The 72089-nt window shown below is 42.3% G+C and overlaps 1 protein-coding gene and 1 pseudogene across 3 annotated transcripts; both read left to right on the top strand.

Moving 5' to 3' along the window:
• The first annotated feature begins 7677 nt into the window (after positions 1-7677).
• AZIN1 (antizyme inhibitor 1) lies at positions 7678-37941 on the top strand. 3 transcript variants are annotated; one of them, XM_090283481.1, is made up of 13 exons: positions 7678-7845; positions 11889-12026; positions 19639-19784; positions 24704-24901; positions 27517-27690; positions 28182-28354; positions 30171-30305; positions 31397-31478; positions 31837-31911; positions 32472-32634; positions 34764-34879; positions 35166-35380; positions 35620-37941. In XM_090283481.1, exons 4-13 carry the CDS (start codon positions 24800-24802, stop codon positions 35729-35731), a joined length of 1347 nt encoding a protein of 448 aa, XP_090139607.1. In that variant the 5' UTR covers positions 7678-7845; positions 11889-12026; positions 19639-19784; positions 24704-24799; the 3' UTR covers positions 35732-37941. The 3 variants fall into 3 exon arrangements, with proteins under 3 accessions (XP_090139607.1, XP_090139606.1, XP_090139608.1); XM_090283480.1 differs by lacking the exon at positions 19639-19784; XM_090283482.1 differs by lacking the exon at positions 19639-19784 and having other exon boundaries at positions 34767-34879.
• A 33017-nt stretch (positions 37942-70958) lies between these two features.
• The window catches only part of LOC150004136 (serine/threonine-protein kinase MARK2 pseudogene), a 1440-nt pseudogene continuing 309 nt past the window's right edge, over positions 70959-72089 (top strand).

Below are 72089 nucleotides of genomic sequence, written 5' to 3' on the forward strand. Positions count from 1 at the left end.
CAGGCAGGAATGGGAAGCCCTAAGCAATGGCAGCTCTTATTATTTGGAAGAATTATTGATTTTGCTTTTCTGATCATTGTTCGCTAACAACTAAAAACCGTAGTTTATCGTTTTACTTTGGTATTAGGAACCACATGTTGGATCTCAGTGTTTGATAGTTATGTAACTGCAGCCAGTGGGTCCAGGTCCTGGGAAGAAGGACAGAGACCCCAGCACAGGCCCTCTGCACTAAATCATCCTCCACTCAAAGGCTGCTGCTGGTAGCTGGACATTTGATTTAGGAATCAATATGTTGTTAAGCATCATTGTGTTTAAGTACAAAGAACAGTGACTGAGATTGTTGGGGTTTTTTTCACATTCTTCATGTTATAATATTATAGTGTTCCTCATTTTCTATTCATTCAGTTTCTTTGAATAGCAAACACTCTTTTCTTGGTAATCAGGAAACACACACATGAGACTTCCCAGTTTTTGTTTGACAGTTCATTCCCACTTTCATGACCACAATTTAAAACTTATAAAAGTAATAACACTACTATTTATTCCTCTAAAATTAGACATAGGCATTAAATGTTTTTCTATTGTAGGCTATTGATTTCCCTGAGGAAGAAGAGGAATCAATAAAATGTCCAATCATAGATTTTTTTTAAAATCCTAATTTTAGTATGAATAAGTGAAGAATTATAAAGAAATAGAACTTTTTTATATATTAATATGCAATCATATTTAAAGTTAAAATAATGTTAAATTCTGCTGGTTTAAATACATAGTATATAATGAATGGCAATAAATATATTTCACCTCTACATTGTAGTTAACAAAAAAAATGTTTAAGAGGTCCCTCTAGCCCACCATCCTCCCAGGGCAGACATCCATCCCCTCTGTATCTCTGAGCAAATCCAGTAACAAGATAGCTTTGTGGTCCATGAGACATCCCATGGCACTGTCAGTTACTGCACTGTCAGGAAGTAATTAGAGGTCTCAGTTCAAAATCCCTGCCCTAAAGAAGCTTAATATCTTGTTTACAAAGTACAGACAATAAGTATAATAACATAAGACAAGTAATGAAAAGGGTCATAAAAAGGCACAAACCAAACCTTGTGGAAGGTCAGGGAGAGGGACAAGGTAGCACAGCTAGCCGAGGAAGCCCACCGGTTCTAGCTCATTGTCTAGATGAACACTGTAGTTTCTCTCATTACCTATACAGTTTCATGTATTCTGTAGACAAAAGTTGTCCAGAGGCCATGTATATGAAGGGCTTGAACCTGGGTCTTGGGCATTAGACATCATTGGATTTGAAACTGGACCTCCCTTTTTATCTGGGTGACCTTGAGCAAGTTACTTAACCTCACTGTGCTTCTGTTTCCTCTTTTGGAAATGGGCATAGAAAGACCTGTCTGAGAACCTTATTGAAGGATTAAATAATAATAAAAAGGTGTTTAGCACAGTGTCTGGCACTTGGCGTTTTAAAAATGGTAGCTTTTTGGGGAGGGTGGAGGTGAAACAGGGTATAAGGGGTATAAATGGTAATGAAAAAAGTACAGTAAGAAAAATAAACTATTAAAAAATGATAGCTTTTGCTTTCTTTTTTTCATTTTTCCTCCATCTTTTCCCCCAATCTACCTGTAGCATTTTTTTTAATCTTTCTTTTTTTTAATCCTGACCCAAGGACATGCTTATTGATTTTAGAGAGGGGAAGGGATGGAGAGAAACATCAATAATTTTGATTGGTTGCTTCTTGTACATGCCCCGACTGAGATGGAATCTAAAACCTAGTCAAGTTCCCTGATTGGAAATCAAACTTGCAGCCTTTTGGTTTATGAGATGACCGTCCAACCAACTGGGCCACACTGACCAGGGCCTAAATGAAGGTTTTTAAACCACTGTTATACATGGCTGAGTGACACAAAAAGATTAATTAATATTTCTTCTCCCTATTTTACCAAAGTAATGTTGCATTGTCTTCATTGCATGGGCTTTACTCCTTCCAGTTAATATTAGATAAAGCAAGTTTATATTGATATGTGTTTACAAAAGAATCTGTATTTACAACTTCAAATTAAATGACAAATGCATTTAATAATTCTCATTACATAAAATGTAGCCTGTATTTACTGTTATTAACAATCATTTAGGTGCTCATGTTACAGCACCTACATTAGTGTATTTATTAAAGAGAAAAGAGCAGCCCTGACCCATGTGGCTCAGTTGGTTGAGTGTCTTCCTGCAAAGCAAAAGGTTGAGGGTTTGATTCCCATCAGGGCACATGCCTGGGTTCCAGGTTTGGTCGCTGATTGGGCAGGTATGAGAGGCAACTGATCAATGTTTCTTTCTCACATCGATGTTTCTCACACTCTCTTTCTTCCTCCCTTCCCATCTTTTTAAAAACAAATAAATAAAATCTTAAGAGAAAATAGAGCAAACCATAATTCAAAATGGAAAAGTTTAGTATATCCACCAGGCAGCTGTTTTGAGATAGATATAGACCTATCTTGCTATATATTATCCAATAAACAAACACTTGTTATCAGATAATGCTTGGCAGCAAAGTGAAAATAAAATTAATTTTTCAAGGATTTCCTAACTTCCAAGGATTAGACGAAGATATTAAGTCAGGGGTTATGGCCACTGATTCTTCTAGTCATGTAAATTACCTTTAATTTGTAAAACTTGATTACTGCTCTGCCCTCTTATGTAGGTTTCTAAACCAGTCCTCTTAAACTGAGTAATTTGTTATTTCTTGAAGTAATAAAAGAGATCAGTGTATTGCTTATGACTTCCTTATTGCAGAAACTATCCAAGTTTCTAGATAGAGGTAAAATCCTGACCCATATCTAATTACATACACTGCCATTGAAATGAAAATAGAAAAAAAATTGTTTCTTGTCTCTTATACTTGTGTTTGAATCTGGGCTCTGTCACCCTTTGCTTGCCAGGCATACCAGTCTATGGGTTAAATCACCTGTGTACAAAATATAGGTGATGACGGCATGAGCAACTTCAAGCCAGTGCTGGGATGCAAGACACCTGGACTGGAATGCCATCTACCCCACCTGACATGGCCCCTAAATTTTGTGAGAGAAAAAAAATTAAGATGAAAATAAAAAGTCTCTTCCCAAATTAAGTGAATTTTCATCTGAGGTAAAAATCAACCTAGATAAAGGAATTACACCTCTAAAGAATTTTAACAACAGATAATCAGCAAATAAAGGATATCCTGTATTTATTCCATTGAAAGGAAGAGTGGTATATAATCTGAACTCTGTACCCAGTGAAGTAATTTGGAAACACTTTCACCCATTTTTACCAGCCCATAAAAGCCATAGCACCAGATTCTTAATAGGCAAATTAGCTTTTTAGAAGGTTATCAATGCACAAAAAGATGAGGCAGACAACTGACTTACAACATTTTAAAATGTGAATGTTTTTAACTATTTAAAATCTATATATTTTGGTTTTATACATAATAAGGAGTACTTAAAAATGTACCTCAGCAATAAAAATTCCTATTAAGCTCTCTTTAAACATACCCATTAAACTAGGATTTTTACTCTCAATTACTATAGGACTCTTACATATGTCACATTTACATATATGTGACTACAAAATATTTCTATTATAGGCTGGTGATTTTAGGTTTACTTCTTGTTTTGTTTTTTAAGATTTTATTTATTTATTTTTAGAGACAGGGGAAGGTAGGGAGAGAAGCATCAGTGTATGGTTTCTTCTTGTGCACCCCAAACTGGGGACTTGGCCTGCAACCCAGGCATGTGCCCTGACTGGGAATCAAACTGGTGACCTTTTGGTTTGTAGGCCAGCACTCAATCCACTGTGCCACACCAGCCAGGGCTACTTCTTGTTTTTGAGTGACTTGTCTTTATCAACAATCCAATTCATTCAACCTTTTATATCTATTGGCACAAAAGTAAATAAGTTTGACTCAATGTACCAGGATGACCTAAGTGTGAATGGTTACATATATCATTTTATCTTAGGGCTCTCTATTTAATGGTAATCCTTTCTCTGGCACTACCTGTGTATTTGTGTATGAGTAACCCAACTTGGCAAAAACCCCAAAACCTCAAACCCCAAACACAATATGCTGTTCTCATTAGAAAGCTATCATTCTGTCAAAGTTATATACTATGTAGTCTTATTTCACTGCAGTACAGTCTTCAAGGTTCTATTATATTCATTAAAAGCTGGGATTATTCTTTAAATTTGAATACAGCAATACTAATCATGAAGACACTTACTTTGAATAATAAAAATTGAATTTGAATAATAAAAATTGAATTGCTTCATGGTATAAATGATGTTGGATTAGGCTCTAGTCTAACACTTTCCACTTGAAAAAGCGGTCAGCATTCACTGACTTCTCTCCTGCTGTTCCTCACCCAAACCTCTGCAACTCATCTGTGTCTTCCACTCCACTGAAATTGTTCAGTTGAAGGTCACAGATAACTTCTTTTCATTTTTCTCAGTGGATCACTACGATAGCTTTCCAAGTGTTCTCCCTGCCACACACTTAACAGTCTTTCTCTTCCCAACATCACATTATCCCATTTTCTAAAATTCAAACCACTCCCATGATGGAAACTTTTTCAGGATAAAAATCCAAACTTCTTAACATGAGATTGGATCTGTGAGAAACGCTCACAAATAATCATTGGAACACAGGACTTCAGCAGCAAAGCGAGGCGTTTATTCATGAGTCTGCAGAGTCAGGTGTCCTGCCAGCCAGGAGCATGTGCACCCAAAGTAGACAAAGAAAACTGGTTTTACACTAATGCAATTAGCTCCCCCTCCCTAACAAAATTAGCTCCCCATCCCCTCTTTTCTCCCGTTTCTCCATTACTGGTTAATCCTGGTTCACAATCTAACACGATTAACTACTTAACTCAGGGTGTGATTAACTAAGGGTAATCTAGTAATAGGTCTATCTCCAACTTATTTGCAAAGTTATCTAGCTACATCTTCCCATTTCTCTGTGTTTGGTGACAACAATCTTCCTCCTTTTGATCCCAGAGATATGTGTGAGGAGCTGCAGAATGTCATTTCCTCACCCCTTTTCCATGATTCATCTGTTAATTATCTCCTACTAGTTTGAGTCACTGGCTAGCTTCTTTGTCCCTAACAGATCTACCAATGATTTGCTATTTGCAAAAATCAGAACCCCCTTTCATCTTGTTTGAGGGATATGACATCCTGATTCCATCTTGAATGGCTTACTATTGTGACTATCCTGCTTCTCTAGCTGGTCCTCTTTTTTCTCTGCCAGCCTCCCTTCTCTCTCGTATTTCCCTAGGTCCTGTGCTTATACCCCTTTACCTGTAGACTTCAATATTTCCTTAATTATCAAGTCTGTAGGAGAGGCTCCCAAATTCACAGCCAAAAGGGTTCCAGATCTCCCTCTTTCCAGTGGTCTTTGCACCATCTTTACATGGATATTTCATCAACAGCTCAAACTATGCTCAAAGCAGGCTCATCCTCTTCCCTCTAAAATGGGTCCTTCTGTTTCTACCTCTGTTGTAATTCCAGAGTTCTCCCTGTTGATTATCTTACTATCCCCAAATCATTTGACAATTTATCTCCCTTAACATTCAAGATTACCTCTAATCTTCCTATGCCATTTCCCTCCCATCTATTCTGAATCCCTTAGTACTCTTAACTGCTTTTAATGGTCTCCCTCACTGTTTTCCTCTTCCAAACTTTCTATTTTCAATCGTACCGATGCCAGAGTAAACGTTTAAAAAATCTTTGTGTATATCATGTCCCTGCTTGATGGTTCCAGAATAAAGTCCAAGCTCTGATCCCTTCTGTATCTCACCCTAACCTACCATTTTAATCTCATTTGCAACCTTGCTCCTATGTAGGAATCCAAAAGTCCACTCCCAGTTCTGGGTGGAACTTCTGCTCTCAAAATCTATCTCTACCTTTTGCCAGCAGCCTTTCTCCCACGTAGCTACAACATTTCCTCTTTCCACTAGGTTCCATGTAGCACTTTATTTATCTGTCAACAATTTAGTTATTTTGTGTCATTGTCTTATTTCCCCTGCTAGATTGTAAGCAAGATTTCAAGTGGTGTATTCATTTTTTGCCGTCATACCTTCCTCCACCAGGGGGTCTAGTAAAGTGCTGTGCTTATAAATATTCTAAGTCAAAAAGAATTTTTAAAATGTAAGAGAAATCCAAGAGCGCAGAAAAAATATGGAAAAACAAAATCAGAAATAGAATCCACAGCTCCTAATAGACAGTGGGGAAGAACAAAAGGAAAAGCTCAGGGTCTTAATCTCAAAGACCTTAATTTTGAAGGGTTGTGTCAATACATATTTCTTTTGTGTCGTTGAGTAGGAGTTGCATGGAGGGCGTTAGCAAGCTAAGACTCAGGGTTTCTGATCACTAGTGCGAAGACATTTTAAAAAGATAATAATGAATCAAAAGCTATGTAGGTCGTCCTAGGTCTTCCAGTTAAAAAAAAAAAGTTTATTACGGAGTAGTAACATTAAAAAGACCGCGAACACGAGACGTGGGGATTATAGTAATGTGAGATAGTAACATCAGCGATCCCCTCTCCAACACTGGTCCTTTATTAATAAGGGCTGGGTCTGACTGCACTAATACCTTTTTTAACACATTGATTTGAGGGAAAGAGGAAGGGGGGAGGGCGAGAGAGAGAGGCACATTGCTTTATTGTTCCACTTATTTATGCAAGCTTTGGTTGCTACTGGTTATGTGCCTTGACCGGAGGTCGAATGGTAATCTCGGCATATGAGAGGACGCTCTAACCAACTGAGCCAACTGGCCAAGCTGCACCAACGCCTTTTGAAATTAAGACATAAAAGCCACAATCCTTTTGCAATTTAAGAGCATTGGGGATATTTTTATGTGGTCGCTAGCCTCCGCTAACATTAACGCTGGCCCGACTGCTCCTGGCCATTAGGAACTCGCTTCCAGGATGGAGCGCCACAGCTGCCACGGGCTGGAGCCTTACGCTGGGAGGGCAGTTCCCGGGCGTTGCCTGCCGAACCCTCCCAACGTGAAGCACTCTCGAGCAGGGACGCTCTGGGGATGGCCCTCACAAGCCCCCCTTAAACTTCCTCCAGGCAGCGCACGCGGGACCGGCCCTCTGGCCCAGAACAGCATTCGGCGCTGAAAAGCCAGCCGCAGCTTCAGAGTGTCTAGGCATGCCATGATCTAGAGCTTAGGCGCATCAGAGGCAGTGACACAAGGCAACGCTGGGCTCTAACCCAGCCACCTCCCCTCTACCCCGCCCTCCCGCACGCGGGAGGGCGGGAAGCCCCAAGGCGGTCTGCACCTGCACCACTGGGTCGCCCTGACCCGTTCCCTCCAGGATCCCCCCTGGCGTTACCCTCTTCCTCTTCCGCCACTTGCCTTTTTCCCTTGCCCTAGCCAGACTCCGCCCAGCTCGCGCGGCTGCTCGGCGGTGCTGACGTCACAGGCCACGCCCTTTACTATAAATATTGGCGTCGCCCACACCGCCCTCTCACACTCTGGTTCTTCGTTCTAAAGCCGGGTTCTCTTATTTATCGCCTTCTCTGCATCTTCTCATCCTTTCTCGCTCTCCTGCTCTGTGGTGTCGAGACCGAATCCTCTTCCCACCCAGCCTTCGCCTTCCTTGTATCCGCGCTGTTCTATTTCTCTCCTTTGGCCGCCACTGCTGCACAGCTGGTGTCGGTGCCGCGCTTTTCCCCCCACGTCGTTCTCGCAGCTTATGGCCCAGGCCGCCTTGGGTATTTCTGCTCAAGGTAACCACATCCCTCTTTAAAAATTCCGCCGAAAAAGAGAAGACGCTTTACCCGACTCTTTGGGCCGTTATCTCACGTGAGTACCGATCTGAGGGGTGCGGGCGGGGCCGGGGCCGGGGCGTGGAGTCAGCTTTGGGGGGTGGGGGTGGCTGACCGCCTCCGGCAGGGCGCCGGCACCCGGCCGGCGTCCCCGCGGCGCCCCGCGGTCGGCCGCCTCGAATATGGCGGACGTTGGTGTGTGTGGCGGCTGTCGGTGCCTCCGCGGCAGTGGCAGCGGCGGGTGCGCCTATGGGCCCTCAGGCGATTGCCTGTGATCTGCGGAGCTCAAGCCACCGGGGTTGGGGCGAGGGGGCGTGTGCGAGTGCGCGCGGGGGATCTCGCTGCCCGCCTGGGGTCGGCGTCGCCTTGGGCCGCTGGAGGCCCCCGCCTCTCTCCCGTGGTGCATTGCTGTTTCCGGGGAGGGGGCCGAGCCGCAGCCCTGAGGGGCCTTGGTCCCGCAGCCCTGGCCCTGGCCCTGGCCCTGAGCGGCGCCGCGCCTTCGCCTTCGGGCTCCCGGAGGGCGGCACGATGGGCTGCAACGGCTGGGGCCTTGGGTTATGAATGGAGCGGGGCGGGCCCGGCGCCGGCCTTCTGTGACAGCTGCCGGAGGAAGTCAGGCGCGCTGGGAGTGAGGGGGTGCCCTCCCTCTGGTGGAGGAAAGTTGACGCCACGCGGGGCCCGCCGGCGGGGAAGCCCCGGTGTCAGGTAGCGAGTGAGAGGCCTTTGGCCCCTTCTGGAAACCTTGGGGCTGCTGCTCCGCCCTCTGCGGCGCTCAGGATTGGGCCAAGTCGCCTTCACTCACTCCAGTCGCCTCCGGGAGCCTGAGGATTAGTCACCATGGCTTCCTGTTGCCGTCCGCGCCGATTCCTGGGCAGGGAGGTAGAACGGTATGCTTGGGTGGTTTATCGAGTGCTAGTTAGTTAGGGCTGCCAGCAGTCAATGATGGAGACGTGTTTTAACAAACCCTTACCCAAAATATACCCTGAGCACAGTTTTCTTAGGCTAAGCTGCAGGTTTGGGAACCAGAAAAGGCACAATATACAGCCCCATGATGTTTCAGCGGGCTTAACTGGATTTGGGGGTGACATCTTGGATAAGTTATTTTTCTGTCCTGGCCAGATTTCTACCGTTGAGCTCTCAGCTTGGGTGGGAAGCTGAGGATACTTAAGGGAGAGAGAGTTGTTCTGGGGTCAGGAAAGGTTGGTGCAGACCAGCCTGGCAGAAACAGAGCTAATGAGGCTAATGATTTTCGGACAAGGCCCGAATAATCCTTGCATTTCTTTTACAAATGCTCGTCATGAAGACACACAAGCCCCGTGTGATAGATGGGCTTCTAATGACGACGGGCGGTATGGCAAGTGCAGTCATCGAGTAATTACCTCCCCTCTTGCTACTCAGGTTTAACTTACAAATTTTCAAACATAGAAAGGGAAGGAATTGTATCCTCACCTAGATTAACATTTTTGCGTTGTTTGCCATTCCGCTATCTCTTCGTCAGTCCATCATATATTTTCCCATGTGTTTCAAAGTGAGTTAGAGTTCCTGAACACTTCTCTGCAACTTCAGTATGCACCTAAGTGGGTTAATATTGTTTAATATCCTTTTTAAAAACTTTGGGTAAAATTCACATAACAGTTAAACGCACAGATCTTAAGTAATGATCCCATTTGATGAGTTTTGACAAAATACAGCTGTGTCAAACCTATCAAGATGTGGAACATTGTGATCACCCCAGGAAGCTCTTTTGTCCCTTCAAACTCCATCCCCTTCTCACCACAGAGGCAACCATGGTTCTGATTTTTTTTAACAGATTGTTTTGTTGATTCTAGAACTTGTATATAAATGGAATTATACCATATGTATTGTCTTGTTTAAAAGGCTTCTTTAACTCAGCATATTTTTGATATTCATTCATGGTGCATTTATCAGCAGGTTTTAATTGCTCTGTAGTGGTCCATTATATGAATATTTCCCTTGATTAAAAAAAAACTTATTTTGGAATAATTTTAGATTTACAGACAGTGCAAAGACAGTATAGGAGGTGGTACTGTATGTTTCTCACCCAGTTTACCTAATTAATATCTTAGTTACTGTGCTACATTTGTCAAAACTAAGAAACTGACTTGGATACATTACTGTTAACTATACTCCAGACTTTCTTTGGATTTCCCTAGTCTTTAATGTCCTCTTTCTGTTCAGGATCCAATCCAGGGTACCATATTGCATTTAGTTGTCATGTCTTCCCCAGATGTCTCTGATCTCTGACAATTTCTTATTCTTAACTTGTTTTGTCCTTGAAATTCTAGAGAAGTATTGGCCAGATACCCAGTAGAGTATCCCTCAATTTGGGTTTATCTGTTATTTTTCTTAATGATTAGACTGGGGTTTGGAGGTTTTGGAGAAAATACCACAAAGCAACTTTAAAGATCATTGGTAAAGGCAGTGTGAGTCAGAGAAATACTGGTAATTTGGGGATACTAGGTTTTTGGGTAGTGTCTGTGTGTGATGGGAGAAGGATTTTTTGTTTGTTTGTTTTGTATCTTACTGGCCTACCACCAACTATCAAGTCTAGTTTTCCCTGTGCTATTCACCAAGGTGACAAGAGTCTTCAAATAATTGTTAAGGGACTTGAATGCAATGTCGTACATGATCCAGCTGATTTATACACACCATTCTAAATGAGGATAATTTATCTTCTATAACTCCTTTTCTCCACATTCTATTTATCCTGTACTTAGAGGACCTCTTACCCTATATACTCCATTTATTATTTCTGTTAACACGTGCCTTTCAAATTTTAGGGCCTTCATTTCCTACTTACAACTTTTAGTTACATGGAAATGTTTTAGAGATCATGCTGAAGAACATGCTTTAATGTTTGAAGTTTAATGTCTTAACATTTCACATCACTGCTCTTGGATTGCAGTAAGCAGCAAGCTGTCTGGCACTATAGCAGGGAAAAGATGTCTCCAGCATGAGTCTTGATTTATTTTAAAAATTGTCTTGGTGGGGGAAGAATTAGAACCTTTGGAGTGAGTTCTTTGGAGTCTTAATGTAAGGTTATAATCACTGTTACATGCTGGGATCTTGCCTCATCGTCCATTAATGCCATTGAGAGTGTGAACAGACCCTAGTAGATTGAAAGAACATTTTACCTCCTACAAAGGTGGCCATCCTGGTTGAAATGAGATACGCATTAGATATGCCTAGCGTGCTTCTGAAATCTCTTGATTCTTGCCCTTAAAACTTGTAGTTTCATTATTTTTCTGGTTTCTTATCCTTTTTCTAGCAAATGCTGTCAGGTTATATTTAAAGTAACACCACTGAATTACAAATAGAAGTATGTATAGGTATAGCAGTTTACCTTAGAGATGATATACATCCATCTTATCAAACCATAATAAGTTATAAGCATCCCTAAAACTTACTTAGCATGTTGTAGTGTGCCAAGCACATTCACATTCATATGCTGTTCCTAGTTAAGTAGAGTGACTTAAGTCTAGACAGGTTAGGTATGAGGAGGTAAACCTTTAGAGGTCACTTGCTCAATATATAATGCAGTTCTCAAAAGTTGTTTCACATATATACATAATTATTAATTAAGTCATAAGATCTTTTCATCTTTTTTAGTATTTGTAGAATTTTGTACTTTAAGCAAAGGAGAACTTGGAATTTGGAGAGTAAAAAAAGTGTTCTGGTAGTTCCAGATTACAGACTATGTTAGAATATTATACATACTAAGTCTTATATACACATCAGATTGACGAAGGTACTGAAAATTTTTTAATTTTAGACCACTTAGAAATTTCAGTTTTGGGAGACAAATAAAGGCTGGAAACTAGTAAGTTGTGTGACTTTTGTACTATAGCAACTTGGAAATGTTTACTACGTGTTAAAAAAAAAAGTACTCCTTACTATGATAAACCCTTGAAAACATTTTGTGTAATGTGACATGAATGAAACATTCTTTTAAAACTGAAATTTATAGTTAATTTTTAAATCAATTTAACCTGCATGAAGCACAACCTAACATTTTTTAAACATAGGATTATATACTACTACTTTTATTTCCTCCTTTAGGGCGAACTTTCTGACCAAGTATACAACTACCCAGAGGGCCTAGGAGAAGTGCTGTATAGAGAGCAGTTCGACTTCAACGCTGAGCCACCTTGGGAACCTAGCTGATGATAGGGGGGTTCCATCTCCTAACTTGTCCATGTAAGTATCTTTACATTTGTGCAGGGGCCTTATAAAATTGAAGTAAAGGAGCGTTCTTGTTGCTCAGTTTTTTTCAAAACTTGGAATTGTACACACCTCTTAAAATGCAGTGACTCCTTAAGACTTTTTAAAAAGTTCTAAAATAGAAGCTTGACATTAGAGGTATACTGATTCAGTTGTGTGTTGTTTACAATGACTCCATCACTTAATACTTACTTTGAATATGTGACAGTACAGTAGTCCCTCTCTATATTGCGGTTCACTTATTGTGGCCTCACTGTATCATGGGATTTTTAAAAATATTATATTTAATTATTTATTGCAGATTTTTCACTATATCGTGGGATTTTGTGGTACTGTATATGTATGTTGTTAAAGGTTACGTAGGTTTAAGAGTAGAATATGTTTTAAGAACATAAGTAATGTTTATAAAAGTGTGGAAACGGTTAATAAGGGAGTGGGGAAGATTAAAAAGGGATTGGGAACAGTTTATAAGTGTGTGGGAAGGGTTTATAAAGCCTTAAAATATATATAAATACTAAAATAAATGTAAGGTTCCTACTTCGCGGATTTTCACCTATTGCGGGGGGGTGGTCTAGAACGTAATACCCGCAATAAGTGAGGGAATACAATAAGTATATATTATTGTAGGTAAGTTTTAGGAAATCTTATTAGTCTGGGTTTTAATATAAATTGGAGAGGTTTTTTTTAATTTAAGATATGGACAGTAGTTTTATCACACCGTTCAGATAGAGCAAAAGATAATGTTCTCCTTTCCAGTCACTGCACTTATATCCCAGAGTATGAGATAAAGGCGTGAATGAATGTTAGTTCTTGTTTTTCTAGTTATGATCATCTTACTAGACACAAAGTGATTTCTAGAGTTTATATTCTTTTTCATAAAATAACGTGATACTAATACTCAGCTGACGGGGAAGGACTGATTGTTTTTAGAGAACCTACTGAGAAATCATGTATGTGTGCTTTCTGAACAGATTTTTCAGTTTTATTTTGACCATACTTTATTTCTATATGGATTTGACTTGCGAGTTATATCTCTGTGGAAAATGTAATTTTAGATAAACTTGTTTGAATTTGTGCTGCTAGATATGTAGTTCATTTCTAAAATTTATTATTTATAAATTTCTTGCTATTTGAGATTTGAGTTTTGGTGTTGAGGTTTAGATGTTTTTAAGTTGGCCAGAGACTTGGAAAGAAGAACACTTGAAATTTTTAGGAAAGGTTAAGGTATCAATTTAGTGATTCTTCAGTCTGTCTCATTAAACAGAGCCTATCAAAAGTATTTGCTCTATCAAATTAGGTAGAGTATGTTAAAGCAAACCTTTTCAACACATTTGATATTAACCCTAAATTACAATTTAAGGGTAGGGTTTTTTAAAGGTTAAAGAGAGACTTAGAACCCCTACTGGAGGGTCTCCCATACTGGCTTCCCAGTTTTCTCCTAGCTGTGTGAATTTGAGCAAATTGCTTATTTTGATTTTTATATGAAGTTCCTTTAGTCGTGAAATCATAAACTGATTTCTGTTTGAGTGCATTAACCACTGCCTTGCTAACATAGTGTGGTCTTTGCAACAGCAGCATTAGTATTACCTGTAATAGAAATGCAGGATCTTGGCCTCATCCAAACCATTATCAGAGTCTGCATTTTAACCGAGCTGCATGGATGCATATTAAAGAGATCATTGTTGCCACCATCTCACTATCAAGTCTGTTTTCTTAATTTTTGTTAATCATCTGTTTTATTTCCAAATATTTGATATCTTATCCCAAGTTGGCTTGGATATTTAAAACTCTTCTGGGGTTGGATCTAGTTGAAATTGTAGTCACAAATAGGTAGAAATTTAAGAGTAAGTGTCGTATTTTAAGGAAGACCATATTAAAGAGTAGGGTGCTTTTAGTTCTAGTCTCTTGCTATAATGGAAACTTAGCAGTGATTATATTTAACGTCAATGAGTTGATAAAATAAATGATTCTGCCAAATCAGGGGAAAGTATTCTTTATTGAGAGTAATTAATAATGTAGTCTTGGAAAGTCCATGGTTTCCCCCTCTTTGGGGTGGGAGGTATGGACGGATAGGCACAGATAGAATATAATAAAGATTCTTATTATTCTGCAGTTTCTGTCAGCCAGAGTGACTGACTGTTATACCCAGGTACAATGTATGTTATGTTAAATAAAACTTGATATAACCTAAACTGATTTGGGAACAAAAACTTGACCTGAATCTGAGCTGATTTGTGATCATTTTTATCTTAAGCCATGTGATGCTGTTTTTGAATTTTGCTACAGAAATAACTGATTATAGGGTATTGAATAATAGCCTGGAGAGTGTTACGTGATATGTGAAGTACATGTACTATACTACCATTCTAAAATCTGAGAAATTTTAAATTCAGAAAGATATCTGGCTCCGAAGATTTCTTAACTAGAACTAGTAAAAATGGCAAAAGAAAATTTTACATTACAGCATTGTCCTTAGATATCTATAGCAGTTGTTATAACTGGACATTGAAATCCTGAGATTAATTTTTTATGGAGCAACAATACTGTTTGGAAAACTAGAAGTTATTAAAGGCACTTAACACACTGCCCTTTATGGAAAATACTTGGCACATAGCATTGCAAAATGTATAACTAAACTATGTGACCTCTGTTTGAGCCATGTGGTACTCCAGTACTCCCAATAAGGTTTCTGTTTAGGTGGTCTAAGATCTAGGACTTGACTTCAGTGTTAGGTTTTTAAATCAAATAACCATCTGAATTTTGAGATAGTTCATTTCATTAAGTATCTGGAAATGTTGGAAGTTGCTTACATAATAAAGTTTTCTTTCAAGACTTTTCTTTAGAATATATGTATGATATAAAATGTGAACACTATAAAAATATCTTGACAAATATTTTAACACCAGTAATATCTCAGCTTAGGGAAGGATTTCTAATTGTGGGGAAGTTTTTATATGCCTTTTAAAAATTCCTTAGAGGTTTATGCCGGTGTGGTTTTTATGTGGGCTAGATTTTCAAGTTGTTTTATAAGTTTGATTATAATTAATAAATTAGCCTTATGGAAAAATTTTAAAGACTAAACTAAATTTCCTCCTAACCAACTTCTAATTGATCTATTCAGATGGACTCTTTAAAATTTGTTTAAAATTTTTTATCCAGTTGTTACTAGTTGACTATGTGTATGTTCCTGTAGAAATCTCATATGAAATCAGCACTTTAAATATTCATATTCTGTCATTTACTTAATGCCTTAATAGGACCTGCCCAACCTAAATTGACATTATTTTAATTAAGGGAATAAAATGTTCCTTTCAAGTTTACTAGTACTATTTCCTTGTGTTTCACTGTTAATTGTCAGTAGAAAAGGCAAAATTTTGACTCATTATGAAGAAATTCTAGTTTTGGTAATTTAAAGATTTTATTCTGCAAGCAAATTAAACAGCACATTCATTAATAGTTGTGGTGTTCTTTGTCCAAAAAGCTGAACAAAAACTACCATTAAAATGGGGGATTTTTTTTTTTTTTTTTTTAAATATGTGTATCCCCTTGGCATGCATAGAGAGTAAGTAGTATTTGGTGGTGCTTCATTGCTTATGTAAAAGTAGCCAAAATGTATTCTGTACAAGCACAGCATGGATAATAGCATGTTAATGGATAAAACAGGGTTTGAAAGACGTAGTATTCTTTCTTTGGGCCAATTTAGAATATTTTCTGGGAGGGCCAGAAAGATTGGAAAGTAGTATAGACCAGTTTTTTAAGGGGATGAAATGATTCTTGTGTTTATTATAGGAGACAGTTGAGCCTAGAGACTTCACAGTGATTTATCAATATGTGTGTTCATTACACCCTCTTAGCCTGGTCTTATTTCAGAGTCTTTGAGTTTGAAGTTTCCTTCCCCATCCAAAAAAAAAAATTTTTTTTTAAGTACTTAATTTCAATTAGGAGTAAATGAAGTATTTTATAACTACCTTGTAAACTATAAAATCTAGATAAATGGTAGGCTGCCATTCTAGGTTATCCATTGTTAAGACAAGCCTAAGGTGGTGATTTTGACTGAAGTGTTCTCACATACTGGTAAGTCTTAGGAAAGACAGATATTTGTCCTTAAACTCCGTTTCAGGGTCATTCATGCACACTTAAGCAATTTGTCACAAGGTAACTGTAGCAAAGGTTTGGCGTTTTTCCTTCTAACCCAGTGTTAGCCATCTTTTTCTTTAATCCAGTAAATATTGTGAAGAACATTACAGCATACATAGAAAATATTTGTACAGCATAGAGTTGCAAGCGTTAGGCTGATGAAGTTCAGCCTGCCTGGACCATATGCTGCCATCATGAGGTCTGTAACTCATCGATTTGCAACAGGAGCCAAGATAACAAACTTCTTTAGAATATTCTGCTGTAAACTCTTTGCCTTTTCTTTATTTTATGTAAGCACACGTTTCAAATCTCTCTTCAGGACTTACTTGCTATGGAGTTCTGTTATCTTTTGTTCTCTTACTATCTGGCTTTGTAAACTTAGGAGTTGGCCTTTGTTACCTTGAGCAAAGTTATTGGGGGCAGATAATCTGTAATGTGTGTGGGCTTGGTCCTTAGTTTAAAAGTTTCTTATGAAAAAGAGCATCTTCTATAACTGCTCTGTTCAGTGAAGTAGCAACTAGACAGGTGGCTATTAAAATTTTTAAAATTAAAACTAAATTTTCAAATTCTGTCCCTCATTTGCATGAGCCACGTTACGTGTGTTTGGGAACTATGTGTGGCTAATAATGGCTGTTGTTTTGGATAGTGAAAAAGAAGTCACTCGCAGAAAGTTCTGTTGGACAGCATTACTCTAAAATAATTGTTATTTTGAATATGAGTAGTATTAGCCGTAATAATCTTAAAATGTCTATTAAGAATTACATACTCTGTTCTTTCTGCTTAGATTTGTCTAGGAAAGCAACTGTACCTTTAAAAAAACTGTAAGGGGTTTTTCGTTTTATATTCTAGTCGATTGTTTAGTTTCCTGCATGTTCTTAGAGCACAACTCCCTACTGTAACTTTATGTGCTCGTGCAGGCTGAAATTAATACTAGGTTTATGTTGACTATATGACTAGATTGTTTTTATCTATTTCTTGCTTTTTAGTGCAAGGGTCCCCTGGTGCCCAGTTTACAAAGAGCTAAAGTATAATGTCTTCTTAGTTTATCATCTAGGTTCAACATGATAGACATGTTTGGTATGACCAGAAGTAGGATGAGATATGTTCAACATGAGCACTATAACAAAACTCTCCAAATAAATAAGCAATCCTCAAAATAAGAGATACTTGCTATCCTGAGTTCATGAAGAACTTTTATAGGTAAATAGGAAAAAGCCAAAAAAGGGGGGGTGGTGATAAATAAGCAAAAGATTTGAAAACCATTTTTCATTAACCACGTAGCAATTCTCCTCTAGGTATCTGGCCTTAACTCTGGTGCCTAGACCGATGCTATTTAAACTGCCACTCAGCAAGATAGACTCTCGTACCAGAATGTAAAATAGCACACTGCTTGGTTCTTAACTTGTGAGTTAGCTATCTGACTCACACTGCCCATAATAAATGATGACTATTTATATGTAATATATCAAAAATGGGAAGTAAGCTATAGGTCCAGTTCAGATAAATAAATGGTATATTTATACTACAGAAGGCTATACAACAGTGAAAATGTATGGACTCCATAGTCACGTCAATCCACATGGATGAATTAAAACTAATAAGCTGAGCAGAGGTTAGTCATGGTAGAGAAATAATAGTGATTTCAGTTACAGTTCAAAACCAGTAAAGCCAATGTTTTGGGACATACAGAAAAATAAAACTACTAAATAGCGAGGGAATGATGATTAGAAAAACCTGAAGTTTATTCTATGGAAGATGCAATCACTGCCACCGGGGGGGGGGGGGGGGGGGCGGCTTTAAGGTGTTTAGTCTATTTCTTCGTGTTTGCTGCAGTGCTTGTCCTGCACACATTTTAAGTTTTCCTCTTGGAGAGGGGGACAGACCTGCTCTAAGGTGATCAAAATAGTAACTAAGTGCATTTGTTTACGGAGTTATTTCCTGTGCTGCACCAGGAAAGCTAGAAAGCTTGAAATTAATATGGTTGTGTATTTCCTGTTTGTGTTATATTACAATAGTTATCTTTAATGTTACCACATCTTAATTACCAAGAGACAAATTTAGTTTTCACATCAGTCAAGATGCATTTAAGGAGGCCTAATCTTGTCAATTCCACATGCAGGAGCAATATTGTTATGAAAATCCCATGTTTCATTTTTCTGATTAAGATGTATTTTATTTTATTTTTTTTAAATGTTTTTTATTGATTATATTGTTACAACAGTTCCAATTTTCTCCCCCTTGTTCCCCTCCACCCAGCACCCCCCTCCCCCAGCAATCCCCCCCAAGTCCATACCCCTGGTTCGTAAAAATTAACTATCCCCCCCCTCTCAAATATTAGGACCCTTTGTAATCTTGTAAAGGACAATGGGCGAAGGTCTCAAGCTCCTCTAGCTGCTTCAAGCTGGACATGGTCGTCGTCCTACCTACCCTTGGGTCCAGAAAACCCTAATAAGAGTGGGGGTGTGGAGGGGAGGGTGGCCTTCCCACATGGGGAAGGATCGTGCAGACTCCAGGTCAGTTGGCTGTCTCCGGTCAACGGCGTGCTTGGTTTAACAGGCTGGTGTCCTTGTTGTGTTCTGGGTGATTAAGATGTATTTTAGAATTTACTGTGAAGCATTTCATTTGGCCGCTTTATACAGGTACTTCAAAGTTAGCCTTTTGGGTTCATTTCCTTTAGGATTTTTACTTTCCCTTTAAATATATTCTAGTCTGTCTTGTTTTGTCTGTCTTTTAAAATAATTCTTCAGCAGCCACTTTTAATGTTCTTCCTCTAGGATTTCTGTTTTTGTCAATCTCATCGCCTAAAAATAACTTTTAAGGGTGTTCATTGCCATTACTGGCTTTCCTCTTACTGTTAATTGAAGCAAACCCTGTCCTGATTATCTGAGTATTCAGTGTAAGCTATTGTTATTATCCATCATTTCTTTTGGGTCCAGTATGGCAAAAGTTCCTGTGCTCTTACGATTATCATAACATATTAGAATGTCTTGCCCCAGTATGTAGCTTCCCGAAACTACTTTTTTTAAAAGCAGGTTTACCTGCTTACAAACAAACCTCAAATCCGTAGTGCTAAAGTCATCCTTTAGAAGTCTCTTCTAATATTCTTTCTCCCAATTATTTCCAAAGGTATTCTGTGTGGTAAGTAACATTTTTCTTTCAGAGGTAGAATGCAGAGCTGATTTTGACAACATCATGTCTATTTTTAAAGCTTTGAGCCGAGTACTAAATTATCAAATGCCGATGTAATACAAAATAAAGGTAGAAGTGTCCTTAGGCTTCTTCAGAGTAATAGTAGTAGTGTAAAATTCCAAATATCTCAAATTCTCATTTGTTAATGACTAAGGTCCTTTTTAGAAAAGTGGTTGACATACTAAGATCGGGTTTCCTGTGTAGCTATCTCTGAAAAGCAGTGCTCTCTTCAACCTTTCAGCTCTCCCTGTTCTACTTCCAGGGAGGTCTTCACTTCAGAAATCCAAGACTCATATTCATCCAACTTGGTGTCAAGTGGGCTGTGGCTGCCAGAATTATCTTGTGATTATTTGAGAGATGTATCAGTTTCTTCTGAAGTACAAGCAACTGTAGACGCCTTTGTAGCAGGTGTGTAACAAGGCAAGTGCGCAGCTGCTGCAGCCATTACTCTTGGAGCTACCTTCTCGATGAACATGAGGACTCAACTGCCTCATGAAAGGCTCCGGGGAGAGCAGTGTGCAGTTCTTTGGAGCATTTTCTTGGCAGCTCTTCATAAAAAATGTATTACCGAAAAACACCAATGTGAAGGTGTATATAAGGAATGGTAAACATTTTTTCTTCCAAGAGGAAGTTACCTATTATAAAAGAAGTATTGTGATTATAGCAGTTGTATTGGTGTAAAATAAGATGGGCCTTTTTTATTTATTTATTTTACCATATATTGTATTGATAAGGTGTTTGGTTGTGAAAATAGCTGAAAGACTTGTGAGAGAACACTTCCTAGTAGCTGTTGATAAAAATAAACTTAAGAACTTTTATTAAAAATGAATCTGTTCTTAAGTTCTAAAGCATTTTGGAGAGAATATAAGATTTACATAGGGTAGATTTTCTTAGGTTTAATGTAAATAATTCCATATCCAGCAGCACCAGACTAGAGTATGTAGTGGTCTATAATGTATCCGAGCCAGTAACTCATTCTCATTTCTTACTTATAAGCCATAAATGTGGTACAGTATCTGTTAGGAATTTTACGCAGGATTTGAGCACTGGAGAATTTGGCAGAAATTCCCTACGGTGTTTAAAATTGAAGTGGATTAACTTGGCAGATCTTGCATATGGTATAAACTCTGCTTTTATCCCCCAGCACATGCACTTATTTTCATTTTGGCTCCCCAGAACATGCTTATGTCACAGATTTCTGGTTTAACATGTCATCACCAAGTAATTTTAAATGCCCCTTGAAAACATTTTAGCAAAATATTTTTTCAGTGCTTTAAAGTAACACAGAAATGAAGAATATAAACCTTACTTTATGTGACAGTGGAAGTTTATAGTATTTTTGCTAACAGTTAAGAAAGTTGCAGGCAAAGACTCCTGGGTGTATGATCAAGAACTGCTTTTTAGGACTCCTTCAGTGAGATTGGGGGTAGGAAAGACTCAAGGTCAGCCCACCTCTACCCAGCTACTTTACTTAAGCCTTTTCGGTTTTGGAAATATTAGGCTTCCAAGTGACGCTTCACTTGAACAAAAAGGGTTGTTGTCTCAAAAATGTATTGCAACCCTCTTTTCTGAAGGTTTTCATGTTTTGCAGGTTCTTCTGAGGAATTAGTTTTTCCTGGGCATAGCTTTTAGTGTTTAATAGTAACTGACAGTTGAGCTTTACATTTACATGTGGGCCACTTGTGTATCGAGGTTTTGGGCTCATTTTAAGGATGTGAAAGATGGACCGTGTTTTTCAACACACTTCAGGGGAGTTTATTGCTGTCACCACTATTGCTAAGCTTAAGAGTTTGTCCCATTTGTTTCTGAGCATATACTCTGGGCTAGGAATTAATGGGAATATCAAAACCTTTAGGGAGCATCTAAGAAGATACACCAGGATAGAGCCCACCTACCTGCACGTTTACCATCTGTTACATATAGGCTTCATTAGTACATATTGGTTTTAATCAACAACTTCATAGTAGTGCTCAGTTTAACTAAGGAAATCAAATACTATTACATGTACTACATTTGTTTAAGTGACTTGGTCCCTTAATCCTTTTTCAAGCACTGCCAATATAGTAAAGGAGGCTTATGTTTTTGTCAGAGTCCTTTTGTGAGTCAGCTTAGGGATTGGTAAGCTAACCCTATGGTTACTTCTGAATCGAGAGTTTCATTTCATTATGCTATTAGTCATTTCATGAGCATTGTGTCTTTCCTTTAGAGTAGGGAATACTTCCTAATATTTCTATTCATGTTGGCAGTACCATTATTTGTCAGCTGTTTCAGTTTGGTGCCGTTGGTTAATGTTTAAAATTATTTCACTTCTACAGAAGTCAGATTAAACAGATAGTAGATCAGCGGTATTGGGGATTTACTGCAAAAAGGACATGAGGGAACTTACCTTTATGGTGGTGGTGATTACACAGGCGTACACATTTGTCAAAATTGGGTGTACATTATTGCATGTACACTGCTGATAGGGTGGATGAAAAAAGGAAAAATAATGTTGGGGTTTACATGAGAATTAGTCCTAAAATAAAGAAGGAACAACCAGCAAGGTTAAAATGTAGAAAATAGTTTTCTGAGGAAAGGTTAAACGGCTATGGATGAGTTGGCATGACAGTATTTTTTTAACACCATATTCTAATAAACAAGTTTATTAACAGCTATGGGAATTTAGTCTGGGAAATGGTTGATTATGGAGATACGATAAAGCTCTATCAAAGAGAGTGGTAGTGGTGCTGGATTTCCAAGAAAAGGATTCTATGTACTGGGGAGACAGATTTTTCCTTTTATTTTAAATGTAATTTGAGCCCTCGCTGGTGTGGCTCCGTTGGTTGAGCACCATTCCTGTGAACAGAAAGGCTGGCCCAGTCAGGGCATATGCCTGGGTTGTGGGAGGAGTTCCCCAGCTAGGGAGGGACCTTTGAGCAGCAACAGATTGATGTTTCTCTTGCTCTCTTCTTCCTCCTTTCCCCTCTCTAAAAAACAAACATAATTTGATCAGCATCTCTGGAGCTAGCCAAATTAGTTATGTGCCTTAGTGTTTTCAGATGTAAAATGGGGTTAATAACATGGTGTTTTTAAGGGTTAAGAGAATTGATATTATATAGATGCTCTACTTAAGAACAGTGCCTTGGCACACTACTATAAAAAATGCTTGTTGTTACAGTTAAGCTAGTTAAGCAGGCAGTGAGAGCTGAACCTATATAGATTTTGTAGTTTGAAAATAGTTGGGGAAATCCTTATCCCTGTGACCATAGTACTGTAGAAAACGCTCTGAAGAATATGGGCATTCAGCAGGTAAAACTGGGTCGAATGGAACTGATGGACCTGATAAGTACTGAAGATACTGATGTGAGAGGAAAATTACCATTTCTGTAAGCATTATCACTACAAGAAATTGAGGTTCATCTTGTCCTGACTTTAAAAGCTAGACTTCTTGAATTTAGTAGCAGTTTCCCATGGTGGTATAATTGATAACCCAAGGTTCCCAAGTAAATTTTACATAAATAACAGAATATACTTAGAAGCTACATGAACTGAGACATTAGGCTAAAGATCTTGATTAAATTATTTTGCATCATTAATAGAATGAATGAAAGCTGTTTTGCCAGAAAGATTTGTGGTACAATTTTAACACGAAGTTCCTACCGTGTTCTTTACACTTAAACTTTTTGCATTGATCTTTTTGAACGAGTAGCCTTTATATTTTGTTTCTCTTAGTGCATAGTTGAATATCTCCCTAAAATTGATGTTTTAGTTGGAGTTACATTGCTTAAAATAAACATATCCTCAAACCTAAAATGTCTACTTTCTGGGCACAGATATACACCAGTCTTGGTATAACAAACTTCAGAGAAAGTTCATGCTACATTTGACCTTACTGCGTAAGTATTAGGTCTCACATGAATATGCCCTATTAACTCCTTTGGTAAAATAAAAATACAAAATATCCTCAACCTTTCAGTTTCTACCATTTCAGAAAGATTTGATGACCTAAACTGAATGTAATTGACTTCTTGGGATGAAGTTGCTCTTGTTGTAAAATTTAAAACTGTGTGGTGTTTGTATTTTATGAAATTAGAGTAGTATTACAGCTTATTGATGGTTTTGTTTCAGTGCGCCCAAAAAGCTGACACTTCAGTTACCATTGAGCGCAAAACAGGGTTGGGGGAAAGGCTGTGCAAGTTTTAAATAGGTTGCCAAGAGTTGGTCTGTGTCTACTGATAATGTGACAGTCAGGAATCAGTACAAGGTAATGAGTAATATCCTGTCTGGAGAACTTTTGTTTTTGGAGTCATGTCAAAAAATAAAAATTCTTGCCTAAAGTAACAAGTGAATTCAGCAAGGAAGTTAAATCTTTATGTCAGTATATGCAGTCCCAGAGAATGGGTGGTCTGGGGTAGGGGAAAGGGTTCTTTGATTGGAGAGGGATTGGATTTAGTCTGATAGCTTTTTAAAAATCAGTTGTTAGTAATGGTTTAGGACGTACAGGTAGTTTAGTTCATGCTTAGTTTCGAATGATGATGGCATTTTTGTGTTTCTGCAATCAACTTAATTTTAGCTCTAATCTGAGCCAACATTTAAATTTGTGTTTCTATTTATGTGCTATATGATTTTTTTAACCACTACCTTTGGAGAAAGTATTAACTGAAGTTTAGGGAAATTGACCTAGGATTGCATAGCGATTAATAACATGGCCAGGATCAGGTCTTCTGACTTCTAGTTCAGTTACTGTTTTCACCAAATCACCTCACCTCGTAAGAGACATACATTGCTAACCTGAACTAGTCAGGCTATAAAAAAGCTATAGGTTGTCCTCTCAAGTCACCCTCCACTCTCACTGATTTCTGTAAACTTTCATCTACTCTAAGATTTTATTTAGAAGACATTTATCTGAGTTAACCTGCAAGTGTGCTATAATATCTGGCTGGCAATATATTGAAACTTAGTATTTTAATTTCTTGGCTGCAGATACTTAATTCACTAATTCACTAGTTTTCTTTACTTAGTATGAGTATGTGTTATGGAAGAACTACAAAACAAGATGGTGACTAACACAGACCTGGTCTGTAAACATGGTGATCATATTGGCTTGTAATAAATGGTGCACACATGTGGTTTATTTTCTCAAAATTTGTGTCACATTGAGCTTTTATAAAAAATATAAAGAACACATTCACTTTTAAATGGGCACTAAAGGATAATAATGAGCAAGTGTTTCTGAAAGTGTTGAGCTATCACACAGATTCCTTAGGCATGCTTTTGTTAACAACTAATACATTAAGGTTAAATAGTGAAATAATTCACAGACTTTGAAATAATTTCTATTTTGACAGTTTGTTGCATATTCTAAGGACCCAGACATAAGGCTTGGTGGCCCGTCTCTTGTTTTTCCTGGTTTATGACTTTCGGCTTTGTGGAATACGGCTGAGATGAAAGGATTTATTGACGATGCAAACTACTTCGTTGGCCTGTTGGATGAAGGAACAAACCTTGGAAATGTTATTGATAACTATGTTAATGAACATACCCTGGTAAGTGTGCCGTCTCACATTTCTCAAATTTCTGAATTCTAAAACATCAATCAATGCTTTATTTCCAAGACTTTTAATTTAATACAAGTGACTTGTTCAAATGTTAACTTTCCCAGGTTTTCCTAGGTTGTCTTAACACTCTCCATCCCCCTTGAGTAGTGATGAGGTTTTCTTCTCCAGCCCACTTTTTTTTAAATGCTCCCTGACAGCCCTTTCTCTGCTGTGCCTTTTAGCACCTGACTCTTTATGTATTATATTTTCTTAATATATTGTCAGGTATCCTACTTACCAATTCATGGCTTCTTGCTCATTTTTCTCAACTGTATGTTTTAGATCTTATAGTTCAGATAGTCTTGCTTGTGTATGTTGACTGAGAATTTGATCATTTATATTGAATACATACACTCTACTGCCCCAAGTGTCACATTCTATAGAATCATAGTCACTACTACTTAAGATAATATATTTTTGTTTTGTGCTTATTGATAGTCATTTTTATCACCTTACTTACAGAATCTGTTTCTTTATTGGGGCTAATTTCCCGTATTCCCCAAATTAGTTGAATTGTTTTCATGTTATTAGTGTTCACTAATAGGATACCAAAAAACTATTCTCCTGGGAGTAGGGAAATGGAGAAAAATAAAACCAAAAAACTGTTTTCCTCTAGACTTTTATAGATGTGATCACCTCCCCATAGCACTCTTATCCTGCTATCAAAATTCTTGGGGAAAAGTGACACTTGTCATACTGTTTATTCTGCAGCCGAGTCACTCTTCAGTTAATTTTCTCATGTAACTAGGAACCTCTTCCTAGAAGTGTGCTGACCTTTCTGTTAGTCATGTAACTTGCACAACATTCTTCTTGGGTCAAATATGACCTTTGACATATTCCTTTCATCCATTTTGATCTATAGTCTAAATTATCCCACCTTTAGTCTCCTAGCGATCTTACTTAATTGAATGGCTGAATGGTGGTTTACAACTAAATAGATCCTGTTTCTCTTGCCAGTACCCATAATTGCCTTATTTTTTTCACGTTAAAGTAAAAATAAAATCTCTGTCTTCAGAACATTAGAAATGCTTTGTCTTAGAAGGATGAGATAATTTCATTACAGCTCTCCCATATCTGCCACACATACCCCATAATTTCCAATCATGTCTATATTTACTGGTCACTGTGTTCCAGTAGTATTTATTTTCAGAAATTATATTTGAAAAACTGAAAGCAGTAATAATAGCTTCATGGTTTGTTTGGGTTTCTTGGGTTTTTTGTTTTGTTTCATGGCTTTTAAAACAGTACTTGGATGTTGTATATTCTAGAGATTATGCTGTCCACCAACCAACATTGAGTAATCTATGCTCTGGTTGACATGTACGGTTATCTCTACACTAGAATTAGGCACAACTTTAACATCATTACAGATCTTTCACAAATCCCTAATAAAAATAGCTTTTCTTTCGAAGGAAGAGTATTTTTACTCAGGTTTATATGATATTTAGTATACTTCTGAAATGTTTAATTTTATTTTGCATTTTTTATGAACATAGATTATCAACCTTGTTTCCTTAAAAATGGGTTCCCGGTGTAGTTGCTCCCTTGTCTTACCATCTTGTCGTTAGGTGCAATTTATAATGGAGATACGATAGCTTGTTTTGTTTAGCGTTCCTGATTCTACTCTCTATTAGGAAATTAGATCCTGAACTGCCAAATTAGGCCTATTTTAAACAGTAGCGTGGAAGAAACTGGGTGATCTTCCCCTCTTGTTGTTGTTGTTGGCAGCCGTCCGTCTCGAGAGACGATGGTGTAGCTTCTTAAGAGTCTATATCTGCACCGCCGAGAATGGCTGTGCAGTCCGACTCGGGAGTGACACGGTATCTGTCTCCTCCCGTGTTGAATCGACATCTTGCGATGACGCTGGAGTGTCCTCTCCAGTGAAGCTGAAGCTACAGAGCCTGGGCAGGGTGATATGGAGGATCTGCTGTTGCCCATGCAGCAGACCCCCCCTCTCTTCGCAGCTGAAGGGTCCAAGGGAAAGACGGAGTCAATACAGCTTGGCTTCAGGTGCGCCGCAGGAGTTGCCGGTGTTGACTACAACGTCAAACCGCCTTAGGGACTCCGGCTCCGGATTTTCTGTCGGGGTTTACTCCCTTAGCCTTTCCCCTGAAGAGGTATGCCGCAAGGCAGCGGAGGTTTTTTGGAGTCAGAGTTTTCCTTCTCTGATGTGCCCTGACTGGAAGATCGAACCAGCGACACTTAGCTCGCAGGCCGACGCTCAATCCACTGAGCCAAACCAGCCAGGGATCTTCCCCTCTACTCCTAAAAAAATAAAATAAAATTGAGGCAATTCTGAAATAGAAAGTCACTATAATATTTTTTTTTCAAAGTAGAGAATTTTTTTAAGTATTTACTTACTTTTAGAGAGAGGGGAAGGGAGGAAGAGAAACATCAGTGTGCCAAAGTAGAGAATATTTTATATGCCAACGTAGCCCAGCAAAAAGTCAAGTTTAAAAGAAAAATGTATTGATAATATTTGTAAGCTGTATATGTTTTAGCTCATTTGGGAGGGCTATTTTTCAATAGTTTAATTATTTCTCTTTTTTTCGTAATCATCATAGACAGGGAAAAATGCATTTTTTGTGGGAGATCTTGGAAAGATTGTAAAGAAACACAGTCAATGGCAGAATGTAGTGGCTCAAATAAAGCCATTCTACACGGTAAAGTGCAACTCCACTCCAGCTGTACTTGAGATTTTGGCGGCACTTGGAACTGGATTTGCTTGTTCCAATAAAGTAAGTATTTTTTTCATTATTTTGACATTAAACTGCAACATTTGCAAATTCACTTTCTTTTGGTTACCCAAAACAACAGAAGAAAAACTGCAAGGAAGGTTGACTTAGGATGGGTTTTTTAACTCTTGTCTAAATTTACAGCCTAATATTGGAAATTTATCAATTTTGAATGTACAAGGTTTCAGTGAGATGAGACTTTAAAAGTTTTCTTTATCGTTAACCAAAACCTTTTTTATTCCTCTTAGACTAGAGCTAGCTAGACCAAGTTACAAGTTACTTCTGACAACAAGCAAAGTAAACTGTAAAATTTCTCTGATGGTAATTATACCTTTTTAGAGGTTTTAACACCAGAGATGTAACTGACATTATATAACTCTAATTTTACCTCATATAATTTGAATTTAACAAAAAAATAAAAATATAAAGTAGTAATTAAAAAGTAATAGAAATTTTGCTTTTTAGATGACACTATTTAAAATCTATTTTTACAGACTGAAATTGCATTAGTGCAAGAATTGGGTGTATCTCCAGAAAACATCATTTATATAAGTCCTTGCAAGCAAGTGTCTCAGATAAAGTATGCAGCAAAAGTTGGAGTGAATATCATGACATGTGACAATGAAGTTGAATTGAAGAAAATTGCACGCAATCACCCAAATGCCAAGTAAGTGTAAAACTAAGTACCTAGAAATATTATTTGCTTAGGGTTTGGGTTTGTCTGTAGCTTGGGTAAAGCCATTTATGTAGAGCAATAATGTGCATTGTAATTATTTTAGCTTATTTAAAATGCTTTTATCATTTTATTGGCTGCCCACTTCTGACCCTTCATGTGGAGTGGGGGTGAGATATGGGCAGTTTGGGGCATGAATTTATAATCTTTTAACTCCAGGAAGATGTGGTTGGTGAAATAACCAAATTGGGGCCACAGCTTTATTTTTATGACCACATTAACCCTCCTAGATATCTGTCATGTGGAGAGGATGTGTTTTGGTCAGCTATTTCTCCTGCTTAGCTAAGGATGTAATATGCCCATGGCCATAATTCTTGAATGATCCTTAGTGTTTAGAGAGGCTTCTTTAAAGCCTACACTTCTATTTGAACAGGAAGTGTAATTTTTTTATTTGTTCCTGCATGCATTCCAAGATTATTTTTTTTATTAAAAAGTTTACTTTTTAAAAAGCAAAAAAAAAATTTTAAGACTATTTATTTATTTTTAGAGAGGGGGGAAAAGAGGAGAAAGAGAGGGAGAGAAACAGCAATATGTGAGAGAGACATGCCTCTCGTATGCCTCCAACCAGGAACCTGGCCCGAAACCCAGGCACGTGCCCTGGCTGGGAATCAAACCTGCAACCTTTTGGTTTGCAGGCTGGCACTCAATCCACTGAGCCAAACCAGCCAGGGCTAAAAGAAAAAGTTTTAAGTCAAAATTAATGTCTTGGACTGGTACATCAAAAGGACTTCATAAAAATATATAGTATTAGCATGAAAGTACATTGTATTAGCACAAGATTATTTGCTTATTTTGAATGAGTTATTGTCTTACATGTTCCAGGAAATGTATATTGTCCATATTTTCCTTGTATATTTATAATTTTGTTAGTGACATTAATGGTATTCTGAGAAAGGTATCCTGGTAGGATTGATTATCCTGAAAACTTTTGTTTGGGTAAATGGCTTTTTTGGAAAATTCTAGGGAACTGTCTCTAAAAACTAATGTCTGTTCCACGATCTTCTGAAGACAAGCCCTGATTTGGGTGGAGTGTTTACTGTGTTAAATTGTGAAGTGAATGGTACATTCTTGATAAGAGTTGATTCTACCCTTAGGTAGAATAATATCGCTTTTATCAGCCGTGCCCTCTCATCATCAGTCATTCACCAGGACTTCCCTGGGAAAACATTTGTATATTTCCAGTTTTGTAATTACTTGACAATCTCTTGATCATTTTGTCTAGATTGTCGTGGTTTGGATGGAAATACTAATAGATTTGAATCAGTAGTCTAAAAGGCTGTTTTTTAGACACAAAATAACACTTCCCAGTTTTTGTTGGATGTAAGAGATTAATAGGAATGTTCAGAATAATTTAGGAAATTTAAAACATTTGAAGCCCTGATACTTTTTATTGAAAAACAATGATGACATTGCTATTCAATTTAGTCTTTCTAGGTGGATTTATGGACTGATGGACTTCATTTGAAAGTAATGTCTTTCATTACAGAGCCTTACCTCCCCTTGCTGCTACAACAGTCTTAACTGCCTGCATTTTCCAAATTCCATCCTTGTAAAGCTTCATGCTTTAGGCCCTAATTGCTAGTTTTCTCTCTATACAGGATTGTTTTTCATTAGGTTCACTTGATTCATCCGTCGCTGGATTTGGGAGCACTGGCAACATAATGAAAACAATTCCTACAATCTTCAGGCTTCACATGTGCTGATGATGATGTAAACCAACTCTGCCCCAATCATCTTCCCCTTTTCTTAGGGTCTTACTACATATTGCAACGGAAGATAATATTGGAGGTGAAGAGGATAACATGAAGTTTGGCACTACCCTGAAGAACTGTAGGCATATCTTGGAATGTGCTAAGGAACTTGATGTCCAAATTATTGGGGTTAAGTAAGTATTTGTTTTAAACTTCATTTTATGGTGATGTTTTTGTCTTACGATTATTGATTTAAGACATTTGTATGAACTCATAGATTCAACTTGCAGTTTTTATATATATATTTTCTCATTTATGAAAAATTAATATGCTTTGTCATTCATTCTATTTAGTGCCTGTATCTCTTCTCCCCTATTAAAGACATAAATACAAGTTATTTATTTAAATTAACTTTTAAATTGAATGGTGGGGGTTTACTGTACTGGAATTCTAATTACGGCCCAAATGGCATTCAGCTTGCAACTTGTGTTTTGTTTTCTTCTCATCTAAGACTTTTTTATCTTTAACCCTTCAGGGGGGCACTTCAGTAATTCAGTAAACTTTGTTTTTACCCCTTGACAGACCCAGAGAGATGATTTAGTCATAGTCTCAGAACTATGATCTCAGTCAAATTTGGAGCATAAAGCTCCATATTTTCAGAGTTTGCCAGTCCATTGCAAGGTTCAATACAGTATAAGGTCTTCCTTTTTAAATTGTTCATAAAGGTGGATAAAGAATCACCACTGTTAATCACTACCTTAGGTGACAGTATTGACATATTTAAGAGTTTTCATATTTCAACCAAATTAATATTTTTAAGTTTACATAGAGGAAAATTGACTTTCTGGGTGTATACTATGAATATTAACATATTTATGTAACCACTTCCACAATCAGGATACAGATTTATTCTCTTCTGAATCTATATCACGTAATAAGTAATAAGTAATAAGTAATACTCAGCTGAACTGATGTTCATTTATATTTACTTCACAATTAGACACATTTTTATATTTTGTCAGATAAAATTACACATTCAAATTGAAGGTTTTGTGACCCAGTTTTGTTGGTGGAACATGTTACTTTCCACATATACAAAAAGGTAATTCATTGTTAACTATTACAACTTGACAGTTGGAGGCTAGTGCTTCTAATACTTGACATATTTGGTAAAGTTAAGGTAAATACTTACTGTGGCAATATGATGAATGAGAATTGAAAGTAATTATGGGAAGAATCTCTAGAAATTGCTGCTGCTTTAAATGTATTACTTTATTTCTTTCAGATTTCATGTATCAAGTGCTTGCAAAGAATCTCAAGTATATGTACATGCTCTATCTGATGCTCGATGTGTGTTTGACATGGCTGTAAGTTTTTTCCTGTATTTTGATATTTAAATCCAGGATTTTATTTTAAGTCTGCAATTCAGTGTTTTTCTCTCTGACAAACACCTTATTTTTTCACACTATAAGAGTTTCATACAGTCACATTTTTAAAGTGGTTGAAGGGATTAAATAGTAATTTACTTGTCTACAAAACAGTATAAACAACATCAGGCAGCTAACATATATAATATTGAATTAATTTGCTTCTGTTAGAGACCAAAATCCTGCTGTATTAAAGGTCAGGACAGATATTTATGTCCCTGGAAGAGGCGGTTTTCAAAATGTCCCTATATTTTTTGTAATTTTGGAAAGCATTTTAAGTACTTTTTTTCATCTCTAGGGAGAATTTGGCTTCACAATGAACATCTTAGACATTGGTGGAGGCTTCACAGGAACTGAATTTCAATTGGAAGAGGTAAATTTTGTTCAGTGGATGGATGCACTAGAAAAATCTCTTATTCATTGCTACTTAAGTGGTAGAGGTATAGAGTAGGGCTTTTACAGCCTATAACATCTGTTTAAAATTTTATTCTAGGAAAATAAATAGGCAATGAGAAGACCTAGTAAACTTTGATAAGTTTAATAGTTTTTAACTCTGTAGCATAATAACTTCATCACAATAAGGTTTCTATTTAGTTGTGCCTTTCTGAACTACTTGATGACACAAGTGAATTCACAATTTAGGTAGCTTAAGCTCTTTTATCCAGATGTATATCACTTCTTACCTTCCTGTTCTGCCCTCCTTCTCACACTCTATAATATCTAGAAACTGATTTGAAATTTTGCTCCTTTGTTGCTAGAAAGAAACATGGTTAAATAATCATCAGTAGGTATTTGCCACTCTGGTAAACTTTGGTTCCTTAAAAGCCTGCTTAATTGCTTGACACTAGCAGCTAAATAGCTATACTTCAGGATCTGTAATTTGAATTATCTAATCCAATATTGAAACCATAATGTGGGATTTAAAATCCATAGGTTAATCATGTTATCAGCCCTTTGTTGGATGTCTACTTTCCTGAAGGATCTGGCATTAAGATAATTTCAGAACCTGGAAGCTATTACGTGTCTTCTGCATTTACACTTGCAGTTAATATCATTGCAAAGAAAGTTGTTGAAAGTGATAAATTTTCCTCTGGAGGTAAGTTGCAAAGCTTATAGTTTATTCCTATTAGTAGATAACTCTAGGCATTTTGAGGATGAATTTATCGAATACTAGAGTATAATTATATTCTAAGACATTTTATGGATTATAAAGTTGTGGGTGGTCTTCAGCCAGTTATAGGTAGCTGGGGAGCTTTTCAAAATGCCTTAGCCAAGGTCCTCCCATTCCCTAAGACTTCCTGAATCCAACTTTCTTGTTCTGATGTTGAGATATGTATATTTTTATATACACCAGGTGATTGGTTCTCATCCCTTGTTAAGAAGCAGTGTTTTATTGTGATAGCTCTGTTATATTTCTCTTAATCACATGAGTCACAGGGAAAATCTGTCCCATACTTTCTTACATAACAAGAGCCAACAGAGTCCTTTTAATCTGTTCTCTAGCCAAACCGAAAAAAAGCACTAGATAGTCCAGAAGTATCACTTCTAAGAAAATGTGTAGGAAGTACTCTTCTACATAAGGATACTTATTTCTTCCTATAGTTTTTTTCCTTAAATGAACAAGAGGAAGAGAATATTGTTTTTACTTTTGAGTTTTTTAATGTCTTAAACATTATCAGTGTATCAAAAGCTGAGTGTAATATACCACAGGGTACATTCTAGTTTTCTCCCATTCCCAAAAGAGAGAAACCTAGCTTCCATTCTCATTCATAATCATATTCTCTCCCTCTCCTCTCTCTCTTTCTCTCTCTCACTCTCTCTCTCTCTCATTGAAGTGTAGAATACACAGAAGGTGTTTCCAGAATAGCTAACCCATACCACTGCAAAACAGCAAACCATTTGTAACTAAGTATCTGTTTGGGGCTTTTTGTTTTTGGACATAAGTTTATATAGAGTTGAGCACAATCAAGTATATAATTTGACAAGTTAATGAAGGCGTACAGTGACATCCCTATCAAAATATAATTTTCATATTTTAGAATTTGTTTTCTCAGTTTTGTTTCCTTGCCAGACAAACACAATTCTGATTATTTTCCCACATAGATTTGTTTGAACTGCCTTTGAACTTTATAAATGGAATCATATAGCATATATTTTTTTTTAAGAAAGCTCAGTATAATATCTGATTGAACCATTTTTATTGCTAATATTCTGTGATTATATAGTTTACATTGTCTTGCTAATGAATATTTAGTTGTTTCAGTTTTTGGCTATTACAGATAAACCTGTTAACACTTGTACAAGTCTTATAAACACTTCTCATTTCTTTTGGGTAAATGATTTAAGAATAGGATTGCTGGGTCAGAATAGATGTTTTCAAAGATTTCAAAGTAGTATTACCATTTTACCCTCCCACTGGCAGTGTGTATATACGCAGGTTCTGGTTGTTCTCCACCTTCACTGAATTTTTTTTTTTTTTTTCCCCTCCAGAGAGAGGGGAAGAGAGGGAGAAAGAGGGTGAGAAACATCTATGTGTGGTTGTCTCTCGCGCGTCCCCAACTGGGAACATGGCCTGGAGTCGAACTGGCAGCTCTTAGTTTTGCAGGCCAGTGCTCAATCCACTGACCCACACCAGCCAGGGCAATTTTTTTTTAAGATTTTATTTAATTTTAAAGAGACAGGAAGGGAGGGAGAAAGGGGGAGAGGAACATCGATGTGTGAGAGAGATACATAGACAAGTTGCCTCTTGCTCACCCCCAGCTGAGGACCTGGCCCACAACCCAGGCATGTGCCCTGACCAGGAATTGAACTGGTGACCTTTTGGTTTGCAGGCTGGTGCTCAATCCACTGAGCCACGCCAACCAGGGCAATTTTTTTTCTTTATTATATTGTCTTTTATCCATTCAGTAGGTATGTGGTGGTGGTAGCTTGTTGTGGTTTTAATTTTCATTTACCTGGTGATGTAGAGCACTTTCTCATGTGTTCATTGATTATCTTCTTTGTGGAATGCAGTGTTTTTTAGGCTCACTGTTTTGTTTAAGGCATTTTCGTATATATCAGCGGGTTTTTTTTGTTGTTGTTTTTTGTTTTTTGAAGTTAAATATTTTGAGATGTAAAAACTAGTAGGGGTCAGTCTGTGAATTTTTGATGTATTTGATATGCTTCACATAATAACCATATTAGATATTTTATTATAAATTTGCCTTTATTTTCCTCTTTATTCAGTAGAAAAAACCGGAAGTGATGAACCAGCCTTTGTGTATTATATGAATGATGGTGTTTATGGTTCTTTTGCAAGTAAACTGTCTGAGGACTTAAATACCATTCCAGAGGTTCACAAGGCAAGTTCTGTTACAAATAATATCAAAACTGCTTATTTGGCAATTTATAAACTGATCTGTTATTTTTAAGATGCATCCCAATTTTTGGAGAAATATTAAGGATTTGCATTCTTCTGGCTTTAGTCTAATCCCTTTAGTCTGTTGCCTTACATGGAGTTAAGGAGCACCACTGCCCCGTGCTCTAGACCTGCCTTCCACGGGCACATGTGATCTGAGATAGTATAAGAAGTTCTTATCTACCCTCAAATTCAGTACCTAAATGAGTAAAACTTTTACTTTTCTACAGAAATACAAGGACGATGAGCCTCTGTTTACAAGCAGCCTTTGGGGTCCATCCTGTGATGAGCTTGATCAAATTGTAGGAAACTGTCTTCTTCCTGAGCTGAATGTGGGAGATTGGCTTATCTTTGATAACATGGGAGCACATTCTTTCCATGAACCAACTGCTTTTAATGATTTTCAGAGACCAGCTATTTATTACATGATGTCATTCAGCGATTGGTAAGGTGTTTTTATTTTAAAACAGATTAGATATTTGAAGTGACAGAATGTTGATTTTGTAATGAATGCATAACTTACATGTAATAGCAAAAGTTCATCTTTTAAGGGTCATTGAAAGATATTTTATAGTCTATTTCATTGTTAAGTGGTTGTGTGGTCTTTGTACATAAATTCAGAATTATGCCTTTATTTATTTATTTGTTTGTTTGTTTATTTATTTATTTATTTTTTTAATGTAGGTATGAGATGCAAGATGCTGGAATTACAGCAGACACAATGATGAAAAACTTCTTCTTTGTGCCTTCTTGCATTCAGCTGAGCCAAGAAGACAGCTTTTCCACTGAAGCTTAAACAGGCATTAACGCTTCTTTAGATCTGAAGTTGCAGGTTAAGCTTGTCTGGTCTACATTCCAGTGAGGAACAAATTAAAACAATCTCATTCTGTTAATTTTCTTGGAAACAAACTATTAGTAATAATACCTATTTGGGACCAGACAAAAATCAGCTTTCATCTATAATTCATTGGGGGTTAATTGGGAGATTTAGATAATGTATCCAGATTTAAACTTACCAGTTTGCTCTGCCCCTTAAGCGTTTAAAATATGCAACAAAATGGATGACTTAGTGGAGATGGAAGCCCATTAATTGGGTTCCCCATTAAATCGTTTACATACAAGTACACAGTTTTTATACTAAGGATTCGCGTTTCAAAGTCTTGTAAAGTTAATGTCTTTCGCCCGGATATATCAAATGTCAGTGGAAGACCAGTGTGACTTCATTAGATATGTTTAGTGTATTTAGAATGTGTAAATTTGTGCTTTGAACTGTAGTTTAATAAATGTAAAATTGCATCATAGTATTTGTTGTATTTGACCTAATGTAACCCTTGTATGATTGCAATAAAATTTTGTGTAGATTTTACTGTTTTTTCAGGCTAAAACTTTGGGAAAGGGGCTAGCTAGCAAAGGTAGTTTTGAAATAGTTGTGTATATGGACTGTTTTGAAGGTTATTTTCCTTTATAGCCCACTTAAATTTAGTTTGATTCAGTATATTTTTCAGTTATTTAATTAGTAATTTAAATAAAATGTTTGGTAAATCATTGTGAAGTTAAGATGCATCATGGAGAATTGATGTGCAGTAAGCATGATGTTTAACAATTTTAACACCAAAAATGTTAATCCTGCATAAACCAGTTGTAATAATAGGTGTTTCTGTATAGATAGAATGCATAGAGTACTTTAGTAAATCTTTGAATCACAACTCTTTTGGCTGAGATGGACAATTCTATTAAATACTTTGAATAAATCTGGGGGGAGGGAACTAAAAATAGCAGAAAACTCTGCAGCACACTAAAACTTAAAAGAAGGGCTACATCTCTATCTAGAAACCTGATGCTCTTTTGCACGGAATATTATTTAAATTCAGAGTTGGGGAGGCGGGGTGAAACACACCTATTTTCAATTTCTCAATTGCAATGATTTCAAACTTCAGGGTTTGTTTTGTTATTTAGCTAATCGCTTAGTTTCTTATTTCCCATTTGTTCAGCTTAGTAATTGCTTTTAATTCTTTTCATACTAAAATTTTGGGTGATTAGGGGGAAGGGAGTTAGTGTCACTAACCTGACAGTTGTTTCCAGGAATTTGTGTTGTTCACTGCTAGTATATTAGTAATCCTAGATCTCAGAATCACAATAGTAATAAACACCAGGGGTCATTTTCTCCTAACTTACTCTATGTTCAGATGTGGAATTTCTGTCTCCCAAGAGGAAATGTGACTTCACTCTGGTGCCAGTGGACAGAAAATTCTACCTGTGCTACATAGGAGAGGTTCGGGATGCACTTAAAAGCTGGTTTTTACCCCTTGATTTCAAGGTGGAAAGAAATTTATCATGAATCTCTTAATGAATTTCAATCTCTTAAACCAGTAGGTGCTTCATATTTTTTATTTGATTAATGCCCATTTGAATTTATGGGTTCTACTAATAAAAATAATTTAGGACCCCAGTCCATTGTCATCTTATACCTTGGACTTTCCCAAGGTGTAATACGGGGTTTTATGCAAAATTCCAAGCTACCATGCAACTTTTTTTTTAACCGTTATGAGGAGGAATTGTTCCCAACCTTCTTTACATATTGTGCTTTGGTCCAGAAATGCCAGATCTTTTAAAAAATGGTACAGTTTTGAGTGTTTGGCTTGACTATACAACTTTGAGCTTCATGGCATGTCAATTTTGCCATAGTCATAGGAGAGCTGCTCTATGTATAAACAGCTCAGAATTGCAAAATCACATGTGAATGATAAGGTAACTTTAAGAAATATCTGTATTGTATTTAAAGACTGTTTGCCATAAAGCTGAAGTTTGAACTTAATGTATTTCAATTTGTATGCTAAAAAAGTACTGAATTAATGTAACAATCTCTTTTTAATTTACAATATTGTAATCTCAGTTCAGAAATTAACTGAATATAAACCCAAATGATTTCTATATAGTAAATTGAACTGTAAAGGTAACTTGTGTGTGATTCTGAATACACAGATAAAATGGTTTTTCTATTCCTCACGTTTTATTTGATGGCTTCTATCGTGAAAGAAAGTTGAAGTTTCGTGTGTCAGCTTTGTATGATAGCTTGCCAAACTAGCGTTCTTTCAGAATCTTTATTACAGAGCAACAAATTGAGTTTAGCAAAATGATTCTGGGCATTACATATGGAACAATGAAGGTTTTGATGTGAGCACCAAAATGTTTTTAGGGCCACGTTTTCTAGGCACATTAATTCACCAGCCTCCAAACAATTTTAAACTTGAACAAAATGAAACAATCTACAAGTTGAACTAGATATTCCAAGTAAATGTGAGCACCGATATACCGTTTAGTGCAAATATTGGATTGAAAAAGTCACACCGCAGTCTCTTGTCTTCACTGTAGTTGTTAGCAACTTGACCAACACTGTAATGAAGAATGCTTGCTTAATTGGCTTCAAGGTATGAAATCAGGAGAAAAAATATTTAATAGTCTTCCATGTTCAAGTTGTGAATAAGTCCTACAAATATCTTTAATTCTGTCTATCCTGAAGGCAGAATAGAAGTATGGTGTAGATATTTAAAGGTGCAGGCTTTCATAATGGCCTTACTCTGGTCTTTACTGGCCGGCTTAAAAGTGGCTATATTTTTATAGGAAAGTAAGTTACGCCTACTTAGGGTGGGACTGGAATTAAATTTGAATCATGGGTTGTTGGGATTGAACATTTTCCTGGCTTTTTGTGATTGCTAATTCGGGACAAGGAAAGTTAGGAAAGCACTTTTAAGTTAAAGCTAACCTGGAAAGGAGCAGCTCCTACTCTTTAAGTGTACTGAGGAATTTTGTGTTTCATTTGCTTACTACAGGCTGTGGGTGTTACATGTTTTTTTGGTTTTGTTTTTATTTTTTTAGAGGGGAAAGAAACATCCTCAAACCCTGGCACGTGCCCTGACAGGGAATTGAAACAGCAACCTTTCAGTTCATAGGCCAGTGCTCAACCCACTGAGAACACCAGCCAGGGCTACATGTATCTTCTTAATCATAGTACATACCTTCACCCAGAAAGGAGTATGGGTAGGGGAACATGAAACCACTCTGGCCTCAAGGCCCTCTGACTCGATGTTACACAGTTGAAGGGTTTGGGTTTTATCTATTGGAAACGGGCTGGGCAAACTTTTTTTTAATGGCAGTGACTAGGAAGGTTCAATCTACCCAGCTTGCTCACTGTGTGTGTTGTCTTGGACTTCAGCTTCGAAAGCAATTCATTCCCTTGTTAATGGTCTTAAAATTTTGACTACCATAATACCACTTATCTGTTAACAGCATTTGCAGTTGTTGGCTCAGTGAGCAGATTAGCAGTGAATCAATTATGGGAAATTGGTAAATTGCAGAATCCGAAATTGACAGATATGTGGTGTGCACTGACAACAGAGCAAAGAGGGTTAGAGTGCTAACGAGGTTGGAGTAAACTAGTAGGATCTTAGTCTAATTAAATGTAGTGCTAAATCTAGTTAAAGCTTTTCCTAAATAATGGCACCAGACCTCATCTAGTGTTTGCCTGTGCCTACAGCTTTGTCACCACCTAATTTTTAACAGCAGTAGGCAGCAGAGGGGACACTTTGCTAAAGTTCAGGAATTTTAATTCTCTATTTCATTGAATTCCTTCCATCTGTTTTCTCTTTCTCAAATTGCTAAACTTTCTCAGCTCCATATTCCAAGTCTGTTTTTCACTTCAGCTTCTAGTTTCCAAGGTAAGGGCGCAGTATCTTTTATCTCTGAGAATACTTACTTTTTTAGACATTCCCTCTCACCCTTCCCCAAGGTCTAGATAATGTTTTCTCCAAATTGTTATTTTCTCTTTTTTGAATTGCTCAGTATCCTTTCATGATTAGTGGTGTGCCTCAGGTGTCTGGTAACCCTTGTGTCTGAGCTGAGGACTGAAGAGCTAATAAGTAAAAGCTGTGAGTATCGTTTGACAGCTGAAACTGAACTTCTTACTCTTCTGAAGTCTGCTAATTCCCAGTGAGTTATCTTCGTATGTCTTGCTTGAAGGGTGTATGGGCCATCTGCCAGTGTTCAGAAATCAAGTGAGGTCAGGGTTGGGCTTCTGTATATACAGTGTACAGTAGGACAGCCCCCCAATGGTGCCTAGTACCCACCATTCCAGAGGCTTGGACAACCGAGTGCCCAGTCTTGCCAAGTGAGAGGGCTCTTACCCAGCTGTGCAGCGTAGGAATAAGGATCTGGGATTTGAATGTCTACACTTTCGGGCAATCTGTCTGCCAGAGGTCAGGGCTCGCCAATTCCTGCATCTTTTAGAATCTGAGCTTTTCTTTGTTTTCCCCACTGCCACCTTAGGACTCTGTTTCCTCCAGCTACTAATTTATTAATCTGTCCACTATCCAGTTTCCATTTTTCACCTCTTCTGATCTATCATTGTTTTTGCTATTATAAGAAAAAATATGCATTTACCATTGTTACTGTGCCCCTTTAATACATAACCACATGCATAAGCCTTGGTGTCAAATTAAGAGGCCTTTTAGATTGGGGTAGACCAAACTATCTCCATTTGCCTCATGATACCTAATTTGGGAGGAACTTTAAAGGTATTCTGGTATCCAGAATATAAAAAGTTTTAAGTTTTTGCACAAGGTTACAGGAATAGTATATGACAACACTTTAACATTTGACTTGAATCTCTTGTGGATTGTTAACTATACCAACAGTCCTTTACCATAGTGACATTATGGTATAGAGTTTTAATTTCTGCATTTACCTAAAATTGTTCTTTTTTAAGCTTAATGAGTGGTATGCTTGTAAGTTGATGCAGTACTTAGTCACACAGTTGCTACAAACCACTTTTAATGCATTTAAGGCACTTATGTGTGTCAGTGCTAAGTCCTGCAGCATTAATTACTGTCAATGACTCAAAGCTGCCTCTAAGACAGTCTCCCTTACTGTTAAGTTCTCAGCAGAAATAAAGAGCATTTTCAAAGCTCGGTTTCCTCCTTTTTTAATTGTACAAGAAAGTAAACAACAAAGCTTGCTGGGAGAGGAAAGGGAACTTGACTGGTTCCCAAAAGAAAAGCATCAATTAAAAGTGTTTCTGAAGAATGGATTTTGCTAATAGACCTTCATGTTGCCCCAGTTAAGAACTAGGTTTAGGGTATTTTTGACTGATGGAAAGGTCAGGGAAGGACATAAAAGTGTAGAGCTGAATATAGGAGAAAGTCACATTTGGAAGGGAACTTTCCTTCCCCAAGTGGCATGATGCTACTGCCTTTTAAGTACAGTAAATTTCACTATGACTTGATAACTGCTTTCTGAAAAGTTCTTACTGTGTGAAATGCCCGTTGCACAAAGGGCTGATGGGGGAAATGGGGTTCCCATTTTGAGCAAAACACTCAAACTTTTTGAGTGCAACATTACAATATTGATATAACAAAACAGTACAGTTTTACACGTTAAACGCATAAACATAGTATAACATATATTTTCACCCTGTTGGGAGTAGAGTTGAAGAGTATATCAATAAAGGATTATACTCAAGCCTTCATTATGAGCAGCCCTACTCTTGAATGAGAGCTATTTGATGGCAATAGAGCGAAGATAAGCAAAAACGCAGGACGTAGACATCGAAACTAAAAGCCTATCTTAAGCTTTAGTTGTGGATCAACAGCACAACAGCCTCATGAGTCTATGGTCAGAAATGAGCTGTAAGTGACCTAGAGATTTTCTCATCTGATTTCCTTGTTTTACATTTGAAGAAATGGAGACCCAGATATGTTAAGAAATTTGAACCTAAGGCTTGAAAAATCTGTCTGACTGGGTTTCCTGGACACAAATGAAGAGAGCTGCATGCATGTTGACTGAAAGTGCTCTTGGGAGGTGGGAAGCAGGAGCAGGCAGAGGGAGAAAGTAATTAATCCACAGTGGGGTTCCAATCAAGGACTGACTAACCTGATCTTACAGGGAGTCCTGGAGCTGGGCTGGCCCTTCAGAGTTGAACCAAACTGAGAAGTGGGGGATCAGACTTTGGATCCCAGTATCAGCCAGTCATTGGCTGCAGGCTGCACCTTGTTAGGAACCTTCACCTGGGACAAGCAGTTCCCTGTGGCAGAGGGCAGTTCTCAGCAAGGGACAGTTTGTGAGCAGCTGATATTCGTGGTAGCTGGGGAATAGGTCTATCAGCCCTGCAGAGAATGTGGGCGGAGCACCTCTGTATCCAGTCATTAAAAGAAAACGGCTGCATCATGTTTAGTGTCTATTTTAAAAGGCCAGACCCTTTTTCACCAGACGGGTCCATACCACGTTCCTGTTGGTTCCCATGGAACTTAAAGGGAAGGTTTCTCAACATACAGAATAGCTTAAGTGATTGTTCCTACTTATTCACACGGTAGGGGGCTGCAGACCAGTCTTCAGTGGCAGCTGAGCACTCTGGGCTTCGGTAGAAAACTGCTGAACAGGCACAGAGGGCACCTGTGCCTTCAGACCAGCCAGCGACCTCAGTTTGGGCAGCTGTGCCCTTGGAGCTGGAGCAGTGCATTCACCCTGAAATTCCTCCTGTTCAATTCCTTCAGGGTCTCTGTAGAAGTACAGATCAGACATCATGACCTCCCATGGGTGCTCAATGGGAGACGGTGCACCGCATGCGCAGTAATTCCTGGGCCAGCATCCACCGCAAGAGACCCACTGAGTAAGCTCCCTTGTTTTGCCAGGGATGGCAATGTCTACGTAGCACAGAGGAGAGTCTGTTACACAGAGCAATTGGTAGCCAGGTTAACATAAGACACCTCTGTGAGAGGACAGTGCTCAGCCCTAGGATCAGTAACCACCAGAAATCTGCAAATGAAGAAAGAGGATGTCCTCAAATTCCTTGCAGCAGGAACCCACTTAAGTGTCACCAACAGAATTCCTTTTCTAGTCTGTGGTCCTGAAACAGAGCCCCTCTTTTCCCCACTCTGGCCTCCACTGATGCCCGACTCAGGTCATCAAACAGCAGTAGAGCCTAGTGGTTAAGGACATGGACTTGGGGCGTCCTAACTCCATTTTTAGCACTTTACTAGCTGTGTGGCCTTGGATGAGCTGTTAACCTCTCTGAGCCTCAGTTACCTTTTATTCCATAAGAGGTGTGTATTGCCTATTGCTGAGTAACACATTGCCCCCAAAACTCTGTGCTTCATTTCTTCACCTATAAAAATAAGATTGCAAGAATTCAATGAGTTTTTACATTTAAAGTGCTTAGAAAAGTGTCCAGCATATGGTAAAGATTCAATACATGTTAGCCACTACATTTCCTGGGTTTCCACTCACTAAATCTTAGCTGGGGCTCTGAACCCTCTCTTTCCTGATGATTCTTAAATAAGATGTTTTAGAAGGTAATGAAGACTCTGTACGGAATTACTGATGTCTCCACTTCCAAAAAATTCTTTGAAATATATTTCATATAAGATAGAAACTAGGTAAAAAAAAAAAAACAAACTCAGTAAACTTTGAAAATTAGATAAAATGGAGGCGAGGTTAGTACAAAAATGATCATCATAAGGTCCTGCTCAAGGTTTTGACCCCATTTTGGCTCTGAGGTTTCTGGCAGCCAGGGTTAAAGGAAAATACATTTAATTGAATTTTTTTTTTAATGTTAGCAAAACTCAAAGCATCCTGATGACATGAGTGAGGCTTTCTTTCGCAGTGCAGGGACTATTAAACTGAAAATGCTTTCTCTGTCCAGGGACCCATGCAGTTCTGGCCTTCCTTGGTGGTGGGAAGAGCTCAGGTCTGTCAGGCTTCCTGGGCTGCAGCTCAAAAAGCTCGCTCAGGGGTTGGGTGGCAGTAGCCTACTTTGCCACTAGATGGAGCTTGTGGATTACCTTTGCTCAGAGTGCCCCGGGAGTTGGAGCAAACAACTGTTTCTCAGTGTACTTAGCTGATTTCACTTAGTGTTAAATTCACATATTATGTTTCTGAAGTTCACAAGCGCCCCTGCACCTCTGTCCTTTGCGTTGCTGCGGTGGATTTGGAGGTGGGGTGGGACCAAGAGGAAGAGGGGATTTCTGCCTCACTCCCCCCCCCCCCCACCTTTACCCACTGCTTGCAGCAAGAGCCTTTGCCACCGCAAATCCCGAAGTACAAGTTTCCAGTTATCATGACAACTTCTGGAGCTCTAAGCCCAATGTGAACTAGTATTCCTGGGTGTGAGACGGTGAAACCAAAGGTCAGAAGGCTTTTTCCGGGTGGGTTTTGAACTTCAAGTTGGAATGCCAGGCCCACCCCAGTCACATCTAAGGCCACACCTAGCTTGATGCCTGCAAGGAACCCACACACCAGGTAAATCTTCAGAGCCTCTCAGTCTGAGGGTTTGGACGGGCCTTTTGAAGGGTCAGGTGGTGCAGGCAGCTAGCAAAGCAGGGAAGAATTTGGAATGGTTGGTTTGAAGAAAGAGGACCTTTGCTGATTGGTTCAGGCTCAAAGAAGGGACATTTTATCTGTGGGGAACCTTCCCTAGTGTGGCTGTTTCTCTGCTAGGTCAGTGGGTCTGTTTTTGTAATTTAAAAGTTAAGATCTTGAAAGCAGTCAAGCCGTTTCTCAGTCCACTGTGTTTTGGTAGCTCCTGAGGACACATGCTGCATCTTTTTCCAATTGTCAGAGCCTTGCACTTAGCAGATGCTCTTTGTAGGATGGATGGACAAACTTGCAAACATCTCTTTTCTGTCCTGGTTCTCCTTCTGGCCTTCTCCTGAGAGGGGTGAGCAGAACACACATTACTACAGGGGCAAGCAAGCAAGGTAGAAAACTCATCATTTTCTCATTCACACACTCATCAAATAAGTATGAAGCCCCTACTTACTTCATGCTAGGTACTGGGCCAGGTGCTGGGCACAAGATGGGCAAAGCAGTCATGACAGTGTCCTGAGGGAAATGAGTATGGATCAAATCAACAAATACATGTAAGGCTATGAGGAGTCACAGCTGTAAAGGAGCAGCATGTGGCACTGAAGGGCATGGGATAGGCATTTAGCTTGGTCAGGAAGATTTCCTGGTAAAATGATAGTTGTACTGAGATGGGAATGAAAAGGAGTTAACTAGACAAAGAGGCAGAGGGAGAATGGTCCATGTAAGGGGGACAGCATGGGCAAAGGTCATGGCATGAAAATTCAAGGACCTGAGAAAGAAAGCCAGTACCCCTGGATCTTAGAGACTCAAAACACAAGCATTGGGCAGGACTGGGCCAGAGCAGGCAGGGCTCTGCAGGCCTTTTTTATGGAATTCTATTTCTCTCTTAGGAGAGATGGGGGAGCCATTACTGTTTTTATAGTTAGGGGTGGGGTGTGTCTCACAGCTGTCAAACAATTTTGCAGGTCCTGTGCTGCAGAATCCTAGGTGAGGCCATGAACCAGGGCAGGTGCTCCTGGTGGCCCCTGGGGTCTGTAGCACATAACTGACTTTGTGTTTCAAAGCGGTTCATCAGGCTTCATTGGGGAGACGGGACCTGAGCAGAGTGAGAGCTGGAAGTGGAAGCTGGTTAGGCTCTTGCATTGGGACCAGATGGGGGTGATGGAGGTGGAGAGCAGGAAGGGTTGGAGGGCTGTTTCAGAGGTCAGGGGACAAGAAGTGACTGACATGAGTTAGGTAAGGACGGAGAAGGAGGTGGCAGATGCCTCTGAGTTTCTAGCTTGTGTCCCTGGATGGATGATGGGCTTAGTCACTGACATGGGTCACGGTGGACGAGGACCGGGTTTCAGGGGAGGTTTGTGCGTGTGGCCTTGCACATGTTGTACCTGAGGCAAATTTGGGATGGGAATTAAGGGGGTCATCAGCAGGAGGCTGATGGCTTGGAGAGGCTGCATGTGGCTCTGTGCATATGGTAACAGCACAACCAACGAATGCAAGTGGAATAAGTGCCTTGGTTCCCATACCCTTCTTGGGAAGTGACAGTGTTGCCCTTTGGGTCACAGTAGTGCTCTGGGTGTCTTTGGGGGGAGTTCAGCAACTTTCTTTCCAAACACTCAGGTGGGGTTTATATGGACAAGCGTAGTGGTGGAAGTGAATCCAGGAAGAGGAAGGTGTAGCCACAGAAGTGCTGATGTCTATGGTTTGCAGCTAGGGTAGGGAAGGAGGTGTGATCACATCCAAAAGCCTAACCCAATCAAATCCTACCTGTTCACACCCCTTCCCCACATTCATTCACATCTAATCAGCCAGCATCTCAGCAGTTACTTAGGGTTACCATGCACTCCAAGTGTGTAGAAGAGTGAGGAATAAGAAATCACGGCTCGTAGCAGAGACTCACTCATCATCATCATCAGACCGTTAAGATGTCCCAGAAGTTAGTACTGGTTCATAGTCTCTTCGAATTCAAACTTCAAAATGCTCTGGAAGCCCAAATTTTTTGTTTAGTTTGTTGAAAACTCGTTTGGCCCCCAAACCTGACCCAACTGACATGAAGCTGTTTATAGTGTTTATTTATCCTACTTAGCATGACTAGCCATGCATTTTTGCGGCAGGTACGTGGTGTGTTGGATTACAGGGTGCTGTCCAGAACCCCCATGGGGGGTTACCTTATATGTATATGCTGAATAATTCTGAACTCCAAACACATCTGGCCTTCAGATTCTAACTAAAGGGGCTAGTGGTCCATTTGACCATCAACCTCTTACATATGGGGTCAGGGGGTCATAAAAGAAAATGTAATCCTGCTAAAAACGATAATCCTGAGAACATGTGGTTTTGAGCACCTGGAGCACTGCCAGTGTTCTAGATCCTGAGGGTAAAACAATGAAGAAAAAAAGGCCTCTGCGTTCACCAAACTGACAATAATATACTTTTTATTCTGTAAAGAATGCACACACGTAGGCTTGCAGATATGAAACACTGAAAGGGCAGACAAAAATTCTAAGAGTGTTGCCCTCCTTGGTATGGCTCAGTTGATTGAAGCATCACCCTGATTTTTTTTTAAAAAGGTCGCGGTTCAATTGCCGGTGGGGGCACTTCCTAGATTGCAGCTTAGGTCACTGAACCCCTCCCGGAGGCAACCGATTGATGTTTTCCTTTCTCTGGAATTTTTTAAATCATCTTTAGAAAATTCTAAGACTGCTTCTTTATAGATACAGGCATTTTGATCGATTTTGTTCTTTTTCTTTTCTTCATTTCCTGCAAAGCTCAGGTACCATTTTAGTTTTTTTTTTTTTTTTAAAGAGGGGGAAGGGGAAGGTAGGGAGAGAGAGAAAATGGCAATCTTTAGTAATTCTGAGAACCAGATTTGAGTGGCCCTCCGCCCCCGCGTGGGGGGGTCTTCGCTGTAGGTGCGCGGGGGTGTCTATGTAGTGCCGAGGTACCACCAGCAGAGGGCGCTGCTCCCGAGGGGCTGGGGCGGGGCCGCGGCGGCGCTTTTCTCCCCAGCAACACGGCCGGCTCGCCGCCTGGGAGGTGCGGCCTTGCGGCTTCCCCTGCCGGGCCTCCCTTCGCCCCGCCCCCACGCCACCCCGCCCTCCCACAGAGCGCGCGGCGGGGGCGGTGGCAGTGCTGGCAGGGCCTCTCCTGCGCCTAGCCCAGTGGGCCGGGCTGACTCGGGCGGGGCAGGCGGGGCCGGGCCCCTTGCAGACCCGCCCACGCCGCGCGGGAGGGAGGAGGTGGCTGCCTCACATCCTACCGCCTCTCGCCCCCGTAGCCGTCCTCCCCTTGCTCCCGCCTTTCGCGGCGTTGGCAGGGCTGCGTCTGACTTGTAGTTTGGAGCTGGATGGGTAGACGTGACCGGGCTGCGCCGGGAACAGGCGCGGGAGGGGGTGGCCGCGTTTCTGGGCACCTGGCGGCCGCGGCGGATGGGGGTGGCGGGAGGCGGCAGCGGCCACCGCCTCCCCTGGCGCCAGGCTCCAGGGAGGCCGGGGAGGGAAGTGGGCTCCTCCGCGCGCCTTGGGTCCTGGCCCTGGGCCTCGTGGTGTGCATGTGCGCGGCCTGCTCCTCCGTGGGGCTACGCCAAGGGAAGGGCCTGGCTCTGGAAGGCCGCTAGGTTAGCGTGCCTGCCCACAGTAAGTGGTCCGGCACTCTCAGGGCGGGGAACGGAGTTTATGGAGCCCCATCCAGCCACAATGGAATCCCAGTGGCACCTCTCCCCAGCCTCAGTTTCCTAATCAGTAAAATGGGAACACAAATACCCACCTCCCAGTAGCCCTCAGGCTCCCCCACAAGGAAGTTGTGTCGCTACTAGGCGAGGTGGGAGGAGTCACAAGGGACAGCAAAATTGTACATCCCTAAATCCAAGAAAGGGCCATCTCACGGCACCTCTTTTGCATTTCCCAAGACCTCTGACATTTCTTGCTTGCCCTCATTTTGGCCAGGAAAGGCCCTACAATGAACACTGGTTATGCATCGAGTTTGCTTTTTGGTGATGGTGGTTCAAAAGGAGATGACTATTTCCCTTTGGATTTAATACCCAAACCTTAGGATTAGGTGTGGCTTTTCTAGGACTCTGATTGCAGTGTTGGAGATGAAAAACTAAAAATCCCAGTATTTTACAGTCAAGAGGTGCCACTGCTTGTAACTGCTCCTCTTTCAGATTCCAGTCCCTGCTCTGCCACTGTGGTTGCTTCACCACATTACTGAATGTCTTTCGGCCTCAGTTTTCTCAGCTGTCAAATGGGAACAAGACTTTGATGAGGCCTGGGTCAGGTGTTGAGGCTGGATCTCCAACTTGCGCATTCTCCTGAGTCCTTTAGGCAAACTTGTCATTTGTCAGGAAATTATTCTTGCTGTTCTAGATCTTCCCCAGGCTGAAGACATATTTATGCTCAGTCCAGGAAGAGGACAGCTGGTCACCCCCTTGTTAATTGATGGCAGCCCCCTTGCAACAGGAGAGCCACTGCCAGCTTCCTCTGCCTGACCTTCTTTACACAGGGCTTCAAATATGGCTTCAGGGTCCTCCCCAAAGCCTGTAGATTGGGGCGGTGGGGGTGGACAAATGCTGAGAGTTTTGAGGGCTAGACTTGGAGATTGTCCTTCAAATTGTGAAAGGAGTTAACTAGCAAAACGAGGAACAGAATGCTCACTGAAAACTATCCATGCTGGAGTGATTTATCTCAAGACACATACAAGAACCTTTGTGGCAGGAATCATCACCTCCATTTTGCCAGTAAGAAAGCAGAGGACATGTTACCCAGATCCCTAGTCTGTCCTTAGCTGGACCCTCTTCCCTTTTTGAGGGCCAGTGTTGCAGGAGATGGTTCCACCTCCACCCAGGCCCCCTTCCAGGTATGCGGAGTCCCCCGGAAATGGCTGCAGTTCCTACTCCCGCCTGATTCTCCTGCTATGAGGCTCCTAGTGGTTATCACTGGCTTGAAAGGCCATCTGGCTCTTGGGAAACAAACAGAAGCCTTATCCTCCCTTCCTGTTGGGAACTTTGGTCTCTGCTGCAGAACGGATGCCTGGGCAACACATTTGAAGTCCAGGATCCAGGAGTCCAACTGCTCCTGGAGGTCTGCCAAAGCTGCTTCAGAGCAGCCCGAAGGCTAGGAGGCCCTGCTCTCGAGTATGGGCTTGACCTGGGCACTGTCGAAGGTGACTATGTGCATCAGGGTTTCTCATCCCTGTACTCGTTGCAAGAATGCTGATGACTGGGCTCCACCCCACACCAATGATATCAAATTTTCATGCGTCAAAATTTTTATTTTCTAAAGCACCCTCAGGTCATTCCAGTGTGCTGTTGAACTTGGGAAACATTGAAGGAGAAACAGTGATCAAAGGACAAAATAGAAAAGTATTTGAAATCTGAACAAAAGAGGATTTGCATGAAATAGCAACTAATAGAAGCCAAGTAAGGCTAGAAGGATCCCACAGCAGTGACTGAGCAGGACTGTGGAATTCTTGGAAGGACCTCATCTGTCTGGGAACTGGCATGACTCAGTGCCCCAGGGCAGAGGGTGGAACCCCACAGCTCTAGGTCCCTCTGGGCCACTGTGCCTGCTTCTAGAATCCACATCTGTGCTGCTAGGCCAGGCCACCGATGCTCCTGTGAGCCTCCCTTCTTCCAATCTAACTGGATTGCTTGCCATTCCCAGAACTCACTCTGCTCTTTCCTGCCTCTAGGTTTTGGTTCCAGGTATTAGTTTCCCCTTGGAATGTCTGTCCTTGCCCCATCTGTTCAAATCATTTTTCAAGGTCCCTGCCCTAATGCCAGCTCTACCAGGAAGCCTCCACCGAGGCTTGTGTCCGCCCACACCACCCCCTAGCCCCCTTCCCATTTTGTCACTGCCCAGGGTGTGCTCGGGGTTGTCTCCCTGACCAGGCTGTAGAGGCAGGAAGGATGAGGACCCCAGACCTCTTCGAGACCCTTCCTTCCCCAGCTGTCGGGGAGTGGGGGCACCTTGCGTAGAGGAGACTCACATTTCATGAATGTTGTAGACTTTGTCCCTGTTCAGGACAGGGTGGACAGTCACACAGAGAAATCCTCTCTGCTCCTGCCCCTTCCTGATAGTTCTCTGGCCCGTGTTCCATTTCCTGAGTGCCACGGGACCTTGTGGTTAGCCAGCAGTGACAGGAAAGGGCTGGGACCTGGCCTTGACCTAGCACGTGGTGTCTACAGCACCAGTGCCGCTTCTCCTGATGAGGGTGGGGTAGAGTGAGGTCGGGAAGGAAAGCGTCTAGATTGTGGATGCTGGTGCAGCCTCTTCCCACAAACAGACCCGAAGTCTTAAAGGGAGGGCCAAACCCGTGAACTCAGCAGCCACCGAGGCCAGTGCTGGTGCCTCGAACCGCTTTCTCCCGAGAGCGGAGCATGTGAGATGCCGGGAGACAAAGCTCCCGCACCCCACTCCTCCATGACCCCCTGCCTGGGCCGCGTGTCACAGCCACTGTGGAAGGGGAGTCGGGCCCTGACGCGGTTCGCTGGTGGCTGGGGTGCAGGGCTTGTTCTCTACTTTTGTTGCCCGCCAGCCCTGTAGGTAACCCCTGCAGCTGCCAGTCGTCCCCGCAGCGCTCCTGACATTTTTGGGGGCTTCCGGCCCAGCGCTCCTCAAACGACCTGGGCCGCCGCCAGCCTGGCCTCTGCCCGCATTCTCCCAACCCTGCCCTGGGCCGCACAGCAAGGCTTTCAGATGATGAGTCAGCGGGAGCAGGGAGCCCCCAGCCGCCCCGGGCATCTGCTGCGGTGACGCAGCGTGACTCACGGGCGCCCAGGCAGCCGCAGACCCGGGCCCGGGCGCCCCCCGGACTCTGCCTGGCGTCCCGCGCCCCGATCCTGCCGCCGGCGCAGCGCCCCCGGCACCTTCCCTGCCCCCACTACCCCCACCCCCACCCCAACCTCCACCCATCCACTCCCTGGGCCCGACTCCAAGCTGACATCAGTCGCTGGCTGCCCGGCTACCCTCTGAGTCAACAGTTTCCGAAGCGAAGCCCGCTGCCAGGGGTGGGGAGAAAGCGCGGCCTCCGGGGGAGGTGCTGGGGGGCCCGGCCAGGTCTGGCAGCCTCAGGAGGGCGGGGGCGGGTAGGGACGAGTGGAAGTTTTACGAGAAGTCACGGGAGGGGGGAGGTGTGGGAGGAGAAAGAGGGTGAAAACCACCCTGGGGAGCTGCTGGGCGGGGAGGAAACCTGCAACCCAGGAGCCACGTGCTGAAGCCGGCAGTGGGTGGGTGGCTGAACCAGCCCTAGAGTGACTTGGAAGGGTTGGGGGAGGGGGAAGCCCTTGCTGGGAAAGGCCCTAGGCCAAGTGTCTGGGGGAGGAAAAGAACCCGGGGTGCACACCCTGGGTCCCAAGGCACCAGCAAACATTTGTGTGGATAATTCGGCCCAGTTCCCTTGCATGGGAGCAGCTCTGGCCAACCCTGGAGGCTGGTGCGGCCTAAAGAAAGGCACGGGCTAAACCTAACTCTCGAGTCCCTCCCACCCTGCAACCTCACATCTTTCAACGAGTATGTATATCCAAGGGTAAAGGAGTTCAGAACCTCAATAAACCGAGAGTAGGTGGTGGCCCAGTGGGGGCTGAGGGCGGGTAAGAAGAAGGAAGGAAGCAAGTAAAAAAGAGGGAAGAAGAACTTTAAACACTTGTGAAGGGCAAAACTGGAGTCCTTGGAAAGGAGAGTTTCCTACTACCTGAGAATTTAGGCCAAAGCCTCCGAAGGGGAGAAAAAAAAATGGAAGGAACGAGAGGCGTTGTGAAGGAGTCTGGGCTTCTTCCTCTGGGTAACAAAACTGGTGATCGGTGGGCGCTCTGGGCTGCCAATGAGTCCATGCTCAGTACATTTGGGGAGGCTGCAACCTGTGGTTGCTGGAGGAGGGCACCCACCTGAAGTGGCCTAAGGGGTGCCTGGAAGGTCCTTTAGCCCTGACAGGTTTCCCTGCCCTGGTCAGAAAGGAAGGAAGGGAGAGCAGCCAGGAGGACAGAACAGCAGCCCACCTCCACAGGCACTTGGGTTTCCTCCCCTCCCACGCCATCCCACCTTACCCACCATCCCGTGACCCCTAGGATGAGCAAGACACAACTGTCGTTGGTGGGCTTCCAGCTGGAATTCATTCTCAGTCTCAGTCTCTTTCCGGGATTGGACTTGCTGTTCTTTCCAAAGCCACAGCTCAACAAGTGATGCCAGCCCAGGGAGGGGGTGTCCACGTCTCATCTTGCAGGGAGAAGTAGTTCAAAAGCTGGGTGAACAAAACCCATCTGGATCTGTCCAGAGCTACTTGTCAGCACAGTCTCCACAGGGACCATGTGAGCTCCTTCTTGCCCCATATGACCCTCATTCAAACAGGCAGATCAAGAGCTCTCGGTCCCATATCCTTGGGCAGCCTGTTCCCAAGTGTTGGGTGGGCGGCTCACTGCCAATCTCATCCAGCTCAAAATAGCATTGAACCAGACTTCTGGGAAGCCTCGTTGTATAGGCCTATGTAGAAAACAGTGAAAAATGACAGCTCTTAGGAAACCAAAGTTCTAATTTGCTGAGATGGCACAAGATGTGGAGCCCTGTGACATCAGAGGGCAAAAATAGTGGCCAGGGATTGGTATGGAAAGTGTTAGTTATTGTGGCAGGTCCATGGCCCTGTGTGGTTGCCCTTCTGGGAAGCTGGTGGACTGGACCAGTGGTGATTATCCTGGGAGCTATGGGCCAGGTGCAGGAGGAGGCTGTGACAGATACTTAAGCCACAGACACCACTACCCCCAATTTCCACATTTGTTTTTCAGGCTGAGAACTTGGTGGGGGCTGCCTCCTCCACTGTTTCAAATTCTGATTTCTCATATTTCAGGCTTGGGCCAGATCAGTTACCACCTTCTCTGTGAAGCTGCTTTCTTCCATCCCACTGAGTGCACTTGGTCCTGGGCACATCCACATAACCCTTACCGTGCTTTGCTTGGCCTGAGAAGTTATGCTGTATTCAGCTTCCCGCTCTACCCAGAGGCCCTCTGGGACACCCAGAGTTTCATCTTTACAGCTCCCTCTTCCCCACTCCTGGGGAAGTGCATTAGCTGTCAGCTCTGCCCTCTTCTGCCCTATGTGTGGCCTGATAGGCTTCCTTTGTGTCTATGGGGACTTCCTGTTGCTGTGTCTGATTCCATAAGGGCCTCATCTTGGGTTTGGACCCAGCCTGCTCTTTGCCTGACAGTTCAGCCCAGCCTTTGAGACCCTGGCTTATCATTCTGATTGACTCCTAGCAGCCATTCATCAGGAAGAGCCTTCACTCCCTTCCTTAGCAACTGGAACTCAGGTCAATAGAATGTTAAGTGTATTTCACTACAACTAATCCTCACTCAGGAACACAGGTGGATCTCACTACAGCTAACATAACGTGTCAGGTGTAAATATTCATACATGGAAAAAATAGGGGCTTTACAAAACTTTTTTTCAAAGCATACCAGTGGCTGTAAGATTCCTCATGTGGTCCTGGCCTGTGTGGCTCAGTCAGTTGGACTGTTATCCTATAAACTGCAAAGTTGCAGGTTTGATTCCCAGTCAGGGCACATGCCTAGGTTGTGGGTTTGCCCCCAATTAATGCTTCTCTTGCTCTCTTTCTCCCTCCCTGCCCCTTCTAAAATCAATAAACATGTCCTCAGGTGAGGATTAAAAAAAAGATTCCTTATATGCATTTAGAGGGCTCACTTCCCTTACAACTTTTTGGGAACAGATGTATTGAAAGTGAGGTATAAGATTAGGAGATGAGTTAGCAGGGATCGGACTATTTTCAGGGGTCATGTAATAAAATTCTGTCGTGTAATAAAATTATTCCAGATGCAAAAAGAAGTTGGAAATGAAAGTGAGCTGTACTGGGAACATCTGCCTCAATAGTTTGGCATAGCTCCCCCAAACATCTGGCATCCTTTGGCAGCATTCACTTCAGGGAGAAGCTAACCCTCTCAAACCATCCTTGAGCACATAATGGAGCAGGGAGTGGGGCACTCTGTGTTAGGAAACCTTGGCTCCACCTCTGGTTCTGCCATGTCTGAATTCTGCTACCTGAGGCCACCTGCTTACCTGTCTGTGCCTTGGTTTCTTTACCTGTAAAATAAGAGATCGTTATACCTACATCTTAGAGCCCTCATGAGGACAAGAGGGAGTGACTCCCAGTGGGCACACAATAAAGAGGAGTTTAACATATTTCAGACTTTCTTACTATGGGGGTAACAACTTGCTACACTTATATAATTTTTTCCATTTGGGGTCAAGAAGGTCAGCCTGAGAGAGCAAGTCATTCTTTCAGAAGCCACTAGAGAAAAGACCAACGTTTCTAGAGGTAAGGAATTTAATAGCAAATCTACCAACCAATAGGGCCTGAGAGAAACCTGATAATGGATCAGTCTGAGGCCTAATCGGTGACAAAGAGGACTTTGCCCAGACACAAGGTGTGTTTGAGCCCCTGAATGAGGCTTTAATCCAGGAGGTGTTGAAAGAGCCTAATAAATACTTATTCCATTGAGTCAAATCCAACAGTTTAGAGAAAAATGCAAAGCTTAGATTTTGTGTGCCCCTCCCTCATATGGGATGTGACTCTGAGGGAAGACACTAACCCAGACCCTTCTGTAATGGGTGATGGGACCCAGAGCCTCACGCCAGGCCCTGGACTTTGGCTCCCATGTACGAGAGCAGGAAGAACATATTAACCAACTGCACTAGATTCCCTTCTGAGGGGGAGTGAGAACTGTCCTTTGCACCGCAGCTCTTTCTGGCCTAGCTGTTCCCAATTCAGGGAACATACGGAATATTGATTTCCTAGGAGTGCATAACCACGCACCACCAACTGGGTATCTTAAAACCCAGGAATTTATTTGCTCTGAGTACTGGAGGCTAGAGGTCTGAAATCAAGGTATAGGCAGGGCCATGTTCCCCTGGAGCCTGGATAGCATCAATCCTTCTTTGTCTTTTCCTAGGTTCCTAGCCTCAGGTAGCGACAGTCCCCGGCATTCCTTGGTTTATGGCCACATCGCCCCAATGTGTGCCCCTGTTGACACATGGCCTTCTCCCTGTGTCGCCATCTTCATATGGCCTTCTCCTCTGTTTAAGGACACCAGTCATAGTGGATAAGGGCCCACCTTAAGTACCTCTTCTTAACTCGAGTACACCTGCAAAGAACCTGTTTCCAAATAAGGTCATAATCGCAGGTACCAGGGATTAGGACTTCACAGCATCTCTTTTAGGGAAAACGATTCAACCTATAATACATGGTAAGAGTAAACAGGCCGCTGCACCAGCTGAGGAGGTAGTCCACCCAGAGCTGTTCCACTATGTGCCTTTGAGGGGCAAATTGAGGCAGCTAATTGACAGTCCATCAGGAGCCTTAAAAACATTCATATCCTTTTCCTTTTAAAAATTATTTCCCAAGTATATGTTTTTATTGATTTTAGAGAGATGGGAAGGGAGAGAGAGAGAGAGAGAGGGAGAGATAAACATCCATGTGAGAGAGAAACATCCACTGGCTGCCTCCCGCACACACCCGGCCACCTTTTGGTATACGGGATGATGCTCCAACCAACTGAGCCACCTGGCCAGGGCTACCTGCATAGCCTTTAATCCAGTGATCCATTTCTAGGAAGTCATCAAAATGTGGATAAAACTTCACACAGAGATATTCATCTCAATATTGTTCGTAATAACACATTACTGGGAAAACTTCAATATCCAACAGTTTGGAGTGGTTATTAAAATAAAGCACATCTACATGAGGGGATAATTTTGTTTGTTTGTTTTAAGATTTTATTTATTTACTTTTAAAAAGAGGGAAACGGAAGGAGAAAGAGAGGGAGAGATACATTGATCGATATGTGTGAGAAACAATCAGTTAGTTGCCTCTTGCACACCCCCAACTGGGGACCTGGCCCACAACCCAGGCATGTGCCCTGACCGGGAATCGAACCAGCAACAGACCGACACTTAATCCACTGAGCCACACCAGACAGGGCTATGTGTCCTTTAGAAACAATATTTCCAGGAAAAAAAATAGCAGGAAAAATGAAATGAAATAAACATATATTTATTATGTTGTCAACTTTGTAAAAATATACAGGGCAGGAAAAAAAAACAACATAATGTTAATATCTCCCTCCCTTTTATGGAGGAATTATGAGTGATTTTGTTATTTAAAAAAAAAAATTATGGCATTACATAAGTTCTTTGCATTAGCATTATAACCAAGGAGGAAAAAATACTAATGCTATTTTTAAAATAGATATATAAATTGTTTCCTGGAGTATACATTCCAGGAACGTTCTGGCTAGGAGGAGGGGGCAGCTGCTGGGGGTCCAGCTGATTTCTGTGCTTATAAGCCACAGCCATCATTCCCCTGGAGTTTTTCAGCATGTAGTGGGTGTCTGCTTGCATCAGAATTACCCCTGATGCCTATTTTAAAATGCAGAATTCCAGGCCCCACCTCAGACCTAATAAATCAGGATCCCTGGGTGAGGGCCAAGGAATCTGCATTCTCACGAGCTCTGCTCATTGGAGACTGAAGTCCCCCCCACCTTAGAGACTGTGGATGACCCACCATCAGTCACCCAGTGTGGTCTTCCACACCAGTCATTTACGCCCTGTCAGCCCACCCTGGGCTTTGAAGAATAAAATCAAATATACAGAGAAGTGATTCTCTTCATAAAGTCCATTTTTTTTCTCCTACTTAAGACAGGAAGCTGCAGAACACAATATTCAAAATAATAGAGAATTCATGGTTGTGTTTTATGTTGGAATCCAGTAGCAGCAGATTGCATTTCTTCCTTTATGTCTAATAATTAAAATGAGTTAAAATTCTCAGACTCTACCCTCGTTTGGGGTTCAGAAAGCTGCAGGAAGACATCAGCCCACAATGAAAGGTTTGGCCATTAACAAGGGGGTATTTCATGTACAGGTCATTGAAAATGGTAATTATAGACGTGATTTCTTTTAACTCACAACTTTGAGGTTTCCTTTATTGCCTGGCTTAGGGGAGCCATATCAGAGGGCAGAGGCCGGTAGAAAGGTCTCCACTTTAAATTAAGGTGTGTCCTGGCTTGGGGTAGGGGTTGGCACAGCAGGCTCTCCCAGCCCTGAGGTGCTGTGACTTGTCAAGACCCAGGGGAGTCACGGCATGCAGAGCAGGGGCCCAACAGCTGTGCAATTAGCCACCTCATCAGTAGGTGAAATTCAACACCGCAAAGAGGCAATAATTCAAGGTATTAGTCCACACTTGTAGCTTCCGGAGTTGGTCATAGGCTCTGAGGTGAGCCATCCTGAGAATGAAATACCGTCTACGTGTGGGAGCAATAAAAAAGAGAACAAGAACAGCAACTGCAAAGTTGTGCACCTCCCTTCCTGGAAGGGGTCACATTCCCTGCCTGCGCCTTCGCGTAGAGGGCTTCAGGATGCCCTCCACCTGACCCGCGTGTCAGGGGGCAAGAGGGCAAAAGGAGGTAGGCTCCAGAGGGCCAAGTGCTGGGCACCTGAGTAACACCTTCCATTTGTGCTTCGTCATCATCTCCAGCACCTGGCGGGAGCTGGCTTTTCCACCCCGCTGTGGGAAAGGAGACCTGGATGGGCAGGCTGTCTCCCACCCAGCATCTCTGGATGGTCCTGGGCAGTCAGCGGCTGAAAGCCCGGCTCCAAGGAGCACAGGGCCCAAGGTCAGGCCAGCTGCTCCTCCTAGATGCCCCTCTTCCCTGCAGCACAGGGAGGAAGCAGAGGAAGGCAACCGAAAGGGTTAGGACCCACTGAGGAGGAAAAACTGTAAAAGGAAGCCCTGTATCTTTCCCACAACATGTAATTAGCTCCCAGCTAAAGATGCCACAGATTCATAATGGGAGCCGACAGCGGGGGAGGAAAGCTCTGACAAGCGTGAGATTTCTCGTGGGTTTTTAAATTTAATTTTTTAAAGGAACATGAACAGTTGCAATTAAATCATGGACCTTCCATGAAGGTGTATCCCCAGCAACAAGCCAGATCATGCTATATCCTGTCCCTATCCAGGCTGGAGGACCGGGAAGGGCTTTTCGGCCTCAGACCTCTCTCCTGGCCCCAATGGTCAGCCATTTCTTGTCCCTGGTGGCCCAGGGTGCGCCTGTCAGCCTGCCCCAGGGCACAGCAGCCCCAGAGCCCTCTCCTGTCCCTGACAGCAGTCCCTGGAGTCACCTTGGCCTCCAGCCAGGGGCTTCCAGGGTAACGCTTCTGGCAGAACCCAGGCCTCCTCTTGGGGGCCCTGCCCTAAGGTCGGGTGGCTGCACCCAATGTGGAAGGGAAGCACAGCTGGAGAGGAAAGGTGGGAGCCAGCCCCCAGGCGGGGTGGGTACAAGTGGGCAGTGTCTGGACCTCCGCCAAGATGAGGTGGGGCGGGGGCGGGAGGGGGGTGCAGCCCTCTCCCAGGCACAAAGGGCTCTCTGTGAGGGACAGGCCTGGCCCCATGTGCAATCGGAGGCTCAGGTTTCTTAACACAAAGGAGGCCCATTCCCAGACTGGCCTAGGTGTGGCCTGGAGGCTGAACTCAGCTGGGCAGGGTCCTGTGGACTCCTGGTGACCCATCGGGGTGACTTCAGTCCTCATTATGATCTGATCTAAACACGAAGGTGGAGAGAGGCCTAGACAGGCAGCTTAGCTTCACAGGACATTGGCAGCTGCCCCTTCTTTCTTTGGGAAAGAGCCTCCCGTGGTTCACTACGCACACTTCCTGTGGGTGTGTGTCCAAATTTGCCCATTTAAAAAATAAGGACACCAGTCATATTGGATCAGAGCCCACCCTAGTGACCTCATTAACTTTATTATCTCTGAAAAGACCTCATCTCCAAAAAAGGTCATATTCTGAGGCACTGGGGGTTAGGATTCCAACATATCATTTTTGCGTGTGTGTCGGGGTGTGGGGGGCTTGGACACAATTCAGTCTGTAGCACCCTCTATAGAAAAGTGTAGGCAAGGATGGAGGAGAGGTGTCAGAAGTCTCCTGCTTCTGCAAGGTGTCACATGAGCAAATCTGATTGTTGGAGACTGAGTCACATGCCTATTCCCCACTGCAGGGGAGGCTGGGAAACCGAATTTCTGGCTTGTACCTTGAGGAGACATGGACCTCTAATTTGGGATTTTCTCCAAAGCACAAAAGAAATCAACTATGCGGGTCCTTTCAGGTTTTCTCCAAGGGGACCCAAGAGCAGAGAATGAGGACCACGGCTTCCATTTCCTATGCCTTCCCTTTAGTGCCTAGCGTTGTATGCTGCCCGCTGCAGGGACCACACATTAATGACTCTAGAGGACCCCTGGCAGATCTAGATAATAGCAAAGAAGCAGCATTTGGTAAGCACCGAGATGTGGCAGGCATTTTTCTGAACTCTTTACATGCATTGCCTCCTTGAATCCTCACAACAGCTTTATGAAATAAGGATGATTATTAGCTCTCTTTCACAGATAAGAACACTGAGGCACAGAGAAGTTAAGTAGCTTAGTAGGTGGGAGAGCCAGGATTTCAATCCAGCAATTTGAGTCTGAGACTGAGAGCTTAATCCACAGGCAACGCAGGCAAGTGCCCTTAAGCCGTTGCCCTGCTGACAAACTGGGAGCTCGACGGAGCTACCACCCCACCGTGGCACGTACATTCTCTCACACTGAGCCAACGTGGGTGTGACATTGGCATGAGGCACCCTGACAAAGCCCTTGGGGATCCTGGGAGGGAGGTGTAGAAAGAGGCAGGAGGGTGGAGGGAGGAGAGAACCTTCAGCTGGGGCTGCAGGGCCTGCCCGGGAGGCTTTTCCCTGGCCAGGCCAAGCAGGGCCCACGTCAGAGGACTGATTTCTGAGCTTCTGGACTCAGCTGGGCTGGGCGGAGGCTGGTTTTTCTGAGAGGGCAGGGAGGGCCCAAGCTGGTCACTTGCCAAGGTGCTGCCTGGAGAGGCCCAGGATGCTCCCAAGGGTTCTTCCACAGTAACCCAGAGGAACAGTTGGGCCTTGGAGCGGCCAGGTGGCCGCCAGGGCAGACCGTCCAAACTGAGGTGTATGTGCAGTGAAGCTCATGTACCTGCCACACGCCCGGTGGCAGACCTGGGATCTCTGTGCCTGCTGTGGAGGAGCCCTGGCCACCCCTTGCTTCTAGGACTCTTTATGTTGTAACATTGCTATTTCCATTACCCTGGGGACAAAAGGTGGGAAAAGAAACAGAAGGAGGCAAAAAATAGAAGGGACACATTCCCACAGTTCTAAGCCATACGTGCCTGGATATTTCCCTGTGGCCCTGGCCTGCAGGATTGGACCTCAAGCCTCCCACACTCCCAGCCGATGGCATCATTTTAGGAGTATGCACATCCCAGGGGTGTTTGTCATTCCGGAGTGAGCCCCGCTCTCCAGGAGGCTGGGAGCGGCCTCACAGCTTCCCTTTCCAAAGGAAAACAGGGTGCAATGTGACTGGGCTTTTCTTACAACAGAAGAGAAAGGTGAAAAAGTCTTGTCCTTCAACAGCTTTGATAATAAAGTAAGAATAAGGCAGTTTCTTAGACACTAGCAGGACATTTTTAAAACACATGGTAACAAAAATAAGAAAGACAAGTGAAGGAATAAAAATGATCCGCTGGAGGTTTTTAGTACAATAGGTGACGATAGAATACACAGTTTAACAGTTCAGTTTAAGGAATGTTTGCGAACATCAGCAGTGTGCCAGAGTTTTAGAACCAGGTCAATATGTGCAATGACGTGAAAAACACCAGTGCCTTGCATGTGCCCTGATGTCTTAGTGTCTCCCTGCAGATAAGATGCCAGATGACCTGTTAAATTTGAATTCCAGATAAAAGGATGAATGTAAGTTTGTTCCAAATTTTGTCTGGGACAGATCAATACTGAAAAATTATTTGTTATTGATCTGCCATTCAGCGTTAACTGGCTATCATGTACTTTTATTTTATCTATCTGACAGCCTTAGGTGAGCCTCACATCCATGCCCACAGGGGAAGACGGAAGAGCAAAGTCTGGAAAAGAGGCGGGCAGGGCTGCGAGGAGGCCAGGCCTCAAGCCCCTGGACTGCCAAGGTGGGGCCCTGGGCGTCCTTTGGGAGCTCAGTCCCTCTGGAGGGAAGGGGGCAGGGGGGCATGACAGCTGCAGGAGAAAGCCTTGAAAACAACCTGAAAACAATTCAGTTGTCCCTGGGCAGTTGCCAGACACAGGAGAAGCCAGACTCAGGGTGGCAACAGCTACAAGTACACCAGGACCCCAGACCAGATGGTGGCCCATCTCCCACAGCTGGAGGGGTCACCCTGACCCCCAAGGGTACGGTGACACTGTGACACACTTCAGCTGGTCCTGTAAACTCCCCAGCCTGAGCTGCCCTCCCCTTCAGGCCTGGCTGTGTCAGCCCTGCCTCACACTGAATTCCCCCACATTCTCTGAGGCTGAGGTCATTGAATATCCCAGTCTTTCCTGCAAGGCTCATGTGCCAATCCAGGGGCATTAGCTGGGCAGCTAGTTATTGGTGTACCACTCAAAGGCACCCTGGGAAGGGGAGGGTAAGGAACTGTTCCCCAGGAGCCCAGGAAGTGAGTGGAGCCTATCTTCCTGAGGGCACCTGGCTCCCTGAGGAGTGGGGGTGAACCTTCCTCAGAGCCTTCCTCCCAGGGCTGTGGAGAAGCTGCCCTCCAGTCGAGTTCAGCATGTTCAGCCTTCAGGTGAACAGGGAGGGGTGAGAGAGAGAGAAGGGGCAGGCCTGCCCCGGGAAGTTTCAACTTGAATGTTGAACCAGAGCACTCACTGGACTGCAGAGAAAGGGGGAAGGACAACCTGTGAGCAAAGCATCTCTTTGATAATCTTTCAAGGCCCTTTTAGTTCCATATTTACAGGAGAAACCAAGGCCCAGTGAAGTTATAGAACTTTCCTTAGGTCACACAGTGAAGGGTGGAGTCAGAAACTCCACCCAGGACACTCTGACTCTAAAACCTGGGCCTATTCTATTCCTCTCTGCTGCCCAGGAAAATTCTGGTCTAGTTCAGGAGGAAATATCTACTGTAAACTCCGTTACTCTCCTATGGTCAGGTTCCTCCCTCCCTCGCTACCTCCAAGACTTGGCTTATGGCTGAAGTTTCCACTAGAACGTAATGCTGAAAGAGAACAGCCAGACTTCTCTGTTTCCACACCAGGAGCTGTTCTCCGGGGCTCTCAGCCCTCCTCCCACAGAGCAGAACCAGGCCTGCAGGGGCCGGGCTGCGGCGGTCACAGCACACTGGGCATGGTCCTCTGTCCCTGCTTTTGCCTGTCTCATTTGGTAATTTTTGACAGGCTGAAAACCAGCTTCTCAAATCTAGCCTCTGTGGTTGGTTCATGTTGGTGAAGCCGTGAGTTAGAGACACCCATGATGTCACTTCCCTGCTCCCAAGAGATGCTAGGTGTTGTCCCTGCCTTCTTAGCCCTTCTCAGACCTTTCCACACAGAGGGGGTCAAGCCATCCTTATCTTCCCCATTTGGTCTTGCATATTTCTCGTATTTCTCGTGCTCTCTGAACACTCCAGCCACCTTGGGTTGCTACTCCTCCCCCCCAACCCCTCACAGCAGTAAGGTAAGGGTGGTTCAGAGAGACTGCGGGAGGCTTGAGGAGAGACAGCTGGGAGGCAAGAGAGCCTGCTCTGTTTCTTCTAACCATGAACTCGTGGGTTCATGTATTTGCCCGTGCGTTTGTTGGCTGGCTAGCGGAGCATGGAGGGAGACAGAAGCGAGACCTGATGATACCAGCCAGGGGCCCACACAGCCCAGCTCTTGGCTCAAAGTCTCTTCAAAGAACCACAGCCCCTCAACCGAGAGCCGTTAAAAAGGAATTAAGCTCTGCTTGCCCCTCCTGCACTGAGGACGCACTCCAGCATTCCTCAGAGTTGTCTGTGTTCTGTCAAATCTGTTAGCTCCACAAAGTCTCCAGAAACCTCTAGCCAACACAATGTCTTTTTTTTTTTAAGATTTTATTTATTTATTTTTAGAGGGGAAGGGAGGGAGAATGAGAGAGAGAGAAACAGCAATGTGAGAGAAACATAGTTGCCTCTCATACGCGCCTTGACTGGGGACCAAACCCACAACCCAGGCATGTACTCTGACCAGGCATCGAACTGGTGACCTTTCACTTGCAGGACAATGCCCAAACCACTGAGACACACCAGTTAGGGCACAATGTCTCCTTGGTTCAAATCCTGGCCCCCAAATGATCAGACTTGGGCACATTACTTAATTCCTCTTTGCCTCAGATCCCTCGCCTCTGATGTGGGGTTAAGAGCAACCTGCTCTCTAGAGTTGTTTTGAGGGTTATAACATTTGTCATAAAAGAGTTAAAATCACACCTGGCACATGGTAGGCACCAAGTAAGTGTAAGGAGTTATTATTATTATTGTTATCATGATTATTCTCTCCCGCATCTCCAGTCCAATCTCATTAAGGCTCTGGCTTGGATTGCTGCAGCCTATCACACAGAAATGAACCTGTGCCTGATGTTAGAAAAGGTGTGGGGACCCCTTACAGATGATTCTCAGGTGGGAGGGAGCAAGCTGGCCTCCACTGTATTGGAATGCGTGAGGGACCTGGTGGCAAGAGCATCTCTGCTTTAGGTCCAAAGAGTCCCTTTTCGAGGGAGGTCAGTCTAGGACTGCTGAGAGTGTCCAGACGGAGGCTGCAGTCTGTATGCTCCTGCAACAAGGCTCTAGTTTGCTGACTAGTGGCTCCCCAGAAGCTATGTTCTTGTCCTAGCCCCCTGAACCAATGAATGTGGTCCTCATTTTGAAAAGGATCGTTTCACATGTAATTAAGACTCCCAAAATGAGAGCCTTCTGGGTTATCCAGGTGTGTCCTATAAGGGCCAAAGAGAACTCATAGATGCAGAGGAGAAGGCCATGTGAGGACAGGGCAGAGATGGGAGTTATGCAGCCGAAACCCACAGAAAGCCTGGAGCCCCAGCAGCTGGAAGAGGCCAGGAAGGGAGGCTCTGGAGAGAGTGCAGCCCTGCTGACACCTTGACTTGGGATTTCTGGCTCCCAGAACTGTGATTGAATACATTTCTGGTTTTTTTTAAAGCCACTCAATTTGTGGTGATTTTTTACAACAGCTATAGGAAACTAATACAAGGACCAGCAGCAACCCCTCTCCCAGAAAGGAGAAGATGAGGGGGCATGCTCTGAAGTGGGGAAGGCAGAGAGAAGTGACATTCAAGGGATCAGGGAAAGACTTTCTTCAAGTTTGCTGTGGATGATGGTGCAGGTTGTGCTCTGCACAATGCGGGGCAGGGGAAGAGGGGGCTTTTACAGCGTGGGTGTAGATTTGAGTATTTGTTGCCTGTTTTTTTCCTGCAGGGGCAGTAGGGTGTCTTGAGGAAGGGACACCTTTTCTTAAAACACCTTGTTAGTTTTTGGAGGGAAACATCTGAACAGTGTTGTGTGATAGAACTTTCTGCAAGGATGGAAATGTTCTCTCTGCACTATCCAACAGAGTAGCCACAAGTCACACGTGGCTCTTGAGTACTTGGAATGTGGTGTGTGCAATTGAAGAGCTGAATTTTAAAATTTACTTAATGTTAATTAATGTAAACTTAAAGAGCCACGTGTGGCAGGCAACTACCATATTGGGCACACAGCTCTAGGACAAGAAAACGGAAGCTCAACACTGTTGGATGCAAAATTTGTGACCAAACAATTGGCCACTATTCATCTGATATTGTTCAGAGGCCCATCTGCTGCTGTGCTTCTTGTTGAATCGGGGTGAGAGGGTCAAACGGGGACTGAGGTGGTGGTGGCATTGTGCCGGAGAGTATGAGAAATGTCCCACTGGATTGGAGCAAGGTCCACCAGGCAGAGGAGGAGGAGAGAAAGGCATTCCTGAGCAGGTTACAGCTTGCTCTCCAAATTTGCTCAATTTCCTCCCTTAGTAACCCTTCATAAATCTGTCAGTCAAGAAGTTAGCTCAATTCTTTTGAACCTATTTATGTTTTCAACTCTCAATTTGAAATAATGAACATTAATATGGAGATAATTAAAGAGATGGGCAGGGTTTCAGTCTGGGGCCTCGTGGGCTTTCAAGGGGGCTTTTGGGGAGCAGGTATGTTTAAGCTCCCAGACAACTCTGCTATGGGAAGCTGGGTGCCCTCCCTGTCTCTGCAGCTGCACATATGATGTCAAAACAAATTTTAATGGCCAGAAAGCAGGACATTTATTCAGCTGTGGCTTCATCCCTTGAAGGGACCCGAAGACTTCTCTGAGGTGGGAGAACCACAGCTTTAGGTATTTTTACTTGGGAATTGAGGTCTAAGATGTCATTTGGTGATCATCACACTCGTTCCTCCTGTTGGCAAGCGACAAGGGTGGATTTATAGCACACTTTTAAGGGTAAGTCCTAGCCAGATGGTAAGAGCCTGACTACTTCGGACTCATCAACATCAGCTGGGAGTTTGTTAGCACGGCAGACACACACACTGGCCCCACACCTGTGAAATCAAGACTGGGTTGTAACTGGATCTCCAGGTGAACTGGGTGCATAGCAAAGCTTGAGAAGCACTGAAGAGCTAGAACAAGCCCATTACCTGGCATTGAGTTAATAGACTTATCCTGAATTAGTTAACAGAGCTGAACCGACCTTGTTTCAGAATTTTGTTGGCTTCACCACCCTGGAGAGACTTCCTTGAGACATAAATCTGCCAAAAGAGGTTTCAAATACAATTACCCTGAATGGAATTCCCTCTCATGCAGTGGCTATTCTGAAAGCGGAGGGCCAAATGTGTTCCACATCCCCAATTTTCGGGTGAGTGTCACTTTGGGAGTGGGGTAGGGCAGAGAACCTCCTTCCAGGGCCTGCTCTGAAGGTTGACTCTGAATCTGTGCCCACTTTTCCTTCCACCCGTGAGAGGACATGCCCTGCCCTGTGAGAATGGCTGTCATATGTTTACCCTTACCTATGGCTTCCCCACACTGAAGCCTAGTGAGGAGTTGGTCCCTTTCAAGACTTTCTGTGGGGAGTCCATGGCTGATACAAAAAAGCATACAAACCTCCTCACAAACAGCTTGAAGAGATAGAAAGAACATGACACACCTGGAAAGTGTTATTAGCACATACAGCAAGAAATGCAGCTATTTAAAATGATAATTTTAGGAAATTATTAATTGAACAAAAAGTAAGAGTGCAAAACAGAATTGTAGTCTTTTTCAGAATAAAAATGTATATGCATACACCAACCTATGGGTAAATATATTCATAAATCTAGGGTATCAGTGCTCTTTAGCCAAAGGCCACCAGGAACACGTGTGGTTGGGTTTTCGGCTTGTTGGAGTGAGGAGAGTGGGCAACAGGGGCATCTCAGTCGAGGATGCTGTTGACAGAAAGGAATTTGATCAAAATTTGGCCTTGTGGTTGGTGCTTTGAGGAATGGTTCAAGCAGGAAGAGCTCTGCTCTGGATTAGATGCTGCCAGGAAGCAGGGGCAATTTTTTTGATTCTCTATCTTAATTCTTATCAAGCTGAATGGAATGAGCCTATAATTGGTAAAAACAAAAACAATGGTCACCCATTAGCCAGAATAGGGGGATGTTTGGCTATTTTTGTGCTTTGGACAATGCTCTTGTTTTTGTCTGGTTCAGACATGGTTTTATTTTTGTTTTGATCATCACAGTCACAATAGCCTTGGTTGATGTCACTGTTCTGCAAAACTGGTTATGCTCAAAGCAGAAGACCAAGCCCAGCTGTGAGTGCCAGGCCAGCTCCTGGCTGGCAGGAGCTGCTTTGTGCTTTCTCAATGGGGGGCACCTCTGTGTGTTGGGATATTAAGGGTGATTTTCACTTTCGACCTCACATTCTGGGGGAAAAATTTTTGTTTTACAACAATCATATATTACATTTATCTTAAGAACAATGGCTATTTCCTTCTGGGGAAAAAAATCACCTATATAAAAAATGCTAAACTGGGTAAACCATATGCCAGTGCATTTGGTGGCAGAGGGTTTGGGGGGCCAACAACCCAGCACACTGAGAGCCCAGGAACACGAGTCATAAACAGCTGGCCTGCAGAGCAGCTCCCCTCAAATATTCTTCCAGGAGGCAGGTTGGGGTGCCAGCATTAGAGTTAAGTTGGAAACTCTAGAGTTCTCTCCTCAAACCCACGGCCCCAAACTCTCCTTAGGCATCTCTAGTCCACTCTGCCCTCCCTCTGCTGGATCCCAGGGTAAGTGGGTGTCAATGTATTTTCATACATGGTCCCTTTAAGAGCTCTTTGTCTCCAGGCATTTGTCTCAGGCCAGCAAAAAACCCCATGGCTTTTCACTTTTCACAGCTGGATGCTATTTTACTTTCCACTCTGTTGTGATAGGCTGGGAAGCCAAGCTGGAGGGTTAAACCCCACCCTTCTCCAGGGGAACACTGGCTGCTGAGATATTTCTCCATCCCTTCAGCTGCCACCTGTGGGAGCCCAGCCAGCCCTTTCACATCTCTGCACTTCCTACCAGTCACGTTGTGATGAAGCAGCCTTTTCTGTCTCTCCGTGGTTATAAGGCTTCTCTCCAGCTAGTGTTCAGTTGGTTATTCCAGATGATTTCTGCACAATTAAGTTGTAATTCCAGATTGGTCCTGGGAGGAGGTTACTGTAGCTTCCACTTACTCATCTGCCATCTTGGATCTCCCACTGTGACGTACTTCTTAATTCCCTTCTCCTTTTCTGCTCATCCCTTCACTCACCTCCCATCTGGCAACCATCAGTTTGTTCTCTGTACCTATAGGTTTGTTTCTGTTTTATTTTGTTTATTCATTAGTTTTATTTTTAGACTCCACATATAAATGAAATTATATAGTATTTGTCTTTCTCTTTCTGACTTATTTCACTTAACATAATCTCTATGCCCATCAATGCTGTCACAAATGGTAAGAGTTTGTTCTTTTGTGGCTGAGTAATATTCCATTGTAATATTCTTCCTTATCTGTTCAGCTATTGATGTACACCTAACAAAGGGTTATCTAAATAATATAAAATAAAAATTCAGTCATAGTTTAAACTGGTCATAATTTAATTGGAATTTTTTTGTCTTTTAGTATTCTCTAAGATAATAGTGCATCTTACAGCTAAAGGAGTTATAGATTCAATGAACTATGGAAAGTACTATCGGTATCGTAGTCACTGAGTAATGGGACTCCCTCACAGAGCCAGATGAAGGGCAACAACTATAAACATGCAAATAATGAAATGAAACCACTTTGAATAGTAGTAAGTGCTATGAAGACAAAACAGAGTAATGGTTCTCAATCCCTGTGCCATTTCTTTTCATTCCCCTCCCAGCAAAGAACTTATATGCTTGACTCATGGACATGAACTAAGGGTGGGTGGGATTGCTGGAGGGAAACGGGGTACTGGGTGGAGGGGAGGAAAGGGAAAAGAAATTGGGACTACTGTAACAGCATAATCAGTAAAGCATATTTTTTTAAAAGCCCCTAACTTGTACCTCATTGACCGAATTGAACACCCCAGCCTATAGGAGACCTCAAACTGGAGTTACCCAAAGCTTGGTTTTTCCTTGACAGTTTTACGTCTGTATTGTCCTTGCTGAAAGAGATCATAAAATGTTCTATTTTGCCCTGGCTGGTGTGGCTCAGTGGATTAAGCACCAGCCTGGGAAACAAAGAATCACTGGTTCAGTTCCTGGTCAGGGCACATGCCTGGGTTGCAGGCCAGGTCCCCACTTGGTGGTTTGTGAGAGGCAACAGAAGGTTGTATCTCTCTCACATCAATGTCTCTCTCCCTCTCTTTCACCCTATCTTTATCTCTCTCTCTAAAAATAAATCAATAAAATATTTTTTCTTTAAAGTAAATATTCTATTTTGTTGGTATTATTTCTTAAGAAACTATTAACACCAGTTTTATAAATGGATATAATTAACTCATAGACTGGCAGCTTTATTTGAAATTTTCTCCTGTCTGAGCTTATTCTAATCTCTGACTGTAACTTGTAAACATCTGTCTATAATTGATGAAATGACTGTCCTTTGGGTCCCAGTCAGCTCAGCAACAGAGATTGTCATGCGTAGGAGCCAAGGAGCACTGATACAAGGTAAAAAATAACAGACTGAAGTGCTGGGGAGGGAAAAGCTCACAGGCAAATCCCTCTAAAGAGTCCCTTTACCACAAAGCTGAGACTTCCGCAGAGACATATTAAAGGAAAATAAGTCCTAGAATAACTTATACACGTGATTAAAACACTCCATATACTGAAAGTAGGGAGATTTCTTCAGGATAAGCATGACTATAACATGCCAGAGGCCCCACCCTCCTAAGTGTCCTCTAGCCTACCTGCTCCCTCTGTGCCACCATAAAAGGGCAGAATTGGACCCAACACGTCACCTCACCCTCTGTACCTCTGCAGAAGTCCTCCCATCCAGAGGTTTGCAAGTGTTTTTACAAATGTAAATTAACCAGCCTCATCATCACTCTCTCCATAAGATGGTTCATTTAAGTAACAGAAACTTACCTCAATGGCCTACTAAGGGTCACCTGAGATGTCCTTTGTGTAACCTGGAAATGGATGTTCAAAGTGTCAAGTGACATTGCAGCCTCACTGCAGATCCAAACTGATCATATCCTTAGCAGGTAGCAGTGGAGGGAGGAATGGATCATCTTCTTGAATCTTTACAGCAAGGCTCCTTCCAGTTGGCTTTTCCTCAGGCTCCCCATGTGCCCACATACCTGGAAACCCAGACTTCAGCTCTCCTCTTTCCTATCTTATCTGTCCCAAAAGCTGAGTGAAGACAGAACATGAATTTTTAAAAGATTTTTTTAATGAATCACTTTGATTAAATAAGTAGTTGACCATATAGTGTCTTGTTACCCCCAAACTTTTATACTTATTAACCACTTACCTTATTGCTACTCACCATGCTAGACACAGGAAAGACCACAGTCATGCTCCTGCCTTCGTTGGAAGGTCGGACAGTGAACAAGAACCAGCTGCCTGTGGTCAGTGTTGTGAAAATGACAAACGTGGTGGGCTGGGCGAGGCGGGTAGGAATGACTGGGTCAGGGAAGATTTTCTCTAATCAGGTGATATTTGAACTATGACCTGGAGAATCAGACGAAGTAAGACTTTTCATTTTACTTTATTTTATTTTATTTTATTTATTTTATTGTTGCAACTTACAGATTTTTACTTCTAAGAAAGTAAATTTCAATCTTTAATATCCCACATAAACAAAAATCTCATTGGGTGGGAGGGGACCCATTGTTTGTTTGTTTGTCTGTTTTTATTCCAGAGCAAAATGGTAGTGAGACCAAAAAAAAACAAACCCACTATAGTTCATCCCCAGCCATGCCTGTTCCACACCATGCTCTGACATCACAGGCACCATTGTGACACCTCTGCAAGCGCATCCTACATATACGGGCCCTGGCGGGGCTGAGATTTTGTCCGTTAGAGCCCAGGGAGCTATTGTGGTGACCTGTTGGACTTGGACTTGAGAGCTTTGTTCTTGCCGTTAACTTTGAGAGTTTGTTTTCTTTTCCTGTTTTTTTCCCATTTCTTTTTCTTTTTTTGAATTTTTTTCCTTTCCCTTTATTACTTTTTCTTTTTTTAATTTTTCTTATTTGTTTTTCTTATTTTATTTTTACTTATTTTATTTTTATTTTTTTCTCTTTGTTTTTGTTTTCTTTTTATTTTTGTTCTTATTTTGAAGCCGCCATGGCTGGTGGCCTTGAAGCCACCATTGCCCCTCAGGAGCGCATTATTGGTGATTACACGCTCCTGCACACCATTGGCAAGGGATCCTTTGCCACGGTGTGGTTGGCCGTGCACGAGCCGACGGGGACAGAGGTGGCTGTCAAGGCCATTAGTCGGTTTGGCTTATCTAGATATCTGGAGGAAGTTCGTTGTCATAAAAGCTTAAATCACCCAAATATCGCACAGCTGTTTGAAGTGATTGTCACTAGAACGATGTGTTACCTCTGCATGGAGCATGTGAGCGGAGGGAGCTTATATGACTACCTCGAAAACTGTGGCCCCAGGACCGAGGAGGCAGCCAGACCCATGTTCCGGCAGCTACTGTCGGCGATGCAGTACTGTCACCAGAAGAAGATCATCCACCGGGACCTGAAGCTGACAAACATACTGGTAGATGGTGAGAGGAATCTCAAAATAGCAGACTTTGGCTTTGGTAGGAAATTTACCATCAGTAAGATGTCCGCTGTCTATGGCACCACAGCCTATATGGCCCCAGAGCTCTGCGGGGGTCAGATCTATGACGGCCCGAAGGTAGATGTCTGGAGCCTGGGGGTGGTTTTGTATAAGATGTTGACGGGGGCTTTGCCATTTGTGGGGGACACACATGGGGAAGTGAAGAAGAAGATCCTGAGAGGGAAGTTCCAGGTACCACGTTTTCTTTCCAAAGAAGGTCAAAATCTCTTAAAAAAGTTATTGACCTTCAACCCCAGGAAAAGACCTACCCTGGAAGCCATACTACAGGACCCATGGGTCAACATGGGACAGGGGGGGGAACTGAGGCCGTATAGTGAGCCACCCTGGGGTGACCTTGACCCCCAAGTGATAGACTTAATGAAGAACATGGGGTTCTCAAAGCACGAGATCCAGGAGTCGTTGACTCGAAAGAAGTACGACAGGGTCATGGGAACTTACATGATCCTTCAAGCCACGACCATGAAGTTCAGGAGCCGCACCATCCGGGTAAGGCCCTGCCCCACCCCTGTCTCCAATATCGGCGAGATTACAGGAGAGTCTGCCGGTCCCTCAAGCCACCTGGGGTCGAGGACGTCCGTTCCCCTACCAGAAGCCAGCTCCACCACATCGTGGCGCAGC

This window comes from Furipterus horrens, unplaced genomic scaffold, assembly GCF_987537825.1.
Source record: "Furipterus horrens unplaced genomic scaffold, mFurHor1.1.pri manual_scaffold_7, whole genome shotgun sequence".
Taxonomy (NCBI): domain Eukaryota; kingdom Metazoa; phylum Chordata; class Mammalia; order Chiroptera; family Furipteridae; genus Furipterus; species Furipterus horrens.

Coding starts and splice junctions, on each gene's coding strand:
- AZIN1 (XM_090283481.1), top strand. CDS start 24,800: ATGAAAGGATTTATTGACGATGCAAACTACTTCGTTGGCCTGTTGGAT. Junction 31,479..31,836: donor GATGTGTGTTTGACATGGCT/GTAAGTTTTTTC, acceptor TTTCATCTCTAG/GGAGAATTTGGCTTCACAAT. Junction 35,381..35,619: donor ATGATGTCATTCAGCGATTG/GTAAGGTGTTTT, acceptor TTTTTAATGTAG/GTATGAGATGCAAGATGCTG.